The sequence below is a fragment of the Scomber japonicus genome, chromosome 8 (assembly GCF_027409825.1).
Source record: "Scomber japonicus isolate fScoJap1 chromosome 8, fScoJap1.pri, whole genome shotgun sequence".
Taxonomy (NCBI): domain Eukaryota; kingdom Metazoa; phylum Chordata; class Actinopteri; order Scombriformes; family Scombridae; genus Scomber; species Scomber japonicus.
The window spans coordinates 6,675,459-6,747,547 of NC_070585.1; positions in this window are offsets into that span (position 1 = coordinate 6,675,459).

Genomic DNA, 72,089 nt, shown 5'->3' on the forward strand with positions numbered 1-72,089 from the left:
ATGTTTCTCAGTTTTTAAAAAAAGTTTTTTTAGAAGGCTTTCAGTTTAAAAAAGGTCATCCATATTCATAACTGCAATTGTATATGTTTTTATTTTTGTTGGCAGACTAGCAGTACTTCACCATTTGATAAAAAGACTCCATAGACATGTCTTTGGAGTGCTTTCCACTAAAGAAAGTAAATAATGTAGACAGGAGACATTTTTTGAATAAGTAATTATATAACTATGTCCTTAGATATATGTCCTCACTTTGCAGCTTTTTGAATGCCTGTATGTACTATATATTTATTTACTTCAAAACAGTTTTGAAGTTTTTAAATGGAATATTTGATGAAACTAAAAATATTCTTGGCTTACAATGTCACTCAAAACCAATTGACTGTAAGCTTTCTGCATCCTTAGTGAGTTCAGCGAGTTCAGCGGGTTCAGCTTGAGGTCGGCTCAGTGGTCAATTGATGTTTTTAAAATCAAAAGGGTGATATAAATCATTCAGTATCAAATATGTTTTCATGAGCTTTCATGAGTTATTCTATCTAGTTATTCTTCCCTCTTCGTCTCTCTAGTTTGGTCTAAACAGTACAAAAGTAGTAAAACTCCCAAAAGTGTCCTCTGAGAGTGTGTCTCTGGTGGCCTAAACACCATGTTTTATGCATTAGTTAAATACAACATTTCCTGCGTGAGGTAGAGATGTGTTTATTGTGTGGCATGTGTGTGTGCACGCAAGTGTGTGCTTGTATGTTTGTACGAGCATATGCACTTGCACTTGTGCTTCCAATATGTTAATTGTCAAAACAGTTGTACCATGTAATTCCACGTGACCACCAAAGGCTCACTTCAGGTACGTAGAGGAAAATCATGTTTTAAAGATGAGCTACATCCAACTGTGTGTGTGTGCATATGCTTGTGTGTGTGTTGAAATATTAATGCACTGAAAATCACAAGGGACGTCTTTGGAAATCTCCCCCTTGTGTGTTAACATCTCCCCTAAGGGGAATAACTGTGTATGGCACCAGAGGAAGTTTGTATTTGTATGGAAACCTATAAATGTACAATATAGTGAATGTAAAAGCTGCATTCTCTCTGGAACGCTCTCTGTCATTCTTTCCCCTCTTTCCCATTTCTTTCATGGCAGCCATATTTAATTAAATAAAAGAACTGACATGCTCAGATTAATGGGAGCCAACCCCCAAAAAAATCACTAAAATAACAAATGGAGTCATCAGAACTCACAGATAAGTGTATGTCAATTCTGTAACGATGCACAGCAGCATCTACGCTGCTTCTTTAATGATGTGCTGCAGCATCATTGCTGTTGTGCATCATTAAAGAAGTGATATACGCTTATCTGTGAGTCATATTTGATTTACATGACTCTGCAATGGCAAAACAACAGTAACACATTTAGTATAGACGTACATGAATGGAAATATATAAATAAAGAAATAAATTCATGGTGTTGAGGAATGGGTGTAAAAAGCCACCAGGGCGTAACAGTGTATTCATTTTTGATTTATTGTTTTATACACAAACACTCACACACATGCAATTGTCAGTCAGGAGGTAAAGTGGGTTGTCCTCTAATCAGAAGATCTGTGGTTTGACCCTCGATTCCTCCAGACCACTTGTCAAAGTGTACTTGGGCATGACTAAACCCCCAAAATGATCCCAATGGTTGTGCCTGCAACTTGCACGGTAGCTCGCTGGCATTTTGTGTGAATGTGAATATAAATGGGTGACTGAGCAGCAAAAATACTGGATAAAAGTGCTTTATAAATGCAGCCATTTTGCCATTTGTCCCCACATGTAACTGTGTTAACAGATTTATGTCCCCAAAACATCAGGAATACCCAGTACACACATGCACATATTTGTACATGGTATAAATATATTGTATCCTTGTATGGGTCAACATACCTTGATTCTGATTCTGATGAAAGAGGTGTGGACACAGGTCATGTGATCTGGACTGGAAGTAAGACACAAGCCATAAATGTGATGACTTCAGAGAAAAAATCCCCAAAAGATCATCAACTAATCTTCGAGAACACCAGTGACTCGACTTTTTGTAAACAGCGTCCAGGGAATTCAAAGTATACTTGGGACCCATCTCAGGGCCTTATAGCCATGACTCAAGACTTGCTTCTATACCTCATAGTACTTAATTCAGGAATGGAATGTATGTAGGGCTTATGAACTGTCAGCCTCATCAAGGATTAACTAAGCATAATCTATACAAACATTTTAATGCTCATACAATGTGCATACAACATTACTGAGCTCTCTGCTACTCCCACCATCTCTCCAACATGGTCGTGTATTAGCCTGTAACTGTATATGGAACCTATAGACTAGATTGCTGTGAACGTTAGTGCACTCATTTGTGGTCACAAGAGGATGAACTGCAATAACTTATATATATGATATCAATCTGTCCAGTCTGTACCCTGCCTCCAGTCCCTCAGAGACCCTGCAAAATATATAGAAAAGTGATGCATGGATGGATGGAGTATGAGGACGCCTCCTAATGCAGGATACATAGCAACATTGCAAATAATGTTTCTCATTTCATATCATCTCATATATGATATATGGTAGATCTCCCAAACCCCAACAGAGACATATCAGGCCACTACTTATGCCTTTTATGATGAACCGTGCTTGGTGAAGTAAATTCTACTACATGTCCTTTCGGTGCCTTTTCCTCATTTGCAACAGCAACACAGCCAGGGTAAGAATTTTATTGTCTCTAGAGAATCAGTACAAACCCCCTCAAGTGTTCATGAACATTCCCTACAAAAGCAGAATACTTTCATGTATCCTGGATTACTGAAGTGGGTGAGAGCTCTCCTTTACTCACCACTTGACACATCACACCATATTATTTGACTTATTTGTTCAACTTAGCTATAATTTACCATTTCCATTGTAACACTATAACACTTACTATCCCTGGTTTGTTTGTGTTAGCATTATGTTACAGTTTACATCAAAGCATATGGGTGGGGTTCAGTTATCTGTATTATGTTGCAGGTTTGAATATTGTGCAGTTGTTTGTTCCTTTGTTTGAACCCACCATTCAGGTCTATTTTTTGGGAGAGGCCATCCCAGTATTTCCAGACCTTTATGGTATTGGTGAAGTCATGCTGACATCATTGGGCCAAACCAAGTGGCAGGGGTAACCATTTTGTTAAATTGTTTTTTTGGTTTATCGATGCATTTTGGAATAATGTATTAAGGACAACCTTTTATGAGCCTTGAGTCATGTGAATGAGTTTGTAAATGAAATTTGATTGCCTTGTGTTAAAGTTACCTTATTTGCTATGGTGCTGGTTGGAGCATTCAAGGTGTGAATTGAACACCCTTTTTAGTCAGTTGGGGTTTGGGGGCATATGTGCCTTTGTTTGATTTATGAGGAATTAAGTTTAGTTAGGTTTTATGTGTTTTTTGGGGTGTTTTTTGTATTTTGTCCAAAGTACACGTGTGATTGAGAGCACTGCAATAAATCTTCACCTTTGAGAACTCTGCTAAGTCTGCCTACCTACCACCTTCCTGGAAATCCGAGCTAGACTACTCTACTGAGCCATTGATGGTTTCAGAAATTACTGGCTGTCTCAGAGCACATCTTTAGATCTGAGATGGATAACATGATTTAAATTAGGTCTGGTCATGCCATGCACCTCTCTGACTCTTTCTACAGCAGCAACAAAGTGGGTAGTGTTTACATCAAAAGGCGTAATGCCTGAGGGATCATTGTGAATCAGTGGAGCATAGCTGCATTTATCATTTACTTATGTAAAACAGCAAGCATATTGCAAGCTTAGAAAACCCCAAGTCAGCAATATGTCAGTATCATCATACATATGTCAGTGTGCGCGGGGGCACTGAATGTTGAAGCTAAGTGAACCACGCACGATGCATGATGTATATGCAATAACTATGAATTATCAAGCTGGCCTGACGTAAGAGCAAATACATCAGTGCAAATATTAAACCTGGGCGAAGTGAAGCAGTAGAGAAGATGTTGGCAAATAGCGGCCTGTGGGCCAGATTCGGCCCTCCAATCAAAATATACTTTGCTTCGTTCTGAGCTAGCCTGATAAGGTCGTACTGCAAATAGACAGTGCAAGGTGCTGAAATTTCATCAGTCTAATAAAGATGTGAATTGTACAGATGAATAATTGAATCAGCTTCATTTACATAAAACAATTAGGCTACCCTTTATTTTAAACACAGCTTTAAATGACTAGACAAAAACACATCTGTGTCTCATGAACAGAAATAGATGAGAGTCGGAAAGAAGGGCAACTGTTTCATTTAAAAGACCTACTGGTTTGGTGTTGGCAAATGAAAGTAACACAAATACCTAACTTTCTGTCCATTCATCTTGTTTCATTCACATTGTTTGAGCAACCAGTTTGCCAGAGGCCAGTTTCCAGGGGATATTTATTACTTATTATTAGATATGTATGCAAATATGACCGTTTCTTTGCTACAGTTAGTTTAAGTGTGAATGGTTCAGGACACTTGAAGCGGATTAAGTTTGGTTGATATTTTGTCTTACCGTGTCTAAAGGCGGAGGAGTATCTAAATGTGAACACTTCTTTAGGTCTGCTCAAGAACTCTTGTCTTTTGCTAAACTTTGTTGTCGTGTAAATGGGGATGAGGCTACGCAGTCTCTCAAAGACATAAATAAAAAGGTGACTAAATTTGTTGAGCTAAGAAATAAGACAGAAAGCTCTAACCTTGCTTTCATGTACATCTTTGCACTGTCAGTTGCTGCCTGGAAACCATTTAGACTGACCAATGGACTGCAACTAATGATTATTTTTAGTGATGTATATACCTATTATGTTATTGATTCATAGATTAAACCTTTTTGTCTTTAAATTTTCAGATAATATTAAAAAACGTTCTTTATACACTCATCTGCCACTTCATTAGGTACACATGTGCAATCTAATGTAATCCAATTCAACAGCTTTGCCATAAATTCTACCTTAAAGAAGCTTATACATGTTCAGTTTTTGTGGACATTATCAGAAAGGTGATAATTCAACTCAGTGTTTATTATTGAGGTTGTAGAGGGTGCTGCTGGTGTACTGGAGTGCATTATATTGAATGGTGTTTCTATTTTTTTGTCCACTCCATTAACTTGAATACGGGGGGCAAAATATCAGGAACACTTTTCAATATAATACACTCTGGTTCAGCACCAGCATCCTCTCATGACCTTAATAGTAAACATTAAATAGAATTATGACCTTTCGAACTATGTCAACAACAGCTGAAAGTGTATGAGTTTCTTTAAAGTAGGATTTATAGCAGAGGTGTTGTATTGGATTGAATTAGATTGTACAGGTGTACCTTATGAAGTGGCTGGTGAATGTAATGTCAAATGGCCTGATGTATCATTCAAATTGCTAGTTTTACTCAACCAACAGTCTAAAATCCAATCTGATAACTGCTATTGGTCATATTTCAAAACTACTATACTCAATAGTCACAAATGGAACAGCACTACACAAATAATACTGTATTCTTCATTGTTGTCCAAAGTATGGTGAAATAAACCTTCTCTACCTTCCTCTCATTTTTCTCAAGTCTCTTTTGCTGTCCCTTTCTATTTTTGTCATTCTTCTTTCTCTATCTTCTAACAACTCTAACTCATTGCTGTTATTATCTCACACTCTCACTTTTCTTTTGCCGGACTTCCCTCTTTTTTTCCCCCTTCCACTCTGTCACTTTTTATCTCTATCTCTGCTGCGCTCTGTCTTCCATTTCCTTGTCCGTCTACATCACACTATCTCTCTCTTGGCCTTTCTGCCGCTATCACTTTCGCACAGTGAGGAAACAACAAAATCAATCTTAAGGTCTCTCCCTGTCTCTGTTGTTGCCATTCTCTTCAGTGTTAGTGAGACAGGTTTGTAGAAATGATAGGCATTCCACAAAAAAATTACATTTTTAAAACCCAACAAAAGAGTCTGTTTTCATGCCATCTTGGGCACTTGGAATACAAAGTGTGAGCGTGTGTTTACATTGTACATTGTCCCTTTGGGCTGTGGCATTTAACAGCATATTGGCCAGTCAGATATGTTATTTGCTTCAGTGACATATTCATAGTTTATAGTCACCATCCTGCTTTGTGTTTTGTCTGTCCGCTCAGGCTGAAATAATTAAGTTCAGCTCAGTTCAGTTGGTGCATTATTGTTATTATGACACAACAGTGCCATGTACTGCCATAGCAGAGGGTGACAGAAAGGATAACACTCACTACAGAACAATGGCAATCCGTTATATATAGATTATCTACATACACTGTCATTCTTTTTGTATTGTTCCCCCCTTTTTCAATCTATTTGCACCAGTAATTAAATTTCCCTGCAAGAGTTAGATTCAGAGTTGGTGTTTGGTAGGTAAGTTATGATGTGAAAATATAACTATAGGGATTTTAAATTGTCTTTTTTTAAAAAAACAAAACAATTTAGAGTAGTTGCTTAGCACCTATTCCCACCATAATGTAAGTAAGCAAGAATTCAGCAGGACATTTTAATTTAATCTAAAGAATAAGAATATCTAAATTGATAAAAATATTGGGTTAAAAAAGGTTTTTTTTCACTCTACGTAGGGAACATTTTTAGGTATGCTGCTGAAGCCTGAAAATGTAATTTAATCATGAAGTGGTTGAATGGACTGTACTTATATAGCACCTTTCTAGTCTTTACGACCACTCAAAGCGCTTTACATTATGTCATTCACCCATTCACACACATTCATACAGTCATACACTGATGGCAGGGGCTACCACGCAGGGTGCCAACCTGCTCATCAGGGGGAATTTAACCATTCATTCTCATTCATACACCATTGGCGCAGCAATTTGGGGAACACATTGACATGTGGACTGGAGGAGCCGGGAATCGAACCACAGATCTTCAACTGGAGGACGACCGCTCTACCTCCTGAGCCACAGCTGCCCCGTTGAAGACAGGTGGAGCAATAAAAATACTCAAAAACAACCCAAAAAATAAATTCGGTATAGATAACTATGTTTCCCAGGTGATTATTCTCGTACTCAGTGAAAAGATTTTACAACTGGAAAGTTTGCAGCAACTATTTAATCTTTCAATCGCAAGATAGAAATACCACGTTCACATTACAAATCATTACACCAAAAATATGTGCTTGCATGTATATTATTGGTTAATGCAATGCCAAATGACGTCAACTTGTGTAACAACTCTACAGGTGCGTTCCTTTTGTTCTGCCATCTGGCCAAAATGTCAACTTAACAAGTGTTTTTTCTCTAGGCCTAGTGCTCACCTCAAGTCAAACTGTCAACTGTAATAGCAATATATCAGACACTAGTGGACACTCATGGTCCCCAAAAGACACATTGTATAGAGACCATTGGGAAAAACTCACCCCGTGTCAAGACTTTCATTATTTAATCATTATTTGTAGCTCTGAGTAATTTATGTGAGTTATATGAGTTATTCACATATATATATATACATATATATATATATATATATATGTGTGTGTGTGTGTGTGTGTGTTATATGAGTTTTGTACCTCTGCATTTTATTTTGAAAAGTACGCATGGCAGTTGTGTCCGGGTCTTGGCAGAAGCACAGTCCTGGAATAGTGATATGAGAATGTTGAGAATGAAAGTGTTATTTAGCACACGCGGTTGGCGTTCGATTAGCGCCGCTAGCTCGCGTTAGCATTTTCGCTAGCTCCCGATTAGAATGCTAGGTTAACTCCATTAGCATTCTAACCTAGCGCTTAGCTGGCTGTTGTTAGCATTTAGCTTGTAATGTTAGCTGCTAATGTTAGTACTGTGACACTGTTTAATCATTTGGGTCTGTGTTTATTGCAATTCATTACTTTAATTCAGAAGACATTATGAATTGATATCAATCAAAGACATTTGATTGATATATTAAAAAGTCTATGGTTTGTTTAAAGTAAAAGGTATTGTAAAAAGCAAAAATAGCTATTTAAAAGTTATAATTTCATGAATATTATCATGTGTAATCTGTTATATTTGGTTAATCATTTCAGGTTTATGACCTGTGGCACCTGTGGTCATTTTGTAATAAAAATAAAAGAAGACCAAGCTCCAGTGTGCTTCCTGTCAAGCCTTTTCGGAAGGCTACGAATTTAAAAATCCTAACACCCCAGTATCCCTTTGAATTAAGTCAATAGCAGAACAATCTGTAACACAGGAGTGAGTAAGTGATCCCTTTATGAAGCAAAGCAGAAGCTTGTAACAAATCTAATTTGCATGCAGGAGACTGGAGTTTCCACACCTGCAATTACTGTTTTGTTTTTATGGTTTTTAACCCATTTGTTTCCTGAGCTAGAGTGGCAGTAGCAAATCTTGTAGCAAGAAACTAAAATTGACCTGGACTGAACTTCACAGTTTTCCAGAAACATCCAATATTAATGTTCTTTTCTTGTGATAGGGTTTTCAGATCTTTACCTGCATAGTTGTAGGGCTTAATATCTAACCAGCACATTCTCACTAGAGTTTCTGAGAAAATACATGCTACCAACTTCATAAATCCTTTTAATTTTAATGATCTCATGGTGTGTCCTGTAGGGGCACTGTCTGATTAAACTTTACAGTTAATAAAGATAGGGCTTAGTCATGTTTCTATGAAATTGATTTGTATAATAATGGGGTGGGATGGCCACTACCTCTAGGTATGAATAGCAAGGCTTTGGCTTCTCAATATTATATTCTTTTGTTTGAGGTAGGTTTAATATTCAGTCACTGAAGGCTGTATGTTATTTGACAGAGATGGTTTGTCTTACTGGTGGTCTCTTTTGAGGCCTATTTCTGTCTCCACACATTTCAACATATGGTGATCCTGCATGAATACAGTATGTTGTAGTTGACTTTGCTTACTTGTGTATGGTCAAGGCAAAAAAAAGAAAAAAAAGTGGCTCATTAATGACCTAAAAATATGTGATGCAGATAGGAATTTGTGAACCGCAGATAAAAGTTGTACCCTGCAGGCATGTTTTCCCCCACTTAGTCCTATCTGTGCATGTTTATCTGTGGTGGTACATAGCTCCAGAAATGGCAAAAGGCAGTGAAAAAGCATTTCTTACGAATGCAGTTAATGGGGGAAAAAACAGAGACAGAACAGAAATAAAACGTTAATGGTTTAAAAGACAGACAGAACGCAAATGTGAGTAATGTGTGTGTGCGAGGGAGTGGAGTGGGTACACAAAACACAGTGAGCCAAGCAACACATGTCTATATCAGCTATTATATACATATGTGAGTCTGAGCGAGATGGACAGATTCCTCACCATACAGAAACGTGCACAAAGCATCCAAGACAAGACATTCATCTATCTGTCCCTCTAGCTGAGTGAGATATCGGCATCTCTCCATTTAGCTTCAGCCACGGTTGAGACTAAGATAGAATCTGCCCTTTCTAGAGGCCGGCACAAATCCATAGAGCACTGTGACAATTATCGACAATCAATGTCTATTTACCTGCCATTCACACTGACTGAATACTGCTGTGTGAATGAAGCCAATGTCTATCTCAGTATTTTGAATAAAAGGGCACAAGTGTGTGGGAGTTTCTTTCTCCTTCCATCAAAACAAGGGTATATGTGAAATATAATGAAATCATTGCATTGATTTCCCAAGGTTTGAATGGATGACACTTGTGAAAAGAGGTCATTCGGTCATTGCGATCACCATTCACATTTCACATTTATATACTAAAAAGCTCAGTATTCTTAATGTTTCATACACTAATGTTGCAATTCAATAGATTCTTTGACTGATATTTCCACTTGTCTCTGGTCAAAATATTTTCATGCTGTCAATATTTCAGGGAATCCTATTCAATCTTTTCTCTAACATGACTCACTTTTAAAACCTTCATTGTTTAGTCTGGTTGAGTCAGACTCTGCTTTGTAATCCTCCTAGGTGCAAATTGGTTGTTGCATCTGGGGTGAAGATGGAAAAAAAACTTCTCCAAGAACCTTTGAGGAAGTGGTCTTGGCCTGGACCAAACAAATTCTCTTACAGTGGGAACATGATCCAATCTAAATACACCCCAATTTTTAGGTGTAAACAGGTCTTGTAGCCAGATGTGCTTTGCGTACTAGGAGGAGGATGACATTAACAGTTTCTAGCAGCTAGCTGGAGAGTCAATCGATTTGACGTAGGCTACATGGTCAGAGTACTTTCTCAAATCACGAAACAGAATGCAAGAAAACGCAACATGTTTCCAACTCATAAGGTGACTTGGACCAGAGAAAGCAAACTATAGGCTTTAAAAAATCCCAAGAAACTGGTGTAACATCACCTAAGGCTCCAACCAAAGTGCCTGTCGGGTAGTGGAAAAGGGTCTGAGCCCTCTACACCTTTTCAACTTCCAACAATTAGTAAGCAGGGCTCAACCTTACATAACTGTCAGTGTTCATATACAACCGAGTGCAATACTATGAATGCCTTCTAGAAAAGATTGTAAGTGTGGACCATCATTCCCAATTGTACAGTAGTTATACAAGCTAATTTGGATTCATTGAAAGGAAAGAGCCTTTTGATGGTAGGAATTTTCTTTGAGTGTCATCCAGTTTAACCTTGTTCATTGTGCAGAGCTGATGGAGGCACTTGTTGGTCTATTCTTTTAGGTATCCCAGATCAATAAGCTGAATAGTCCAGTTTCAAAGCTAACTTGATTTTCTTTCCGTCCATTTAAAAAAAATGTATACACCATGTAAGCACAGTATTGAAATACATTTTATTAAATGGGGATCATTAACAAGGCTGGGCCTCGGTATCAGGTACAAAAGCAGCTGCTGTAAGGCCCTTACCATTTCAGTTAATATTCTACTTAAATGGCACATATTCAAATTCATTTTAATCAGATGAGTAAATCAAATGAAATAAAAGGCAAATGGACTGCATTGATACAGTGCCTTTGTAGTTTTCCAACCACTCAATGTGCTTTACACTACATGGCACATTCACCAATTCTCACACACTAGTGGCAGAGGCTATAATGCAAAGTGCCAATCTACTCACCAAGAGCAGTTCTAATTATTCATACACTCACACACTGATAGCACAGTCTTTGGGAGCAATTTGGGATTCAGTGTCTTTTCCAAGGACACTTCAACATGCACACTGGAGTAGCCAGAGATCGAACAGGCAATCTTCCGATTAGTGGACCTGCTTTCCCTCTTGAGCCACAGCTGCCTATATACAGTGAACATGTAGCCTGAAGGTCTGTGGTCTCTGGACATTTACACACTGGTCCTTAAACTACAGAAATAAGTGGTCCCAAGCCTTAGGGTTGGAACATCAGTCCAGAGAGTCACAGGTTCAATACAACAGTTGGAAAAAAATTCTGCACAAAAGTATAATATATATTGTATATTTTTGTCAACATGTGGCCCCCGAAAAGCTTTATCTATTAAAATAATTTAAAAAGCACTGGTTTGCATCATCATATAATATACGGAACCTTATGATGGGCCACAAGAATATATTACTTAATTTTTGAGGAGTTACAAACCAAAACAGTTGAGAACCTTTGCTTTACATACACAAAAACAAAAAACCTATTCACATACAAAAACCAAGAGACACATGAATACGTAAAGAAGCAAGAGCACAAACACACACACTCATAGACCTACTCTTCAATGAAAAGTGCTGCTGGCATAAACAAAACCAGCACACAAAGTACAGGGAGGAGTAATGCACAGGCATGAAAACAGGACACTGACTATGTTTGACAGAGCAGAGAAGATGTGTGTGTGTGTGTGTGTGTGTTTGTGTGCATGTGAACCTGCTGTGAGAGCAATTGAGATTCTAAGGTCATGAGTCTTGTAGGAATATTTCACTTCAAACTAAAGACACCCTGCTGAGAACACACACGCACACACATGAAATTACAGATTCCTCACAAGTAGTTTAAGTCAGTAGACCTCCACAAATAGGACACAGAAGAGATGAGGAGAGGAAGATGAATTGAGAGGAAACGTTAGCATAGAGGCAGAAAAGTGGTGTGGGATGGAGAGGAGAGAAATGGAAATGAGTGAGAAGAGTGGGAAGTGGTGGAAAGAGTGGTGAAAGACGAAGTGAAGAGGGTGACAGAGAGGAGAAGACAGCGGTGACTCCGTGAATTAAAGTTTAATCTAACTTGCATAAAACAGAGTAAGCATTTCACAGATGGCAATGTGTGAAAGGTGACAAACTGCAATGTCAAACAAAGTCTTACAAAATCATATCACAGCATGGTAGACTCAGAAATCAAAGGAAACAGCTTTTGGAATGGGTGAAAGTGATGTTAGAGTGACATTTAGAAAGATATTTAGTTTAATACCACAAAATGAGGCAGGTAGCAGCCATGGATCACTAAACACGTCTCCACTTTGATTTTGGCTTTGTATCATTAATTATTCCACAGAAAAATGTTTGCTCGGAAAAAGGTCTTCTACTCAACGCACAGATATTAAGATCCTTAAAGTTAAATATATATAATATATATTTACAGTACATGGGTAAATTATGTTTTTTTTGTGTGTGTGTCCATGTGGTTTAGTCAAATTTAAAGGGGTTACAATGTCCCAGCATAAAATGTCTGCTTTTAATCCATTTTGAGAGAATATATTAGAAGATTATGGCAAAAATATCTAAGTGGTGTAAGCATATAAACGTTTAAATAAAGGTAATGGAATATAATTGTTCTAAATATTACATTTGATCTGGGGAATCATGGAGATCAGGAAACATTTTTATAAGTCCACTTAAATACACTGTAGGTGTATAAAATATTTAGTATTTATCATTCTTTTGTGGTTACACCATTTGACATTTTCAGGAGCTTTCAGTCTTACTTTTGGTTAAAAATGTGCAAATGTCATTTCAAAAGACCAACAAAATGTACATTTTAACAAACCTGATGCTGCTTTAAAGACAATTTTTAAAGATATTTTTGAATTGTTCATTTTGCCAACCCTTATTTGTCACCGTATACAGTACTAGTCAAATGTTTAGGGTACACTTTCCCATTAGAGTAAAGGTTATTAAGTGAACCTTGAATTTATCATTTTTTACTTACATCGATGTATTCCTGAGGATGAATCTCCATGCTGAAGTTGAAAACACTGTGATTCCCATTGGAGGTTTGAACCATTGCAATAGCTAATAGTAATAAGTTCCAGAACATATCATCATAGTGGTGATGTTAGGACCATTGTCCAGCGTTCTGATTGTGGATCTATGCTTAGTATTGGAACTGATGGCTGAAACCTTGCATTGACCAACCAGTCTCATTACTTGTGCTACCTCTGCAGGTCCCTGTTTCTACCATCTTGCTCCAGATCTTGGTTGCTGAGTCTTGGCTACAGTCACTTCGGTCTCCTTTTAGGAGTTATTTTGTTTAGTAAGACTGTCTGAGTCAAGTTTAGATAGTGCTTTTGTTTTTTTCTTTTGGTCTTGATGAGGGAAAGCTGTTCAATCGTCTGAAAAGCACCTCTAATGAAGCATACTGGCAGTTTCAGCATGCCAAGTTGAGCATTTTAGCAATATTTGTTAAGTAGCACTAAACAGAATGTCTTGCTGTGGCTGATTGGGATATTTCAATTTGTCCTTTGGGGAGTATGAATGTCAACTAAATATCATTCCAATGCATCCAATTCCAAAATATATCAACTTTTCATAGTACCACTAAAGAAAAAAGTCAAACGATGATTTATAATACAAACCACAAATATTTGTACCAGATTTCATGGCAATCTAATTGGTATTGAGATATTTCAGCCTGGAGCAAAGTGGAGCAACCAGCAACATTGTCATTCCTTACACTGTAGCGTGGTTAAACTGTCAAGAATATAAATCCATGATAGGATGTGCAAATCCATTAAGTGGAAAGAAGGAGGCAAAACACATGATGAAGGGGTAAGAAGGTAAAAGGTAAAAATGGACAGATGAGAGTCATGGAAGAAACAAACCCTTTCGTAAGCTATCCTGCCAGGACAACAACCAGTTCCCAAAGACCTGTCTCCTTTTCTTAATTTAAAACTCCCTGTCATGACTAAAAAGGAATTAAATCAAGGAGATTGCAGCATTTACCTCAATTTACCCACTTACTGTTTTTTTATGAGATGAGTGGGTGTGACTGTGATAGATTAGAGCATTGGAAGCTTTTAGTAGCACTGCAGTCTCAATGGATTAGCAAACAAAATTTAAGTTAATTTTCTTCTTTCCACCACCATGGGGTAGATTGGAGAAGACAGCAGCAGGTTGCAGAACTGATTAGGCAGACTTCTCTGTTCTTTCTTGAGGCTGATTGACACATTATTCTTCAAAACATGCAAATTGGAAGGCTGTACCTCAGAATCTTGTGATTTGTTTGCACTTGAACTAAAAAGGTAGCGCGCAAGAGCTCAAGAAGCCGCGGGCACAGGAAAACCTTTCAAAACTCTTGATAAGCATTTACAAGCAATCAGAATAGAGAGCTGAAATTCTGAAATTGGACTCTTTTGAAGGTTTTTATACTGAGATATTATCGTACAACCATTTTTGTTTGATTTGGGACAATATGGGAGGCGGGTAAGGGTTTGTCCATCTTTGAAGTGTCATTTACAGCATAATCTCAGTGGCTGTATATGGCTGGTAAATGACACTTCAAAAGACAAAATGGGAGAGAAAATAAATTCTGCTATTGAAAATGGCTCACAGGGGTTTGTAGGATGTAACATCACACATCATTTTAGCATTGTATTTGACGTTGATACAGTTATTGCAATCCCTACACGTGGCTTGGGACCTAAATGAGTCACTCACAGGCTTGCACATAAGTGATGGGTCCTCACATGACAGCATTCCTGCATTTTCTGTATGTCCCAGGATAAGAAAAGACCTTAGATCAGTGCCCTATTCACCTTGAAGATCAAAATGTAATATGTTCCCCTCACACGCACTCACTGGCTCATCTACTCAAATGATGTATAGGTCCAAGCACACGATCATACACGTTCAGACAGTCACCATGGCCCATTGACCTTGCCTCAAAGCCAGCAATATCAGCATCCAAAGCCAGTATACACACAGACATCTACATGCATGCCATACACACTGGCACATGCCTCATGTCACTAGCATTTTATCAAGTTTGAATCCAGTATTAACTCTATTTTTTCAATTCCAAATGTCTTTTAAAGTCTGTGTAAAGTAAGAATAAATATGTGTTCTGAGTTTGACATACCACAGAAAAGTGTTTTGTTAACCACCCTGCCAAATTAGAATGATTAAAAAAAAATGCCAAATATATGAAATTAGGCTTCAAAGTTGTGTACAACTTTTTTTTTGTAAGAGCCTTTTTCTCTGCTACCAAACACTGTGGGAGTGCCCGCCAAGTCCGCTGAAACCCCGCCCCCTACGTGTCACCTGTCAATCAAAGTCACCACCTCTACCAGAAACATGGACACTATGTTTGAGAACTTTCTGCTGCGAACTCAGCTGCTAGCTTGGTGGCTAACTCGGCAGCTAGCTCGGCGGCTAACTCAGCTAACTGGCTAACTGTAGACTGTAGTAGTAGTAGTGTGTGCTGAATGTATTTATACCTCGACAGCAGCAGGGGCGGGTTTATGCTAATCACTAAATCCTGAACACAGAAATCTTGAAACACAGTTTGTGAAGCCTAGCTCCACAATTCAAATCTAAATGGTTGAAATATTTTTACACCTTTTTTAGAAATACATTTATGACCTATTTAATGTGTTTAGAAGACAATGTCTACATTCAATTTACACAGTCTTTAAATAACTAAAACCCATATCCAATTGGAGCTTTCTTGGAAATATTCCAGTGTTACTCACCAAAACACACTGTGTGTATCCTTGAGGCCTACCAGACATGTTAACTGCTAAGAGCCCATTTAAAACTGTAAATGCTGCATTATGTGCATGTTTACTGTCCATCTGTCCTCTTTTTCACAGCCTTTACTACATTTCTTTGCTCATTACTGCTGTCACCTGTTGATTAGCGGAATAGAGTGAAACCACATTGCTTGGACACAATACACTCAAAAACAGGGATGCACTGCAAAACTATTGGTCCGTAGCACTGTGAGTGGTTAAAACTTAAGTTTATTCACAAGTACAACCTTAAAATTATATTAACAGCAATTAGATATTAAATGTTTAATATAAAATGTAAATTTATGTGAGGCAAAATGAAGCAAAGATTGTAACATAGGCTATATGGTTTTTTGAAACATTTTACTCCTCCAAATGTTTGTTATTTTAACCAGTGACAATTAAATAGATAAAGTCAAAGATACGTGATTAGAAAAAAGGAATATTATAAATACAATTATAAAAAGTGGGCCTGAGCTTCTATTATTTTGTTACACACACTGATTCCAAAAAATGACATCCCATGTTTAATTTAAGAGCTTAATTAGCACATCCAGGTACCAACCTGGAACTAAATCCAAAATGGAATCCAACCCTGAAAAATACCTTCAGTGTTTAGCCACTCTCCATTTTAGTTTCTTTTCCTGCCAGTCTTGAAAACTGTAAGCATACTGACCTTATCATTGTACAAGACAAGTCACACACTGATAACCAGGTCATGGTCACACATGATTCTGGTCAACTACACCTACTGCATGAATTCCTCCTCGGCTCTCCTCTCTTTCTTTCTATTTCTCACTCTGCCTCCAGCTACTGGATTTTTCTCCCATCATGCGATCATCTCTTCTTTTATTCTAGCTTTCACCCTCCCTCTCTCTCTCTGACTCGTGCTCTCTCTCCACAGTGATGGGTAATTAAAGTAGCTAGGGCCATTCCATTACCCAGGGGGTGGGAGACTTATTCAAAGGCAGCCGAGATCAAAATGAAAACCAATTAGCACTGGGGTTCTGTCCTTTTATAATGTAGGGAGAGCCAGCCAGCTTATTGGTTGGCCTCTGTCTTTCTCTCAATGCAGAGAGCACTGGCTTGCAGGCTTGGGCTGGATTGGGGTTAAAGTACAAAAGATAGAAATGCATGTGCAAATTGAGGAACAGTCTGTATCAGGTGTCATAAAGAAGGTGCCATATGCCTACAGTAAGGACACACACGTGCAAAGCCACAATCAAATCTGTAAAGGAGGAGAAGAATGTAGAATAATATGTCAGGGAGGTGGAGTTTGTTTTTTTGTTATTAATTTAAATATAGAAATGTGTCTTTATTCTGGTTAATTAACCTCTTGGACAGAGGATCTTTCAGGAGAAACAGCATGTCAACAGTAAATGCCAGATATAAGTGGTATCATCTGAAAGCTGGGAACCTGAAGATTAATTTGAGAAAGAAGCTCAGCATTGTGTGTCAAGGTTTTCTGGTAATAAATCTTTAATAAACATTATGTCTTTGTTAGGTGCGTATTCAAATTGTCAAACTTTAGTGTATAAAGGCTTCAACCATTGTGTTAGAAGTGTATGAGGGCCATTCATTCCCATGCTCAATTATAATGGTGAAAAATTCCCTTCAAAATACCACATTAGGTAACCAAGACCTTGGGGAACACCAAAGAAAAATGTATTATGTGATTTGGTATCTAAAACGTTTGACATTTAGAGATTTCCATAAGAATTGCATTTTTCGGCGATTGGATGGCGAGCACTTCTGTTATTGAAATTGCTGACAGTTGAGATGGTCTTAGACTACTGGAAAGCCTCTCTCCCACTCTCACCCCTACTGATCAATAACATGGCTGTTAAGGAGGTGGAGTCATCACCATCGCCAATGAACTAAAAATGGGAGACAAACACTTCCTCCATCTCCATCCATTCTTAGATGGATACATTCTGTCCAAGTTTTATAGAGCCACAACAGAAAGTATTGTCCTTTCGTCCATCACTGTGTGGTTTGGCTCAGTCTCTATCCAAGTAAAGGAGTGACTGACATGACAGAATCACCTGTCAATCCAAGAGTTGTTTGAAGCCAGGGTCAGGAAGCGAGCAGTGAAGACAGCCGCTAACCCTTTTCACCCAATAAATCACCGGTTCAAAAACGGCCCTCAGGATGGGGGTTCTTTCTCCTCAATAAGCCCCATAACATCAGTGGATCTAACCCCCTCATTCCCAACCCTACCCCACTTGGCACTTAAAGTATTGCTGATTTGTCAAGCCAAATTCCTGTAACTATTATGATACACCCAGCTTAAAGAGGACAATCTAAAAGTAGGTGTACAGGTGTGTGAGTAGATGTCACTGAGAGAACAAATCAAAGACCTTCTTCAAAAAATGTATATCCTTCATGAATAATAAATATTAAACAACATCTAGTGCTGTAATATCACATTATTTTCCTTTAGATTCCTACATTTGTTGGTCTTTCACCAAGCAAATACTTTAAGATTGTCTGTCTGGAGAAACATCAGGTAATGAAGAGGATAGAAGAAACATGCCAACAGATAAGCTCATTAGTGTTAGCACTAGCTTGGTTACTCCCATTGGTCCTTGACCCTTACTTTGCAGGCCATAGCAGTCCCTCAAGAGTCTCCCTGATTAATTCTTAAGATATATATTTTTCTCTTACTCTTTTTTGCATTTAAACACCATGCTTACATACATATTGTGTATGGAGTTAACTGGTTAACACATTGGGAAAGATAAAGGCATAATTTCAAACAGGCCTCTTCCTGTTCATGTGACCAAAAGTTTTAGATACTTCTTGGTCTCAGTTTTAGGAATGTACCACTGTTTAAATCTAAAGATGCAACAGTAGCCTTTGTCAATAGCAGCCGTAGGTGCGAACCATTGGTTTACATGGTTGATATCAACACATCTTCTTAACAAAATTTGACTTTTACATTGACAAACACTTCACAACTGCTCTATTCTATGCCTTTGTCTGAATAAGAATTAACTCAGCAGTCACAGATCGCTGAAACTGAGCCAACTGCCTGTCCATTAGAGACCTTGGATATGAGCCATGATGCTTAATGTCCACTTGATTAAAGGATTACCCTGACTTTTTGGCAAACAAGCTCTTTTATCAAATTGTTATTGTGTGATGATTGGTAACAGTTTTACCTTTTTGTGTCATTAGTATTAAGTACTGTTGTACTCTGAAATTATGCAAATCTGCAGGCATACTTTAACTCAAAAATCCTCGTCAGCATTGAAAACATAAAATTTACGGCACCACGCGATTCTGTGTAAAATGAAGTACTGCTCCGACAGTACTTCATTTCTAGCTGGCTTGTAGATGTCCATTAAAATCATGTAGGAGGACACTTCAGACAAAGATCTGGTCAACCACCCTTCTAAATCATTGAACTACAATAATATTCTGGCTGATGCTGAATTACCATTTACGTGCGTCAGGTACAAGAGAGCCAACCATGAATTAAATTGACTAGAAAATCTGAAATATTGATTGGTATTTGGTAAGCAGCTATTGCATTACATTCTGAGCTTTAATAGATTTGTCAGAGAAAAGCTTTGCTTCAAGTCATGGCCTTCTTGGATTTTGGTGAGTGACTACAAGTATGGAAGTCTATCTTTGAATCTTAGGACACTTCACCATACATTGTTATTTACATGTCCTTTGCCCCTTTAACTCAATTTTGTGTCTCCGCCATGCATTGGAGAGTGGATGCACACCAACTTTGGCAGTCTCACTTGGAAAATTTAAAAATGTTTTCCTTTTGTAGTATTTTGTATTGTTTGGATGAGTGTTTCGGGAGATTTCTTGTATTTTCTCTTATCAAGACAATAGAAATTTGACGAACAGCCAAATGCATATGTGTAATGTGTATTTATGAGACATTCAAACATAAAACTAAACTGTCACCACAGTTTAAATGAAAAGGTAATAACTCCCACATCAATACCCAATTTCCCCTGGGAGATCAATAAAGTATTTCTGAATCTGGTTCGGATCAGAATACAAGGACAATTTGATAGCTGCAATAAAAATATAATTGGAGATTTCATTATAAATTATTATTATGTGACCCTATTCCATAAATTATAGCAAATATTGTGATCACAGGACAGAAAAGGTTGATTAAAGGACATAACTGTTATAGTGTTCCACTCTCTTACACTGACACAACATTGATATTGGTAGCAAGTCATTAATATAACATCAATTGCTTTTCTACAGCTTCTCAGCTATAGAACATTTATGTAGAAGTAGAAGAGTAGAATTTACTGAATATTAATCTATTTTCTTACATCACAATTTGTGGAACTATAAGGGTATATGTCACTTGCTTACTATGTGACTCTCTTTTCCGTCACAATATAAGGATGAAACTGTGAGATTCTTACTCCCTGTCAATCCTGTAGCCAATCTCAGCAGATATAGACACTGCTGTCAGCAGATAGATGATTTATCCTGTCATCCATTTATGAAAGAGATTTTCATGGTCATTTTGTTCTTGAGTGGTTATGAAGGCATATGTGTCTATGGCAAGCATGAACCTTTTTTCAACTGTGCACCTGGCATTCCTTTAGAGAAAGATTGCAAAAATGTGTCTGGGTACATTTAAGATAATGTATGGTTATATATGATAATGGAAATGTCAGTTGCAATGCGTTGCTTCTGTAGCTCTTTGGTTTCATCCAACAGTTACAGTTGATAGAAATAAACCCTTTGTCCCACAAGTCTTCAATTACTGTCTGCTCTGTCCTCCAGGCTTCATACAAATCAATAGTTTGGAGGTTTGAAGGCCAGGGTAGTGATCAGCCAGTCTGCTCTACCCCACTTAACTTCTGTATTATGCCTTGAAGCCCAAAGCCAAGACAGATTCTGGCAAAATCTATCCAAATGAGCAATGGGATTGTGTGTTCTTCTCTATGGAGGTCAGTGATTTGACCCTTCAGGTCATTGTGATAGAGATGGGAAATTTGTCTCGTGTCTGTTTTCATTTGTGATCTGTTCTGTCCTTCAGGGATTGTACAAATCCATCTAGTGAATGGCAGGAGAAGGGCACACAGTAGGAGTAAAAATAATATTTAAAATTAACACATTTGTCATAGTTTTGTCCAAGTCTGGCTCTATGTCCCTCCCTTAAGACTGGACGGAAGGATAGATTAGATTAGAAGAAGAATACATACGAGTGGCTGCAGTATATATTTAAGAACCACTTGAGATACTGTTGCTTTCTACATTGACTCTTGTTGGAACTAAGTGCTAGTCATGTTCCTTGCTGTTTCATTAGTTCAGTTTGTATTCAAGCCCTAGTTTTCACTTTAGTTTTGTTGGATCCTTTGTTCAGTTTTGCTTTGACCTGCCAGCTTTGTTTTCGCTTGTATGAGCCTTAAATAAAGAATTTATTCTTCAGTCATGCTCAGCCTGCAGTCTTCCGCAGGCTGAAAGATTTTTTTGGCACTTTTATTCATGTTGCTCTACCACAACACAGTTTTTTTGTTGTTGTTTTTTTAAAGGGATAGTTCGACATTGTGGGAAACAATTGTGGTTGTGTTTCTTGGTTGTGCTTGGCACAACCCACCTACTACACAGTTTGTGTGTTTTTTTGCACGGATCAATCAAATAAGATAACATGTTAATTGGTGAGCTTTAGAGGTGCTGCAAGACAGATTTTGTTACCTTCTGACAGAGCCAGGGAGGCTGTTTCCCCTAGCTCCCTGTCTTCATGGAAAGCTAAGCTAACTGGCTGCTGGCTCTAGTTTGTTATATTATTCATTTGTGTTATCATCAGGTCAGAATCGTAACCTCAGCAATACTTTGGTTTATGATGAAACACCTGAAAATTAAATTAAACTCTCACATTGTGTTTAGCATTTATTAGCAAATATTAGCATGATAGCATTACCATTTGGACATAATGATTACATTTACTGCTGTGCTGAATCAGCCACATAGATCCACTAGCATGGCTGTTGACTGGTTTCACAGTCTCTTATTTTAAATTTAACTGTTTAAATTCCTCTCTCAACTATATGGCAAAATGCCACTCACAACATAATAAAATCCAGTATTTACACAAAGTTTGTCAAATCAAGTCATTTGTACTTGGACTACATGAATAAAAATCTCTATTTTGCCTCTAGGCAATTTACAACACACCACCACCAAGTCTCCATCTAATCCTTAATTAAGAATACAGAATACAGTTTAACGAAACTGGATCCACTACAAAGTCAAACAGCAAGAACATCTAATCTGGGCTGCTGGTGCTGGTGTTACTACAAGGCTAACAATAGTGCTGCTAACCATTTTGGAATAATGTGTGAACTTTCCCAAGGCAGAACAATTGTAGGTTTTTTACATTGTCTGCCTATACTTCCTATGAGTACAGCATAATAAGAATTAATGAGAAATTCTGTATTCACCTAATCATATGAGTGCTTAGAATCATTAACCTCTAAAGAGGTAGAAGGTTACAGTTTTAGGCAGGTACTTGTCAGCCTGAAATTTATTAGGTTTTGGAAGTATATTGAGAAAATCCTTTAAGCTGTCATGAAGGAAAAGGCCCATGCACAAGGTCCGTGGTGAATTACTGCCCTTTTTGTCCCTCAGGCATCCCACAAATAAGCTATTTGGAGGCTGAGCTGATGATAGACAAGTCCTCTCAACCCCAATCAGCTTCACCAAAATGACCTACAAAACAAAGCCAAACTATACTGACAAGATTTCTGTCAAATGGACAGCGTAAATGCCCACTCTATTCATTCTAATTATTTGGTTTGACCCTATAATTCATTTGCTTTTGACACAGCATTCATTCACAGTTACCTCTAAATTGGTTTAGATGTGACAACCTGCTCAAGCATAAAGGTGTTTTGAATTTTTAAAGAAAACCGATCGACTTGGAAGTGAAGAAGCTGATTGAATTGAAAGCAAATTAAACCAGGCCTCAGTTATTATGGAGATTGAGTAATCCGTCTTCTGGTGTCTTTTCTGTCCCCCAGGCGTCCTGCAAATCAATCTACAGCTCAAGTGGTCAGTGGTCAGTATTGCTTTCAGTGGGAATAGGAATTGGTAAATGGGACCGAACATAATCTGTAATGGATTGAATCTGAAAACAAACTAGAGGTCATGATGAGGATGATGGGGTATTCATTCATTCAGTGGCTGTACTCCGAATTACTGTCCCTGCGTCCCATCAGGCCTCTGGCTGACTGACACACTGAAGGTAAAAAAGCTGATGATCCATCTGCCTGTGCATTGGTTTCATAAACTTGCAGATTACAGTGGCTAAAGAGGTTCAATCTGCTGCCACTTTGCCCTCTTTGCTTAAAGTGCCCTTCTGAACCAAAATGAGACAGCTATTACCTATTAATTATTGTCAAGCTGCCAATCAGTGAGCATGATGTTAGAGACTGCATTGTGGAGGGAATTATTTTCCTAGTACAGTTTTTTTCTTTTTTTTAATGTCCTGTACTCATTACGACCAAGCAGACGATTTAATCAGCAACTCTGGATTGGTTTGCATGTTCTTAACTGTGATTACAATGACCACTGTACGGTCTAATTGATTCTCTATAGTCAGTTCATTGGGGCTCACACATGGGGGCTGTATTTGATTACAAAATAAAACAGGAAATAACCAAGAATGCACAAATTTAGGAACTAGATGTTACAAATGTGACAAAGCATTTTGTCCTTGCCAAAACGATAAAATCTCAAAAATAGTATAAAATTGTGTTCTGTGGGCTTGAAAGGTGTCTAAAAGACCGTAATTTGTACAATTACGGGTGACTCAACTAGGACTAGTTTGTACAACCTTTTCTCTGGAGATCAGAAAGGGTGTATGTATTTGTTCTGTTGTCAGTCTCACTTGAAAGCGGAAAGGCCGATCATGGCTTGAAGTAGGTACAATTGATGGTTTCCAAAGCTATTAGACCATCCAACAAGCAGTTCTGGTGGAGTTTACCATCCACTAAACCTCTGTGGTCAGCATGGATTGACACTGGTTCAATGGAGTCTTTTTATGGCAGGAAAAAACATCTGGAACATCCATAAACGGTTCACAAATACCAATCCAGCATATTCCACATTCCAGTGTCTTTCTGTATGTATTCCATTGTATTCCAGTCATTAATGAAATATAACACAAGTTTTTTCATCCTATTACAATTAAGTAGTATAAGAAATTGTAATGGGGTCAGAAGTTCCATCATAACTAAGCCACTGCCTTCAAAATGTTGTGTATTGAACATTATATTACATTGAGCAGGCTGATATCGACCTTTTTAATGTTCAATCTATGTTTCTCACCATAATAGAGGTGAGGATGACATTTTCTTTAATAGCTTCAGTCTGAAATGATGTTGCCCCCACTCTGCAGACCATGGTCTATAGAAATAATATAGAGTTATTGTGAATGGCATCCCGTGGTTTGTGTTGGCTCACTTATGTAGATGATGTAATATTTGCCTGAAACTGAGGTAACACCGTATGACTACTTAGCTTTTAATTGACTCTCATTTATCAGTTAATTAGAGCTCACAGAGGGGGGTTGCATTGTTAGTGTTGTAACTGTTAGACATACATTCTAGCTCCACACTCTTCTGTATGTATCTGTGCACAATATTTTTCGGGATGGAGGCACTTGCACAAAAGAACAAAATACAAGCGAAAGACAAAAATGTTGTTTTTATAAAGTGTGTAGTTAAATAATCTTATTTTGTGTCATAAGGCAGCCTTATATGGATCTCCAAAACTCTGAGGCTCTTTTTAGAAATGGGGGAGGCATGCTTTCTTTTCACTAAGCTGCTATCCTTCAAAGTGTCTGGGCACACCACTGATTAGTTTAGCATATCAGGCTGAAATTGACCTTTTATTGGTTAGAGTCGCCCACCTCAAAGGAAGGGATGACATTTTACTCTGAAGCTTCAGTCTGCACAGCATGCAGTGATGCTGTCCTCACTCCGCTGACTACATACTGTAGAATATCCTGATGTAGCTTGCATGACATCATCCACAACACAGTGGTTTGTGTAGAAAAATTTGAGGTTTAGGGCTTTTTTCCATTTCCAGGCAGGTAGTGCTGCCAAAGAATAAACATGTATCTAAAGTGGATGGAGGCTAGATAGAGCTGGAAAAGGACAACTACAACAGCTGATACAAATAGATTGAGACCTCTGTCACTAAAATTGTCACCATTTTTTAAAAGAAGTGAATGGAGTGAATTGAGAGCCAATTGACTAAGGAAATATTAACTTTGGGTATTAAGTAGGGGTTATACATGTATGAAGAGAGACTTTGTCTAAGAGGTGTTAAATGTGCTCAACCTTATCATACTTCTATACTGGTTTCAGAATGTAGCGATGGCGGTAGCTATTTTCTGCTAACCATGACTGATTAAATTACTATAATTTGTTTCAATGAGTTGTCACATTAGGGTTAAGTGTCTGCTTTGAAGGGTTTCCATCCTGTTTTAGACTTTTGAGCTGGAACTCAAATAGCCGTTACCTCCTTCATGACATACTTTTAGTTAAATTAAAAGTGTATTTACATAAATCAAAGAAAATCTAATAAAGCAACATGTTACAAATACAAGAAATAAAAGCTTTTCACAGGTTTTAGATAAAGGGGATTCTAATCATGTGTGGCTGCTACTGTACACATGCACAGGTTAAATGGCAAAGTCAGGTCTGAGCCCTTCACAAATCAAACATGCTACTGGAGTAGTGTTCTGTACATGCAGAAAAATGTGCTAGTCCAGGCACAAAAAGAAAAGAAAAAACCTCACACATGCAGTATAAAAATCAGTGATACACTCATATTTTCTTACACACAGTCTGATGCAGGCAGGGAGAGCAGTAAAATGTGCGTTGCTCAGCGGATGCTGCTGCCATCGGCCTGCAGACATGGAGAAGGTTTGAAATTCAATCAGTCACACTCTGGCAGGAACCTCAAGTGTGTGTGTGTGTGTGTGTGTGTCTGTGTGTGTGTGTGCGTGCGTGTAGGCATGTGTGTGTGTGTAATAGGTAATAAGGCTCTTTTAAGTCATTTTAAGATGCATATTAACATTATATTGTTATTATTAACACTTATAGTCTTATTAATACATAATTAATGTTTTTAATCACTTATAAGAAACTTGTGAATTTATTGACCGCTAAAGGACAGACTTTCTTATAATTAAAAGTATGACAAACAACATTTTTTTACCTATTATGCCAACCTTTACTTAGCTTTATTTCTTGCCCTATTAATTGCTCTATTAGGTTAAAAAACGCTATTATTAGTTAATTATCAGTTAAGTATGCCCTTGTTAACAGTTAAAGCTTTCTTCAGCAACTGGATCAAAAGCGATAACAGCGATTTAATCCTTACCTTAAATCACCCTTTGTCCTTTTTTTCCCTTCATCTTTTTATTTGACTTCTTACTCCTCTTCTTCCTCCCATCATCTGAGGGTGAGGAGTCAGTAGAGTAACTTGGCTCAAGGGAGCAAAGAAAGACAAATCAGGCGCTGACTCAACAGAGATCATCAGAGTAGTTATTGATAGTAGATATGATAGTAAATACAGTACTAATGACATGACTAAACAACATACGTGCTCTTACATTAAACTCTATGACCTGACACATGTACACCATTAATATCAAGTATATACCATCCATCTCCACACTTTTCTGAGCTTTTTAGCATCTTTTAACTCCTTGTTTTGGTTTTTACTGCCCGCATCTTTACTGTCTTGGTTGACTCTCATGGCTCTCACCATTGTTGTTTCCAATGTTGAGGTCAGCAGCTAGATTGTGAACATATTTAAAGTTTTAGCAACTAGACGCTCACATCTCGAACAAAAAACTTTAAATCAGCTGATGGACCAGCTGATGTTAACAGATGTTGCAATGTTGCTCCATATCTGCTGGAGTCTTGAGGTTGCCACGCAACCAGCTGGGACTCCAGGAAGTTAATGCAACCATGAAATAACCCTGTGCATCACCTCAGAGGTATCTATCTTCTCATTTAAATCTTGGCAAGAAAACACATTTAGACCAATTACCCAAAAATGCCAAATTATTACTTTAGCCTTAACTGTAAGGTTGTTATTTTGTAAAAGACAACTAATATTTGCAACATTAGGAATGGACTTTCATGCCAAATTGGATATTTAAAACAAACCTGTTGTCATATTCCTCATGTGTGTAAGTGTATGTTTATAGTGAGAGATTAACAGTCTAAAGTGAAGTTCCAACTGTCTGCAAGTTAATTGTCAGCAGTTCTTGCATAAACTGAAATGTCTGGCAGTTAAGTGAAATATGATTGTTAGTCAACAGACTAAATCCTTATAAATAGAATAAATCAAGTGCCTGTGACACAACATTTCGACACAAGATGTGTGTGTGTGTGTGTGTGTGTGTGTGTGTGTGTGTGTGTGTGTGTGTGTGTGTGTGTGTGTGTGTGTGTGTGTGTGTGTGTCAGTGCCAAGCTGCTGTTTTTTGTCTGTCTGAGTGGTCAAACAGCTTTTTTTTTCATATGCGGCTCAAGTGAAGTCTGTGAAATGCATGTGTGTAACCGCATGGGCCTTTCTTTGTATACAGTGTGAGCTTCCATATGTGTGTTTGTGCGTTTGTGTGTGTGTGTGTGTGTTTCCCGGGAGTTCTTCCTCAGGCTGTCGGAGTGAGTTTCTGTCTTCTATACAAGCAAAGGTTACCTCTCCCAGGCACAGCCCACTGCCAAACTGGCCTTTATACAGAGAGAAAGTGTGTGTGTGTGTGGTGTACACACACAGCTACACACCGATCCACCTATTCACTCAAATACACATACACAGGTGTATCCATGCAGTTTTTGTTTGACAGATTAAAGTTAGGAAAAGACTGTGCCTGACATTTGAAAATGGGAGATAGACATGTAAAATAACTATCACTCTAAATCTGTTTTTGTTTTGCTTTTTAATTTCTCAATCTGTTTTTTATTCTTTCTCATTGTGCCCCTCCCCCCTCTCTTGGTGTTCTGAGGTTTTGCCTAGTCCACTTCTTTTTACATTTTTTTTATCTTACTCAGGTTGCACCCAAGCAGTGTTTTTTTCCTCATCACCATCACCATGACAACTAAATTAGGAAGAGAGGTACATATTATCATGTTTTCCTGGTATTAATATGTTTATCAGGAACATTGTCCTGCTCTTGTGCTCTCTCTCCCTTTGTGTGTGTGTGTGTGTGTGTGTGTGTGTGTGTGTGTGTGTCTAGATTACACACTTTTTCTTTACATAGCCAGCTTGGCCTTGGACAAATGGCTCCCTATGCATTTTGCTTCAATGCTCAGTGCTCTTCGGGGCACGTTAGCTAATAGGCTAACGTCATTAATGCTGCTAATTACCATTAGCCTTTTCAGGTATACCTACAGGCACACGCACCCACACACACACATACACGTCAGTATATGGACATGTCTACATGCCAACCTGCACACAATTTGAATTTTGCATATGTATACAACCCACACACACACACACACACACACACACTTACAACTCACACTCACATAATGTACAATGCCTACCTGCCAATAATAAGCCAGAGGATAATTGCTGGAAACAAGTCAACCATGTCACCTCTGTTATTACGCCTTGGTCATCAATACAGACTGAGGCAAAGGACAGAGCGTGCATGTGTGTGTGTGTTTGAGTATGTGTGTGTGTGTGTGTGTGTGTGTGTGTGTGTGTGTATGTGTGAGTGACACAGAGGAGGAGAGAGAGGCACAGAGGACGGGAAAGAGAGTGGTGATGCAATTGATTGGCAACATGATTGAATGGCTCTTGTAAGTGTAACAGTGAGACTGAAAGTCCCAAAGCTCTGCTAGCGGTCCTCACAGGCTGCAATGTTCAGTGCATTACACAGAACAAAAGTGTTGGATAGAACAAGCAATATACAATGTATCTTTATTTTCAAAATGGGATTACAAATTATACTTGGGTTAAGTCCTTGTCGTTAAGAACATTTATGTGTTTTTTGGTGTGGTTGAGGATGAATTTTATTTTGAAATTAATTGTCTTTTGTACACGGACTTGAAAAGTCATTTAATAAATAATGATTTATTTTGGTTGTCCAACGTTGGTATGTTGAATTGACTCTTTAAGATAGAGATTTTTGGTGTAGCAATATAAAAAACAGCAAAATAAACAAATCCTAAAATAACTGCATTATAAAAGAAAACAAATTAAAACAATTTGATAAGTAAAAACCATTTCAATGCAGAAAAAGCATTCTCAGACCATATTTAAAGGAGATAGAAGCAATTGAAAGAAAATTAAAACTCAAATAAAGCTTTCTGATAAATGTATGTTTGAAGAAAGGACTCAAAAGACATTACTGATTCAGTTAAATGTTTTGCTCTGTTTTCCTTGTGAATTGAACTTGGGCAACTTTATATTATGATTTTTCATGTAGCCATCCTGGTTGTTATTGGTTAATATCTTGTAAGCCCATATTTCAATCAATCAAAAAATATAATTTAGGTATTAGTCTATTGGAAAGGTCATGGGGGTTATCAACTTCTGAGCATGAATATTATGAGATATCTCACAAATGTAGAGGGTTCATCCTCTGGAGAGAACACAGTCAGCCTGCTCATTTTGATTGAGATAATTATTTTCAAATGTATTTTTCAAGGTGTAATTCTGACATCGGAAATGTCACCGAGATGACACACTGGTATCATTTGCAATCCTCGACTGGAGACCATGAATATACAGTGTGTACCTATGTGTACCTAAAACACACACAAGGCCTTGTGTGTGTTTTATTGTGTTAAAAGTATGTTACACCATTTCTAAAGCTTCTTTACATGAAAAGTAGAGAGGAAAACAACTTGTGCTTTTGAGCTTTCATGTAGGGCATTTCAGTCACACTCAAAATTATTTTTTCTTTCTTTTCTTTTTCTATGTCTGCTTTACGTGAACGTATTTTTGTCCATTTTAATAATAAAAAAAACTTCAAGGATAAATGGTTAGTTTGGAAAATGTACATCTCACCACCCGTAGTCACCAGCCTTGGTAGGTGTTTTTTCCCTTCCGGCCTCAAGTTACATTAAGAAACCAGCATACCACAATGAAGCAAAGAAGACATCAACTTCATCAGAAGTATTTTGTCACAGTATTTTTTGGGTATTAGAAGAGAACAGACTTCAAAGATGAGGACTAAAGTGCTGAACACAATGGCTTCATGAAGCTTTTCAATATGAGGCATCTGGTTCCAAAATGAGACTACTCCAGTCTTTGTCTTATTGTCTTTGTAGTTTTGACGTGATGAATCATCTATTCATTGCGCTACACTTGGTTGTACACACAAAAAGTGGCAGAAGTAGTTTGATAACTTTATTAATCTGCTGAATGGGAACTCGTTTGGTCAGCCATACACTGTTATGAGTAGCAAAAATGGGTACATAGTGAGAAAAGGACCTTTCTTACTTCGGCAAATCTGGTCAATCAATGTAAAAGTAGAATTGACTGTTGGATACAGTTACAGTTAAGATATTCAAGGAAGCAGGACCAAGAAAAACTCAAGGATTCTTGTGTTATTGAATCATATTGCCTTATTTTCCATCACGTCCTACTCCAGTCATCAACACAGTATAAGATTGGTTTTAACAAGCTGTATTGTTATCTGTATTGTTTGCACTGAATGTGCATTGGCAAATAACCGTCTTTCTTTTTTAATTTGGAGGGGGAAAAAGTGATTTGAATTGAATTAAATTGGTGTAAAAAGAAGGGCCAACACAAAAGATAGTATCAGTGTGAGGAAAGGAACAAAAGGAGATAAGAAATTAAAAAGATTTCCTCAAGGGTTGTGATCCAATTTGAGACTAGGAAGGGTTTTCCTCATCTCTCTTAACAATGCCCTTCTCTCAGTCCTGCAGTCCAATCCTTTTACACTTACCGATTAGACTGTGGTGTCCATCAATACACAGAAAAGAGAGAGAACGAAAGACTGTGCCTCCACTGTTTCTCAATGATACTCTTTCTTTGTTCAACTCGGGAACCATCGGGGGGGATGAGATGAATCTGGTTTTTCCAGCGTCTGATCAATACAAACTTGTTTGACTCAAAATGTCTCCCACTATTTTCTGGCTGTGTCGAGAAAATGATGAGAGAACTACTGTTGAGAAGCTTTCTCAGGTTTGATTACCTCGTGAATTTCTATCCTGCAGAAGTGCTCAGTTAAGCGAGACAGTAGCCGTGTGGCACGGAAGACATTAAAATGCAAATTTAGCATGTAAACAACATAAATGTACCTGTTCATTGTGGAGGGCAGTGTATCTGAATAATTTTCACTTTGTTGCTGCCACAGAAACAAGCAAATCAGGAGAAAGTGTCAGCACAAGTCAACTAAGTCAATTTCCAAGATTGAAATAGGTTTGAAGCAAAGAAAATGTATGTTACAAACTGAATCTGTAATGGTCAGCGTATGAAGAAATGGGAATCCCCTACCAGCCTACTGTACCTGCAGGTGGTAGTGAATGTGGTCAGTTGGTCATTTATCAACATTTTCTGTTTCAATTTCACTGTTTTTATCTAGCTGAAGCATTGTGTTTGTGCAAGCTGTACAAGCTCCAGCCTGGCGGAAAAAACAATGGCCTTGTGGGGTCAGGAGATGAGATTTTTTTGTTGGGTTTGCACATCAACAGTTTGATCCACAGCACTTACTAAAGGCAGGTCATTACTGGGGATGTCTTGGAGCTTAAGATGAGATGAAGAAGCAAACCAGGACTGTGTAAGAATGAAAGTTTGTTCAGTTACCCCCCAGCAGGAATATCACCACCACAGAGTTTTGTGAACTAGAAAGCGGACAGTTCTCAAGTCATTTTCACACCTGTAGTTCATTCACTTTTTTTTGTAGTTCAAGGTAACAAAGTCATAATAGTGACAAAGAAGTTCTAGTCTGGTTTATGTTTAGTAACTTTTTAGAAATGATCCAAGAGCAGGAAACATGAAGTCGCATGGACTGACAAGTTACTCTTTGATTGGACAGTTTTAGTGATGTCATCCTGCCACATCAGTGCTACATGGACCTACAGTATGTGGGACAGTGAAATTTACAAAAAAATAAAATGTCTTTTTTCTTTTTTAATGAGAGCATTCACAAGCTTATGTAGGTTTTCCATCTCATCAGCATAAGCTCTGTCAATTATGTATTAATATCTTGGTGTTTTCTGCCTGTCTAAATAAACGAGAAATAAATAAACTAAACACAGTTTCTCTGGTGTCACAGAGAGTTCACATTAGATAATTATGATTATGAGTGTTACTGAAGACAGAGAGCGATGACAGTAGAAAAGGTAAAACAGGGTGACAAAAAGGAGTCTTGCACCTGAATAATAGAGGAGGATAGTCACTGTGTGGTCACTTAGTTTTTAATGAGAAACTGCTAAAAGACACTGTAGTCTACAAGAGCAACATGTCTCTGGTTTATCAGTTCTTCATTTTATGTACTGAGGACAACACACATATAACTTTGTATTAAATACGCTGTTTAATACAGATTGTTTCCTTGACACCTCACAATCTTCAGATGGATTTAGTAGTTCAGTTCAGAATTCATGCTAAAATCATACACTATCATAAAAGTCTCTGTTTGGTTTGCTTTCATACCGTGAGTCCAGTTGACAGAGGTGCTCTTTTCAGGTGGTTTTGGTCAGATTGTTACATTCATAGTGCTGTTTGACTGTTAGCTTTCAAACCAGCATAAATAAAGCACTGTTTACCAAAAATTACCTTAACACCATGCACAAGGGAACAAATAAACAAACAATACATGATATAGATGCTAATTCATAAGCACTGATTATCCCTGTCAGCTCTTATGAAGACCATTCTGAAGGTGTAAACATCAATTGAGTTGTTTTTGTGACTAAACCAGACCAGGTGTTTTGTACCTCACAGCTGCATATTTTTGAAACTGCACCTGCTTTGCTTGATACTAACAATAACTACATCATGACTACCCATATTTTTTGCTGCTGTGTAATAAGCACCAATACCCTGTGGAACAAAACTCAGCTCAGTTTCTTTGTGAGCCAGGTTGTTTCTCCTTGGCCTCGACTGTATCTGTTCTCTTGGCATTTGGCTCTGTCTTTATTATTGTTGTACATGACCTCACCTGGTTCTCTCCCTTCTGTGACATAATGCAAGATTTCCATTTTTGAAGTGGGTGGCAAAAACTGCTTTAATATATATATATAGTAAGAATTGAGGTGAAAGAGTTTTATTCCAAACAAGAAAAAAGTGAAACTAAAACTACTTTTAAAAGAAAAGTTTTATTTAAACATGTATATTACTTCTGGTGATTATAAATGTTGTATTACAATCTCAAGCTCTACATCGTGTTAACATTTTAGGTCCTACCTTTTCATGGCTTTAACATCAGAGTAGTATATGCATAAAGCTTTGAGAAGTCATGCACCGGCATTTCTGACTTTAAAATCCTCTCTCCTATTCCTTAGCCTTTCTTTGCATTCCATAATGCAAGCAGAGTACTGACTCCATCACATTATTCATGAGCCTTGTAGCAAGGCATATAAAAAACCTAGACAGAAAGCCTGTACAGTATGCAGAAATGTCTTCTTATTCCCCCTTTCTCTTTCTCTCATTACCCCCATGCCTCCCATCTGCATGAGAATTGCACATCAGTAGCTCACAGGGGCAGCGTAGTAGCTTCCTATGAGACCCACAGCAAACTCCCATAGCCCGCAGAAAGTCGTTAATGTGAGACGTCATATATTTACAGGAAGATGAAGAGACGGAGTACAGAGAGGGTGACAAGAGGAGAGCGGGATTCATATATACAGATAAAATAGAACAAAGACTAAATTTGTGCAAAGAAGAAAACAAAAGATACCTCGACCCCCACCTTCTTTACCCTGACAGAAATCTTTGAGAGGTTCAAGAAATATGTATTATGGTGTTACTATGGTAACTGTTGTGTTATGGTGTTACTATGGTTCTTTTTTTCTCCTTTTCTAAAATTATGCTCAAGGCCTAAGACTGAAACACAGACACAAAGTGTACAAACACAACATAGAGCTCATACATAGCCTACAACAGAACATGCTACATGTACAATGTTAAGTATTTTTATGATGTTAATTTAGAGGCAAAAAGACCATTCAATAGATATAAAATGGGACTGTTAAAAGACTGAATACAAGCACAAAATCAAGAATGACACTATCACCAGTTTAAGCTAGGTTAGCTTTCAAAACCTAGCTTAAACCAGCTGGTAGTTTAGCTGGTGTGAGCTAGGGTTTTGACATCTACCAGTTACCAGCTCTGAGTTGCTAACTGTTTACCAGCTGTGAAAAACCAAGTTCAAACCAGCTTAAACCAGATACACAAAACTGGTCAACCAACTGATCAACAGTTAAACCAGCAAGACCATCTAATGACCAGCTAAGGTTGAAGCTAGTTCTCGCTGGATTTTACAGCAGCAATGGTTGCCTTGTTGTAACAATTTCTGATGACACACATTGAAATACAACTATCACATTTATGTATCCCTTTTTGCTGTCAAATAATGTCAATGTGAGTGTTTCTTTAATGTATTATTTTTTTTGTATTTTGATATTAAAAGGACAACGTGTTTTAACACAAACTGGAACTTCACATGTTTATTTGGCACACTATGGTAACCACTTTCAAATTCAATAATCAATTAATTAATTCATTTTCTATACTGCTTATCCTCTAAAGGATTGCAGGGGGTGTGGAGCCAATCTCTAACAGTATAGTAAGACAACCATTCCCATCTAAGGTTAATTAAAGTCACCAGTTAGCCCAAGCTGCATGTTTTTCGGTCTGTTGGAGGAAGTACCCATGGGGAGGACTTGCAAACTCCACACAGGAGGGCCCCACCTGGACTGGTGGGACAAACCCAGAACCCTCTTGCTGTGAGGCGACAGTGCTAACTCATCAATCAATTAAAAATAACCAAATTCCAAAAAGAAGGATAAATCCTTCCGTACAGTTACAATGATACCAGCTGCAATAAAAACTGAACAAACACACAGAATAAAATGCTGTCTTTTTATTGCACAATGATAATTTGATTACTGAGTATATTAAAAACAAGTAAAGCCTTTAACCACAGCACAGTGTGATACTGTTTGCCGCCTTTTCATCTTTTAGAGGAAGACTGATTGGGAGAAAATGGGATGAAATAGAATAAAATCAGTGAAAGAGTAATGCTCATCTGTAACAAAGAGAAAACAATGAGGATTGCTATAGTCTGTTTAAAGACAAGCTCTCTTTCTTTTTGTACTGCTTGATTTAAACTAGATCCACAGGGAAAGAGTGAAAAAGAGGGGAGGTATAGATGGAGAAAGAAGAAGGACTTGAAGAAAAGTAAAAAGAGAGAAAAGGTGAGAAATTGAGGAGACTGGTGAATGTCAGGGAAATAATGAAGAAAGGGGAATTACAGAATGAAGATACAAAGTGTGGAGGACTGAATGATGAAGGGAGAAGAGAAAGAGACAGAGAATGGAGGTAAGTAAATCCACTTCATCTCGGATCTGGTGATGCTTTTTACACTCCAATACTATTTTGAGGTAATCACAGGGGAAGAGGAGGTGATGGATGGAAGCAGAAGCAGAGATGAGAGCGGGAGAGACAGAGTTTGCAGGTCTTTCTTTTTTATGTGTGCACATAAGCGAAACAGCGAGTCAAGTCAAGACAATTTGATATGTTCAGACACAACAACAAAACAAAAAAGAGAGAGAGCGAGAGAGAGAGGGATTGAGAGAGGCGGATCAAGAGAGAACAAAGGTTTACAGAAAAGATGTTACATAGAGACGGGTGGTTTAAGAAATGTAGACAGCAAGATCCTGAGGTTTGCCATGAAAAAAGAATGCTTCAGAATGTCTTCAGGCTTCAAAACATATTAAAATCTAGCATTTTGTTAAAAGGAATAGGATAGTGAGGCTGTTGCAGTTATCTGAGGGTTAGTGAAAACACTCCACATGATTTTTTAGTTACACCTACCCTGCTTTCGCTTTCTCCTCTTGATTTGATTCCCTCAATCTGATATTAAAGAATCAAAATTTCTTGTAGCATAATAACAGCCTGGATCTTTATTTCACAGCACAAGGAATCATATGGTAAGAATTCAAAAATAGTCATGAAACACAACAGGTTTGGACTTTACATTGAGGTCCCAGTATTTACACAAGCCGATATTTGCTCATTGCAGATATGTTGGCATTGGAATTTATGTTTGCTGATCAATGATATGAAACTGAAGTACAGAAATTCCAAAGACATGTTTTGGATCAGTGAACCCTTCTATAATTTGTCCACCAAAGAGAAGAGATAGTCTTTTTTTGTTGTATGCACTACCAGTCAAATATTTGGACATACCTTGGAAGACATGTTTGTCACCATTGTGTACCATGAAACACTACAGCTGTTCAAAGGCCTTTGTTTTAATTGATTTCAAATGTTTTTAACTTCAATCTTATCTGTTTACTTCTATTATATTAACATTTTTATTTTATTTTATTTACCTGCCTAATATCGTTGTGCATTATTGCTTCTTGAGAACATTTAAATGAGGATTCCTCAGACCACTGGGTCTTTGGAGGTAAAATAACAGTTAATTAATGTAACCTGAAATTTGTCTGTGACATGAAGTAATTAAGTATATTTCCAAATGTGAAATGGTGGTAGTCAGTCCGATTTCTCAATTATTTATAGTTCATATTTGTTTATGTGCTTTAACTGTAATGAGGTGAACATTTATTCATTTTAAAATGCATTGCATGAATTTATAACTTCCTTCTAAATTCGGTCCCCCTAAAGTAGAAGTAAACATCAAAACTTAACTTTTAATTGCTTTCCACTGAGGATTTGTGAATGAGCCAGTTTTAGACTGTATGCAATTTTATCTGCTTTGTGAAGCGCAGAGCTTGGACTTTGCATCACATTTATATAGTCTGACATATACTTTCCATCTCTAAAACTCCTCCCAGCATTTGAATGGGTGCCTGCATCTATTCTCTGTGGTTAAAACTGTTAGTAAGTATGAGTTAAACTTTCTTTGGCTACATTTAACCACTTAGAACAATGTGTCATGTAAGTAAGTGGAATTATGCATTGACTCCTGGACTTATGAATGTGTTTGTGTCTGTTGTTTGGACATTGAACAGCCCTTCTGTTCATTTTCTGGCAGACCTCTACAATGTAATATGCACCACTGTTTGAACATCTTCACACGCCTAGAGAGATCAATGCTGTATGTCCTGGTGGGAGACAGACAGCGTATGGGTTTTGGATGTCTGCATGTCTGAGTCTGAACTTTTACCCAAGTTGGACAGAAAATCCAACTTCTGTCTGTGCATTCGCTATTTTAACCAACTAAGATCTGAACGCAGACCACAAGATGTGCAATCACAGATGGCAGAGAAGTTTGAAGCGATGAAATTGACGACCAGCAACAAGCCAAAGCCATTCCCCCCTGTCAAATCGGACATGATTTGATTTCATGCTTCCCACAGAAAGAAAGAACTCAAAAGGTCAACCATGTTCTCAACCAAGAAAAGGCATTTCCATCTAGATTCTGACACATTTTGTGAAACCCTTTCCACTTCATACTTTAAACAGAAAATACAAGGTATTTTCTCCCCCGGCGGCTAAGAATAATAAGAAACTCTCTCATTGTGCAAAGTAATCATTTTTTTCAGAGCAGCGAGTCTGCCACACTGTCTCGTTATACATGCGCCATATTGTGTAGAAATAACCTGTTTCTCATTAGCATGCTGGGAAATGCCACAGTTGGGCTTTGCAGATCCATTTGCTTTCTGTTTAGTTGAAAAGCCTCGGGCGGCACAAGACTCCCCAGCTAAATCTAACAAAAAATATGTTGTGGATGAAACAACATTGATGAACAATATGAAGATGATTCTTTTAAGCGACCCTCTGTGCTTTAAAAGAAGCAACAGTCTTTTTGGAGGCACTTACAATTGCTTTGTCTTGATATGACTCAATTTTAAGTTTATTGCAGAGGCTAATCAACAAATAGAGCCATTTGTTTTCTAAGATTCTGCCTTCCGAAGCTTCATGAAACCATCTCCTTGATGCGATTAGCTCAGTTTTCATCACCCAGCTGTTGCCGACGTTCCCCAGATAATCCAGAGGAGTGTTAACCGGCCCTCTGCAGAACATCAGATCTACCCAACGCCGCTTCATTTGTTTTCCATTATGGCGACATTTCTCTGCTTATTAACCCTAACACAGTATGATAGTATTGAAGCCTTACATGGTTGAAGTCACACTGCGAGTCTCCAATGATGGGATTAGCCCAGTTTTCATTATTGTGGATTTCATTTCGTCTTTCCTTTTTTTTTCTTTTTTCATTAAAGTAAATGCATTATTTAAAACTTCATTTGATTCAGGGAAGATCTGCTGAGCATGCATGGTTCTTCCCAGCAGCTCCTCCATACATTCATACAGTGATAAACAGTCCCCTGTGGGAGCTGCAGAGTAAAACCGCCTGTCTTCTGCTAGTGGTTGCTGAGGTGCAACACAAGGTAACTGCAGCACTAAGATGCCCTGAAATGTGTTAAATAATTATTACTATCATGATTATACTACATTGTGCCGTTAATTGATCCTCACCACCCATGCTGTGAAAAACTGATGACTATTTCCAGAACTTGTCTCTTTAGACCTATTTGATTGGACTTGTTACATTGGTCTTGTTATATCTAAATTTGACTCCCTTTGACTTTCTTCTCTTTCCGTCTTCTCTTTCTTAAGTTTTTACTCCTTTTCTTGTAGAGCTCTGGCTGAGCTGTCATGCTTTATTCAAAAGCTTTCTCACTTTAATCAGGGTGGTGTCTATGGCTTCTTCCATTTCCCTTATTTAACCAATTCATTGTGTGAGTAATAAATTACTATGAATACCATATCTATAAAACATCATAATCAATCTTATCTTCAAGATTGCCATTTACAAAATTGATACCACAATTAAAAAAGAAAGGTTAATGACCATACATCCAGAAAATAACATCTTTTCCTATATTCAATATTCTTCAGAAAGTGTACCCTTTCATCTCAAGCCATCAATCAGTTAAAAAGATTGTATTCTTTCAGCCTCGTCATTCAGGCTAGCCTTTCAACATTGTATTTGAATTAATTCCATTATTCGATGACTGATCTTGTAAAAGTAAAGAGGGTTAGGTTTAAGGTTAATAAAGAGGCAACAATGGTTTATCATTTTAATATATGATGTAGAGCCACTGATTTCACCCTGTAATTGGGTGTCCTGAGGAAATGCTATCATTGTTTACATTAAAGGGACCGGTGGTCACCATGTTCCTGGGTTATGTCTAAATAAGGCAAAAACTTGCGGTTTGGGAATGGGTGCAAGCACATCATTTATGGCTTATGGCCCCAATTACCTGTGTCCTGGGGGTACATGACTTTTAGTTAATACATTTGTGTATGTTAATGGATGTGATGTGGCAGTTTACCATTGGGTAAAACCATATAGAATGATATGTTTGACCAATCACTGATGTTTCTTTGTCTTCAAACACTATAAAAGAGGTTGGTTTGGCTTTGTATACTAAAACACATTATGGGATGATTTTCTTTATGTAAGCTCTTTCTTCTTATTGATCAATAATAATTTCATTTAACCTTCAGATCAAGCAGTGTCTGTGCTTTTATATTTTTTACCTGTTTTCAGACAATTTTGACAACAGGCTCAACCAATTTCATCTTCATCTGTTCTTTTAATTTAATACACAGAAAAAAAGAGACATTTTTCAATAGCTCCCGAAACCTTTTTCTTTTCTTTTTGTATTTGAGAGCCAATCTGACCCAGTAAACTCTACAAGAATGGCTTCCATTCTAATACCTCAAAAAATGTGCAACTATTAGAGTACCAGCTGAAAACAGTTTGCATTACAAAACATAGGGTTAAGCTGTTAGGGTCCTAGTGTGGTGTTTCCTATTGCCCCCTTCCCTCTGATGGATGTGTGAGTTGTTTGTGTCTCTCCCTGCACTATTCACCTGCATACCTGTTGTTCCTCATCAATGCACCTGAACTTCATCATCTCATCAAGCCATCTACTCAACTCTCTATGTTAAAAGCCAGGCCTTTCTTGGCAGAGTTCGCCAGATCGTCCACTCACCATTGCTGTGTCATGCCTTGGCTCTTAGCTTAGAATCTCCATTGAGTTTGCTTGTTACTAATCTTGTGCTTCTTGCTGGTTGATGTAACATCATTGATCTGCGAACTCCACCCTGCCCAGCCAGCCCAGTTCCTGCCTACCTTTGTTCTGTACTGCCACAGATCCCCCACACCCCAGACCCTGGAACTCCACTCAGTTAAACTCTCTCTTGGACTACTTCTTTTCACCTGTACTCACTTGTAAAATTAAACCACTTCATACTCTCTCTTGGATTGACTGCTGAGTTTTTTTGTGTCTGCATTGTGGGGTTCGAGTATTTTACATCCAATGTGACATAAGCACTGTCCTGAACTGTATTAAAGATATGCATTTAGAACAAGATAAACACTGAAAACCAACATTTAACAATAACTGACACATGCTTTCAAAAAGGCCTCCTATGTGATCATGCCCTCTGGCTATAGCTGCCCCTTTTGACATTTCACATGACCTTTTGAATGAGTGTCACTTGGAGAACATTGCCTGTGGTGATTTATACTATTGAATTGTATGACCCTCTATGATTACCAATCTCTTTTCTTTTGCATCATGCATCCTGGCCTGCACTCTGGGAGAAAAAGAACTTGCTAAAAGTGTCAACATCAATAGGGATAAAGTCGACATTGTGGTTCTGTCCCACAGCGCTGACAGATACATTTATGTTTTACCACTCCAAAACCACATTGTCAGTAAGAGTTTCTACTCTTATGGAATTAGCCCTCATGTCATAGCGTAGTAATATGCTCAGTGGAACTCGACAGAATGCCCCACAGACTCCCTCCAATGGAGTGTGAACAGTTTTACATTAATGCCAGTGTGTTTTGACATTTCCAGAGGCTCTGTGAAAGGGTGTAACTGCTTCTTGAGACAGGATACTACCTTTTTTTAGACACTGAGAAAATTGACATCAGGTACAAGTGATACCGCCACTTCATACAAGCCTGCTTCTTAAGTCAAAGTGCTACTTGAAACTCTTGGCACACACCCATGTTAACATAAGTAATATTTGCTAGACATTTGAGTAAAACAGCCTGCTATAGAAACCGGACAACCATGTGGCTCCAAAAATCCAAAATCCAAAGATGAAATTTTCACATCTTGCAAAACTAGAGTCAAAGTGCCATTTGACTTTTCACAGTTTTGGGATTAACCCACTTTCCATCATGCAGTGAAGTCACAGAGATTTGACAGTTATACCCGCCAGACTATCTACTGGAGTGTGAACTGGAGTGACCTCTTTGCTTTAAAATGCCTGCTTTTTAGGATCTTAAGGGAAACTGACATTAAATGTGTGCTCTCTGAATAAATATGAGACCGCTTGGTTTCCAAATCTGCTCCTTTTGTACGACATTCTGACAATTTGAACATTTACAAAAGCTGAGCAATTTTCTTGTTGTAGATTTATTTGGGAAGGGTTATATTACAAATTCTTAGTGCCTTAACAACAAAATAAGTTGTCAGTGCTTTCCGAAATTACCCATATGATTTCCAAAATGCATCTCCTGGCACACAAACTATGGTCTCTTTTGCTTGAATTGAAAACTGAGCACAACCAATCCTCCACCACAACCTGAACTACATACAGACATTTGCAGCCAAAGCACACTATTAGTCTAGTCCAAGCATCAATTCCCATTACTACAATTTAAAATAAATAAGACTAAATAGATTGGTAATTGTTGACAGTCCTCTTCATTGTCTCTATGTTTCCCGCACTATTAGAGTTGTGGTCACTGAATGGCAAACAGCTCCCTTGAGCCTGGACTCTCCAGCAGCTGTAGCCTGAACTCAAATGGCCCACAGTTAAGCAAACTGTCATCTAGAGACATCTTCATTGATGAGAGGATGCTGATATGTGGTGTAATGGGCTTCACAAATGGTTGCATGGATCTAGTGTTGATTATGTGGATTGAAATCCACCAGCCCCAAAAAATGTCTGAAGGGAATGCTGCAACAATTTTAATATAATTGAAATATAATTATTAATCTGCCAAAGCTTGAATGTGTGTTGATATTTAACTGTTTAGACTTATTCTGACCTTACAACATCCACATTAGACAGCCAGCCATCACTCCTAACTTCCTTTTGGAAGACTTCCTTTTGCAACAGCAGGCCTCACAGCAGCTACGAATATTATCTAACATCATGTAGAGTGAGTGGAACCCTCCCACAGGCAGAAGAATTGTTAACACACTGCTTTGTTTTTAATAATTACAGATTTTCATCTTTTTTGTTTTTCCTTTTTAAATCAAAGGGTGTTATGTAAAATTCCCACTGTAACATACTGGGTGCTACATCACCTTCAAAGCCATTGTTTTACTGCATATGGTTTTCATTTGACATAATCATTCGACCAATCAACTGTCTGAAGACTGAGATCAGTTGATTCAATGAGTCAAGCCTGGTTTGCTCCTGGTTGGTTGGAATGATAACTTGCAGCCACATGAACCCTTTATGGAATAGTTTGGACATGTCTGATCTAGTGGATGTTGAAATGCTTAGTTTAAGTGAACATTTTGATGTATTTGTCGTACTAAAGTCAAAAGTCACAAAATCACTGTCCTCTGGTGACCTTGAAAGAGATATTTCAGTTGTGACCAAAGTGGTGGACTGGGTGACTGACCAACATTGCCACCCTAAGCTGCTAGCATGACTAAAGTTATGCTTACTCTGCAGCTTTGCCTTGTGAAGCTCAGCCACTTTAATTTGCATTGCTGTTTGCTTCTTGATTGTGTTGCAGTGAAGCAGCTAATCAATCATAGTCCACCATATAACAAAACAGGGTCTTGTTCGTGGAATTCAAGTGAAAATTGGTGATGGTTGAATGCCTTGTGCAGTTGGAACATTACAGTTGTGATGACTACTGGCAGCTGGTTAGGAAGTTTTGTGATGGTATAACAATATCACTGTCTTATGCATCCTTTGCTAACAACCTCAAGTGGTCCAGCATTACTATAGGCCATTCTAAGCATTGGAAGAAATAACTAATACTGTCATTTTCTAAGATCTGATCATTCTTGTTAAATGTGTTCTAACCAGTGTAACTGTGACCTTTTCTCCATGACTAAGACGAGACAGTGATGAGATGGCATAGACATCATTAAACATTTACTGTGAGTATATACTGTAGACAAAAGACTAAAATATAGTTTAAAACATAAAAATCTCTCTTTGGTCCTGTTGACAAAAAAGAGGAGACAACATCTTATGGACTATTTTTTTCCAAATATCCTCCTCATTGGACAGCATGTGCAGCAGTTCCATGCCTTAATGAGCACAATGAGTACAGTGAGGAGTACATCATTTAACAGAAAGCAACTTAATATTAATAATTACCACTGTAGAGCTTGGGATAAAGAAATTAGGTGATATTTGGTGCCATTTTCGAAAAGAAAGAACACTACAAACCATATGATCACATTAAGGCTCACCATAAAGAAACTGAGCCATGTTAATGTTTTGTCAGTAACTAAAATGACAAAGAAATGTTGATTTTCACTAGACTAGATTGATAAAGATGTTCAATATAATCTGATAGATCAAAAAAGACTAAAATGTCAACAGTTCTCATTCACTAAAACTATTAAATACATTTTATCTTAGATTAAGACAACACTACAATGCCCAGACAGGGCAGGGTTGATTTAAATATGATAAAAACTAACAAGGACGTTTGACACAGGACAAAGACTCAGCCTGAATAAGAAATAGCTGACAAAATGAACACTAGTTCTAACCATACGACACTGCCAACAGTCACTGTCGTATTAAAAATAAATGAGTGACTTTAACAAGAGTGTGATCTGGCATTGACTGTATGAGTGAGTGTCACAGATTCTCCTCGGCTTCATGTAATTTGCATTAACCAACCACATCGGCACAGCTTTCTTTAAAACTGACAAGATATGCATTTTTGTTACTTGACCAGTGACTGTATTTCTGTGTTTTACATGAGTTATAACACCTTTTGATCCTCTACATTGGATTGGATTGCAAACAGTACAGGTGTTATACCTACAAAGAACCTTTCAGCTGTGATCATGAGCAAGAAAATAACTCCAACAAACTACTGCAGAGTATTTAAGTTTAAAAATGTCCAACATCACAAAGCCGTGCCTGATTTGTACCACTTGACACCTCTGATGGCGTTGGGATTAGCCCACTTTTCTTCACTATGCAGTCAGGACCACAGGGAAGTGACATGAGCAATATTCCCTTGTCGTTATCTACTTGGGCACACAAAATTGAGCGAGAATTCCCCCCGAAGACGCCTCCACCTCCTCTTCCTCCTCCATCCCTCCCTCCACACACCCTGGCATACCAGAACTGATACTTCTCTGGTTAATTTACTCCTGGGCCTTCTTTGCAATAAGGTCTTTTTATGAGTGAAAAACACCTTTTGTGAAAGGAAGAGATCCGAGATACAAAACGCTTCATTTTTCTTCTTGTCTATCTGTCGCCCTCCTTTTTTTTTGCCTCACAAGCTTCTCTAATCACTCTTCGCCACTCTCTACTTTCCTCCTTCTTTTTCTTTCAGAGGCTTCGGCGAGAGCGGTAGAGAAGCGCTGCTCAGCTTGTGCAGGTTTTTCAGATTTTTTCCAGGAGTCCCTTTGATATGGAAATTAAACGACTCCACTCAATGTCAGAATAGCTGAGGCACAATCCCACTGTTACTGGTTCTGGTATTTTCTGCCTTTAAAAAAAAAAGAAAGAAAAGAAACAGCTCCTTCGCTTTGGCAAAACATAGTCGGGAGAGAGAGGAAGAAAAGAAGACACAATCCCAGTCAGATGATTACAGCGAGGTGTTTTGCTGAGCATTATTGAATTTGATATGTCCACCCGCACAAAGGGAACTTTTTCAAAGACGCCTAGGGGAATGTATTTCGATAAACGCTGCTTGTGCCTCTAAGTTGCTTTGCTATGGTTTCCCCTAGAGTCAATCCAGCTCACACACCTGAAAAAACTGACGCTAAAAAATAAAACCGAAACGCTGCAGTCCTAATGAGTGCATCAGAACACGAGTGTTTGAAATCTGACAGAAGGAACATCGAAACCTTACGTGTTTGTTACCATTTCAGACCTAAACCCTTCGTCAATGACAGTGACAGCAGATAAAAGCAAAGCAAGATGCGGGTTAAACCTTTTTCCCCACCTAGACACAAAGACACCTTTGGCTCCAAACAAAGGTGTGATGTAACATATTGCAGTACGTTGAGAGGATCACGGTTGTATACGGCTTATAATCATCGCCAACCATTGTGGCAAATTTCAGCTGATGAAACGTATTTGACCTCTGGGCGTGCCTTGTTGAGGTAATGAAATTCTGAAATAAAGCCAGGCCATCGGGGAACCGCCTTAATTTCCCTGTTCAGTTTAAGGTCTTAACTGTAACCTTCCCTGCTGTTCTATTTTATTACTGAACACATTATAACTCTGGGATATGATGACACAGATCAGTGGAGTCCTAAAACTACTTGAGAGTCAAAGCGGGGGGAAAGGAGCGTTTGACGCAATGTGATATTTTAGTACAGCATGAGAATATATGAGCAAAGCCAGATCCTGAACTAGGCAAAGTGAGCCCCAGGCCATCCAGGGACCCCAAAAGTTCCAGGCCTAAAGTTTGTCAACTGGTTTTGTGCTAATTCCATTGGAATTTTTTGGGGGGAATACGTACCAAATGGCTACATCAAAGATAAAGGCCTTTAAGGTGAGTCCTGTTTTATTGTCAAAATCTAGACCTTTTATTATTTTGATGTTGCATTGGTCAGTGACAAATAAGGGTTGGCAAGATGAGCAATTCAAAAATATCTTTAAAAATTGTCTTAAAAGCAGCATCAGGTTTGTTAAAATGTACATTTAGTATTTTTGTTGGTTTTATATCATTTGAAATGACATTTAGACCATTTTTCACCAACAGTAAGACTGAAAGCTCCTGAAAATGTCAAATGGTGTAACCACAAAAGAATGATAAATATTAAAGATTTTATCCACCTACAGTGTATTGAGGTGTATTAATACAAATAATTGCTTCATTTTTTTAATGGTTCCTAATTGACATGATTCTCCAGATTAAATGTAATATTTAGAACAATTGTATTCCATTACCTTTATTTAATATAAAGTTATAATGTAAGATCATGCCAAACTAGTTGATATGGTGTTTATTGACAATTTAGTGTTGAATTATTTGGTACAAAATTTATATGGTTACACCACTTAGACATTTTTGCCATGATCGTAATATATATTCTATCAAAATAGATTAAAAGCAGAAATCTTATGCTGGGTCCACAAAGAAACAATGTGTGCAAGTTCATACGTTTACATTCAATTTTAACTCCCATTGTACATTGACCCATGTACAGTATTCAAGAACAGAAACAACTGTACACATGCTTTCCAAAGTAAATGAGCATGGTGGCTACATGGAGAAGTCCCCTTGTATCATGAGGTAAATGAAAGACTATAAACACAGCTCCTGCAGGGAGTATAATTAAAGCATGATACAGCCTGATCACGCACAATACACCCTGAACTATAAATTGAAAGCTACCGCTGTCTTGTTAACCCCCTGCTTTGACATTGCATATGTAAATCAGGCTTTAATTGGAGGCCCAGCAGCTCGGTTCAGTTCAGATCTCGGTTCAGAATTTTGAATACCTTTAAATCAAATCAAGCAAGTGAAGAAATGATGGCTTTAATTGGTTGGTATTGCAGACTGTGTGAAGCTCGAGACGTGAAGTCAAGTGGGAGAGAAAAGAAAATCACTGAAATAGCTGATGATTGCTTTTGAGCACATGGTAGTAACTGAAGGCGAGCCTATCTGGATGAGCCTATCAAAAAATGTGATCAAGTCAGTGCTTCTCACATCTGGATCAGAAACATCAGGATAGTAATAGAAGACTGGTAGATTGGCAAGAAAATCAAGCTGAAATGATAAAGCAGAGCATTTCAACTTCAACTTTATTTTTATAGTAAGTAAAATGTATTCATATAGCACTTTTCACTGCCATAACTCACATCATTAAAATGTGAAAATAAACATATGAATAACTTGCACGCTTTTTTTGTGGACCCAGCATAACATTTCTGCTTTTAATCCATTTTGAGAGAATATATTAGATGATTATGGCAAAAAGGGTTAGGGTTATATAACTTTTTATATTAAATAATGGAATATAATGGAATACAATTGTAAAATATTTAGTATTTATCATTCTTTTGTGGTTACACCATTTGACATGTCATTTCAAATGACATAAAACCAACACAAATACAAAATGTACATTTTAACAAACCTGATGCTGCTTTTAGGACATTTTTTAAAGATATTATTGAATTGCTCATCTTGGCAACCCTTATTTGTCACTGACCCATATACACACATTCATATAGATAAAAATACATATACATCCACACATACACCTACACACATGTACACATGTATAAATAGAATATAAAGCACCTTAAACACAACACAGTTGATCAAAAGTGCTTTACACAGGAAAAAAACACAATAAAGAGAGAAAACAGAGTGATGATAAAAATAACTACAACAATATTTATAATAAAAGTACTAATAGAAAAGCACATGGTGACAATAGCACAAACCTATGGAGACTGAGCTGCTGTTAGAATAAAAGTATGTTTTTAGATGATTTTGAGTCTACATAGTCGGGGGGGGGGGGGGGGGGGGGGGGGGGGGGGGGGGGGGGGGAGTAAGGGAATTCCACAGTTTTAGGGGCATTTAATGCTGTTTCTACAAACTTGTATTTCATCTAAATACTGGTTTTTGTGACTAGAACATAGCAGTGTGTATAGATTATGATTGTTTAAGCTATTCTCTGGAGATGTAAAATCTTATTTGTGCATTATGATGAAAATAAAAACCAAGAGAGAAAATATGTTTCCTTAAGAGTGTGTTTTTTAGCCAGCGTGTGCATGTTAAGGTGGATGTGGGTGTTTGTTGAGGTGGAGGGTGTTTGTGTGGGCGCTAAAGCTGCTCCGCACTTGTAAACTGGGCAGGCAGATTTTTACATAAACAAAAAAAGGATTTTTTTTATTTATTTTTTTGGTTTTTATGGAGCAAAAGCACGGCTCCATGTCGGCTCCAGCCTCCGCAGTAACTAACGCGCAGGCTGCCGGATGAACTCGTCAAAGTCTTCACGGCAGTAAGAAAATTGGTGTGAAATATCACACGATGGACCGTGCAGCCTAATGAAAGAGAGATTATTTCTATTTTTTGGGTTAATTACTGATGGACGCGTTTACGCTGTGACATCTTCATTTTGACATAATTGTCAGATTTTGTGGTGGCATGGTTTGTGTGGGTCATAACAGGATTTTCCTTTTTAACTGTCAGTGTGTGTCTTGCATGTGTGTGTGGGTGTGGGTTGATTAGTTTGGGCTGGCCATTTATTATATCCTGCTGTTTTTCATTTATTTGACTCGAAATTAAAAGCAATTTCTTTTTAGGAATGTCACAAAAATGTAAGGAAAATTGCTCTGCAGGTGTTAGGCAGCTGTACATTTCATAGAAATACAACTGTGATAATGTTATAGTTCAACAAATACATGTCACTGTCAAATCTAATTCAAATTGCACGCAGAGTTAATGAAGCTGGTAAAAAAAAAGTCGATAATTGGGTTTGTAATTCATTACTGGCGTATGGGAGGAAAAAAATCACACTTCTGCCGCTCAGGCTAGATTAAAAACACTGATCAACACATGCAATATTAAAATCACCAACACCCCCTTAGAGGATGAATATGCAGACTGAAAAAAAACAGGCTGTATAAATATTAACACTATAAATGAGCATGGATCTGATATTTCCTGTCACGCACAAACGCATCCGATAGAATCTCGGCGACTGTCTGGTGTCATTGTTTTCGTTATGGCTCTCATTTAAGAGTGTCATTTGAAATGTGTTGATTATTTATACACAGCATTAATAAGCAGTGTGATATGTCCAGATGTTGGTCACCCTACTCAGGCAAAAGAGTTAAAAAAAAATCTGACGCACATGGACGACACACTTGGAAATCATGTTGGAAATGAATCTTTAATGACATGTTTGTGTGTGTTATACATCCTTAAATATATGTGTGTTTCCTCCTCTGGGTTTCCTTCTTTGTGTGCATTCTGTATTATGTATTATCTGGTTTTAAGATTTATGATAAATTAAAATAAAATATTAAAGATGAACATTTAAGAGTCGGAGACTGACACTGTCAAAAAAAACCCCCAAACAATTGCATGGTTAAAAGGTGGAAGAACTTGAGGTGCAATTGTGTGTGTGTGTGTGTGTGTGTGTGTGTGTGTGTTTCACTGCTGAGGTGACAGAATGGGGGCAGATGGCAGACTGTTGGGGTGTTTTTTTGATGGCACACACAAACACACACACAAACACACACACACACACACACAGACAAACACAGAGAAGCTGTACACACAGAGCCACTCTTAACACAGACCAATACTTTTAACTTCTACTTCTTCCTCAAACATACAGTGTATAGACATAAAGATGTGCACAGTTACTTTTGGATTAAACACATTTAATAAAGACAGAACAGAGAATGAGGAGAAGTGAGGAGATGTGTCCAGTCCATGAAACAAGAACAAACCTTTCTGAGGGGTACTCCAAGAAATCTGACCTATTTTTTAGGACTATTTATTCACATTTTAAGTTGACTTATTGCTGCTTGGCATGTCCTCTGTCCCTGTCCTCAGTGTCCCTTGATGACAGAGTGAGTGAGTGACCTGAGGCAGTGTCTGGGCTGGGGGGAAAAACAACCTTAAATGTAGGTTATGTATGACTCAAATGAGTCTTTATAATCACACAGTTTACTGACAGCCCGAACAGAAATGCATGTTAGAAAAATGCTTTCTCCTAACTTCACTATACGAGTCATATTTATTAATGTGGTGTAATGTGTGAGTACGGTGAATGCTCGTTATTAATTGATGCAATTATTTAAACTATATTAATGAGCAGCCATTCTAATAACTGTAACTGTGACTCCTAATCATGTGAAATGACCAAACTCCATTAAAAACCTGACACATTCTGACCTGAGACAGTATAAAATGTGTGATATATTGTGTTCAAGTGTATTCTTAATGGCTGATGTCTTCTGATAAAGATGCTTCTTGATGGTTTTTGATGCACCAAACAACTGTTGTCTCTAAGGCTTAGTCAACACTAAGCTGTCTGACTTTCCAAGTACTGTTTTAGTGTGAAAAAATGCAGGATCAGCATTTTCAGGTCAGTTTTTTGTAAAGATCATGTCATGAAACACCTAGAGACAAAGAAAATGGGTAAATCTACTGTATCTGTATCGCTGTATTTTAATGAAGCCAAACGCATGATAGATGTTCTCATTTTCTGTGTCTGTTGTCATTTTTTGAACTTACAAAATCACAACAGCATCTGGCTTTAAAGCATCTGAAGTGACACTTTACTGTCACACAGTCCCCTTCAACTGTGACCGGACAGTCTTACAGTATGTCATTGTTTTACAAAAGCTTAGTTTTCCTCATACACACTAAAACATCAACTTTTAATAAATATATTTATTTAATTTTAATTTATTGCATCTAAAAGAAAAAAAAAATAATTCAAGAAGTATACATAATAATTGCAGAACATGGAGATTAGTAAGAGAACAATAAAAGCCATAAGAGCCTTCCTACTGTGAGACATAGTCTACAACATAAAAACTTAAGAGTAAAGAAATACAGACAAATACATACAAAGGTTAAATAAAACATAAAAACTAAGATGTTGCAAGTGTACATGGAATATGATAGTGAGAAAAGTTACAATGTTGAATTACTTAACTGGTCCAGAAAAAAGAGTATGGTTCATTTCTTAAATGATTCTAGACTGGTGGAATTTCTAATGTGATATGATAAACGGTTCCAACAGAGAGGACTCTGAAGATTTATCAACTCTGTGGACCGTTTTGGAAAAGTCATATTAGGACGAGAACAACCCGGCTGATTGAGGATAGACGAATGAAATGTAGAAAACATTCCTACTGTGGACATACTCTTATATTTGACATGCAAATGACCTGAAAAACCTCTACTCTACATTATTATACACTCAACAGCCAAAGAGCCAATTGAAACCATGATCAACCATGAATGTCTTTTTCAGCTGCTTGTTTCCCCCACCAATTCACATTCTTTTCCTTTAACTATCTTCCTCTTTTATCTCATGTACCTCCCTGCCCTCCTCCACCACTTACCTTCATTCCTCTCCCCTTTATCTACCGTCTGCGTACCCCCTCCTCTCTCGTTCCTTTCTGTCTCCTGACTTTCATTTTTTCCGCTGCACTACCATCACTGTTATTCTCTGCTCATGTCTCTCTTCAACATGCAATCAGTCTCATTCACGTTATCATTGCCCTCCTTATCTGCTGCGCTGACATTACCGTCCGTCAAGTCAAACGGGAGCCATGCTAATAATAAATGCTGTTTAATGATTCAAAAATAATGTGCTCGCCCTCCTCGTTCCTCTGCTCTCTCATACAGATCTAAGCCATTGTTGTAGCCCTCTGTCTACCTCTATACATTCTATCCCGCCATTACTTCCATTCACTTTCTCCTATGTGAACATGTACTGTTGTAATTGCTATTACACATTTCAATGCTCTAAATGTCATTTGACATGTTTCCCGGTTGTATACTGTGATGTATTTTCAGCATTTTCTTTTTATACACCTTTTTTTGTCATTTAATTTTGAGCCCCTTTCTTGATGCAATGTTTGCTTATTTGTATGAATGGATAGGTGTAGATTCCAGCAACTTTTCAGGTGTTCAGTTGTGTCTTTTTGGAAGGATTTAAGTCCACACATAAACTGAACAATGGAAACTTTTGGTCCGCAAAGACAAAACTCTGCTCTGCTGAGCTGTCTCCAGCTCTCTGTAATCACTTATACTTTTTCTTTTTTTATGCCAAACTTACAGTTTTGTTTTTCTCATTTACATTTCTGCTTCTTCAGCAACTTTGATTGCAAGTTTAAAAAGTTACCTGTTAGTGGGAAGCCATTCCTGGACTGCTGAGCTGAGACACTGTAATTATTTTACAAGTGCATTGTCACCAAAAATACAGTTTAATGGCGACTTTTGTGTTGTGTGATCATCTATGTTTACATCGGTATAACCCTCCTGTTGTCCTCAGGTCTATTTTACCCGAGAAGACAACAGACGTCAACTCAAACATTAAGTATAATTTTATTTAAATGAGACCTAAATATGTATGTAAAACCTGTGGTGATAAGTTGAAATGGAGTTGGCTAAAAAGGTCTAAAACAGAATAGGGTGATTATTTATACATGACCAGATTTCGTCACTTTTGACCCAGAAGAACAAAAGTTGCGGGGTCCATGAGAAGACAACAGGAGGGCTAAAGGTACATCCTAAGATGCTCTGGGACTGGGATACATCATCAGTGATGTTCCTGAGACAATCGGGTATTTTGGGTCTCGCAACATCAGAGACACTCAATCAGGTGACCCAGCAGATTATCCCAGCAGAATTGTCCCACTGTTCAAACCTAATGATCTAAAACCACCTAGAGGCGGCCTTCTTCTTCCACTTGATGGCTCTTCTTTTACTAGCTCCTGTGATGCCAAGAGCCATGAGCTTGCACAGTGAGCGACTGGTAAAGCCTCTATATCCTACCTTAATGGGCTCACAGCGACCTTTCCAGCCACGACTCCTGTACTACTCCACCAGTTTTGATACTTGGACTGCTTCCTTTTGTTTGCCTCTTCAATATGTTCCTCCCAGGGGACAGTCAGCTCTACCAGGAGCACCTGTTTAGAGGAGGTAGTATAAAAGGTAATAGTGGATAGATAAGAGTTGACAAAAGGACAATCTTCTTCTTACTCACTGTCACATAGTGCCAACCATGACTTTGCAAACTAACATTACATCATTATTTCCAAGAGCTCAGTTTTCTTTGTCCAACACATCGTTTTTCTTCATTTTCTGATTATGGAGACCCTTTTTGAGAGCATATCATTGTCTATTACTGGGTCAGCTCCTGTAATAGACGATAATATGTCATTTGCAAGTGGCTAAAATGCCAAGCAGAACAACAGCCTTTGTTATGCGGGATGAGAGGATTTTTCCCTCTCTAATATTAATCTTGTCTGAATGTGGTTTCAGAAGGTCTCGCCTTTATTGCGGATGTGCTCTTAGGATCAAAGAGGAAGGGCTTTTTGTACTGATGTGAAACCTTCGTTCAAAGAGAAATCTAGCATCTGTAGAGGAGGCAGACATACTAATATACCAAAGAAACAGTAGATTCATTGGTTTAAAAAAACACAAGAGGCTATTCTTTTGTTTCTGTTGTCATTGGGCAGCATCATTGGGAATGTAGTCATCCACCAAGTGGACGTACAATGTAGTTTGGAATAGAGGATACAACAAAAAAGTAAGTTATAACATGTCATAAAATACACAACAAATACACATTTTTTTGACAGGTCTGGGTGGTTTCTGAGGCATTATTTGAACACTGTTAAGTCACCATTAAAATAAATAATAGGGAAACAATAATTCAGGGTCAAGGCGTTCGAGTATTGATGAATTTTAGAGGGGGGAAATACAATCCATTAATCGCTATCATATCCATCACGTCAAAGGTGGATGACACTGACTGGAGCAGATCCGATTTTTAATTAAAGACTTCTATCTGCCTCATACATCAGTCAACTCTAACACCTGCCTGCTATTCTATCATACACCTCTTTCTCTTTTCCCTTTTTTCCCCCTAATCTCTCCTTCAATAGTCAGAGCCTCGCGTTCCTCTTATTTTATCTCTCATTTCCTCTTCATCATTTCCCATCTCTTCTTCTCTTATCATAGCATCCTTACTTTGTCCCCTTCCTCTCATCCATCTCTTTTCCCTCTGTCAGTCTCTCTCATCACACCCTCCACGTCTTTGAGCCACTTACCAGTCCTCTTGTACTGTCAAGCCTTTGAAATATAGATCAGGCTTCATTAACTACCTGCCTCTCTCTCTCTCAATTACCACTTAAAAAAATAAATAAAACACCCATTCCCCTACCTTTCTTGCTCCTTGCACACTTGTTCGCTCTCTCATTCTCCCTTCAGCACTACCTTTCATCCATCTCTTGCTCTTTACCTGCCTATCAATCTGCCGACCTTGTTTGTCTCTGTAATTTCTTCACATTGTTGTCCTACTGAGCCAAAGAAGGCCACATGAAGCTGGAGAATACCCCCCCCCCCCCCCCCAACACACACATATACACACACACACACACACACACACACACACACACACACACCCGCCACCACTCCATCCGTCTGTCTCTCTATCGCTCTTATTATCTCCTCGGTAACAGTCCCCATGGTAATAGTGTTGCTGTGAATCCAGGACAGAGGAGGTGATACCTTTCAGAAGAGAAGAGAGGGAGCCCGAGATAGAAAGGAGCGAGGAAATGGGATGAGAGAGGCGAAGGAATCTGAGAAGACTTTTCAGAGCAGGTGTGAGAGAGAGAAACAGAAAGAAAAAGGGTCAGAGGGACACAAGATGGTATGAGAAGAAGGAGGGAAGGGCAAGGAAGTTGATATAAGAGATACAGAATGATTAGATAGCAGTTATAGTTAGTTAAGGAGCAGTTATTGATAATGTAATAACTAATATTATGTCTTTAAATAAAACATTGGATACTGTGAAACTCATATAGTCATTTTAAAAAACGGATCAATTATTCATCCAGTAGAAAGTTAAAAGAAAAAACCCAAGGCTAATTTATATCTTAGCTAGCAAGGTCACCAACACCAGTACTGTGAAAACAAAGAGCCAACCAGGAAACTCTTAAGTAAACTGCTTCACCAGGAGGTTTCTATGATGTTTTAGTCTACTCAAAGCTAGCAGCAATAGCATGTATTTGTTTTATGTGTCTTTTCAGCAGACCTATGCTGTGTACTGACATTATTTTGAGTGAGAGTCAAAAAGTTGAGTGTGGAACTGTGAACATTTCTTACCCTCAACAGTCGCTATCTTGGCTTTATAGCGTAAGAGGAGGAACCACTTTTCACAAAGCACCATACTGTTGTCACATATAAGCCATCAGTAGATTTATTGGGTTAATTTAGTAGTCTGTAATGATTCTGTACCGCAAACAATAACTAGCTTGCTAACACTTGCTTGCTTGCTAACTACCTGATCGTGAGTGCTCAACTGCTGTGCTGTGATTTGAAACACTAACACTTAACTACACAAGTAAGTACAGAGTTTACACGGTGTACTGCACAGAAGTGTACTAACAGAAGTATGTGATTTTAGACATAGCAATACTGTATACCTTAGCTCTGCATGTTGGTCTCAACAACAAATGTTTCTTTAGCTTGTACCCAACTGTGCTAACTGCTATTAGCTAATTATGTTTTCTTGGTCAACAGACAGCATACAGTTTATAATTTTTCCTGGAAACAGCAAAAAATATGAAAATCTCTCTTGCAGAAGTTGATTAGAGCCTCTCATGGCTAGAACATGGAGAAAGGTGCACATATATGACTTTGAGACACTGGTGTGCATTTTTTTGAAAAGTTGTAATGACATATATGTATTGACTATGACATAAATGTATCCAGTACAGCTATGTTGTGTGTTTGGTTAAATGCAAATAGACCTATGTTTAGCTGAAATATCTTTCTATGTAGGCTATGCATGGATAAAAATGTACATTCATTATCATTATGTGTAATTCCTGCATCAGATTTAGTCTACAACCGAAACAATAAGGTAAAAGAGGCTAAGATAATCATTCAGTGCAATACAGTCCAAACTTGATGAAAGAGCTTTCCGCTCACTTAGACCTACTTTTGAGCTTTCGGTCTATCAGGCCTTCATCATTCAACTGAGAGAGCTATGTAATATTCATTTTATTTTTGAACTTTCGGTCTAAGTGTGTTGAAATCTCTTTCATCAAGTTTGGACTCATTGAAGTTTCCAGTACCTTACACAGACTTAGCCGTGTGGAACGGTGGTCATCCTGAATTATTCAGTGCAACACCAAAATTTTGATTATTGCAGGTTTGACTACAGCTGAAAACACTTATAAAGAAGGAAGATATGTGTCTGATAAAACATTACATAATATTTCAACCCAGATAAAATGTAACATTTATTACTCTGGCAGTGATAACAGTTATTACTGCAGCATTTATTACTTTTTGGTTTGTTACTTCTAGATGAAACACTTCTGTGGGCAGAGTGAGAGCAAAAGGAGGTGAGGAAAAGTGTCGGGCTAAGAAAGTAAAGAACGGATATAAAGGGACGAAGAGAGACAACGATGGATAAGGAGAAGAGACAAGTAGAGGAAGGAGCAGGAAAAAAGAAAAGACAGCTATTCAAGACATGAGGTGGTGGGAGGACACACACACACGCAAACGCACACACCATCTGAGCCCTCCTGTACTAAGCTCCTGTTCTCCCAAGAGTTAGAGAGACAGAGGGTGTGTGAGTGTGTGTGTGCATGCGTGTGTGTGTGTGTTGGCCCAAATCCCAGGTATAGTGGGCGGGATTTGTGTATTTCTCTTCCTCTTAATGTCGAAATGCCACCTCTCTTTTTGTTTGGAAGCATGATCTGTGTGTGTGTGTGTGTGTGTGTGTGTGTGTGAAAGAGAGGGGAGATCTTCTGGTGTTAAAAAAAAAGAAAATATATATGTGTGGATTGGTGTGTGTGTGGACTGTGTGTGTGTGTGTGTGTGTGTGTGTATGTAAGTTTCTGATTAAGTTTATGCCAGGTTCATCCTGATACGGCTCTCTGCAGGTACAATGCTATATAGTCTTTACTATGATGCATCTATTACACTTCCTAACAACTGACATATTGATGGCACGCTATTGTTGCTATGAGTTGTCTCTTTACAATAAATAGCACAGCATTTAAATTATAGGTACAGAGGCACAGAGGTATATACTTAAGCTATATATTCAGTATCAAGATCAGGACTGAGCTTTTATATTTGCCAATATCTTATTCAGCCAAATACTGATATGACGCTTAACACTGTACTTCTCATTATGAGTTCTCTGTTGTTGTTAAGCACTGCATTGTTTATTTTTATTATTTGTGACTATATGTAATGTCTGTCAGTAAATGCAGTCTATGTGAATGTTAGTATTCAGTATTCAGTCTTCGATATTTAGAATTATTACAAACCAGTTGCTGTGGAACCAAAACACAGTTCATAAAACAGCTGGCGACCTTTAATAGTCTGCATAATTCCTGCACAACTCTAACAACCACACATTTCCAGTAGCAGAGTTGGATAAGCTGTTTTTGTTTTTTCATTTTAGGTACTCGTCAAATGATTTTGTTGTTAGGTCTACAGGATTTTTATTACCACCGAGCCTTAAGGTTGTACCAGCTTCTAACAGGCCACTACATATTGCATAATGACCAACAAACAGGCAAAGAATACTGGCCTTTTCTGAACCTCAGTGAGCTCACTCCACTTGTCCCCCCACAGCGCACACACTCCACTTGGTAGTCGAGCCAACCCGTTCCAGCCCACTTCTTTGGCTGCCAACTGTGCAGTGATTGTTGGTTTCAGTTCATTCAGGTTAACAGATAGACACAGACAGAAATCAAACCAAGATACTCCATGGATGAAGATTATCACCCATTGTTCATGACAGTTTTGAGGAAAGATTTCCTCATTATCACCTGCATGTCTACTTTTGCTTGATTTTCTCTGTCAAATAAATTACAAATGACAACTCGTGAAAGAAAATGCACTAATGCTGACATTTGGTTTGTTTTACTCAAACACACAGCATTAGGGAAACGGTTGCAGGAAAGTGACAACCACCAAAACAAAGTGGAAGATGCAGAAATCCATCTGGCAAACAACAGAAGTGGTAAAAGCAAAGTAGTTTCTTTTGACTTCTATACGTTTTGTATAACCTGGTTCCTTTGAACGCTTAATGACAAATCAGAATATTGACAGAACCTAACAGGATAAAATTTATGGGACACACAATAACAGCTAATCAAGTTAAAACGTTACTTTCTCCTCATCTCTGTGACTAAGTGTGTCCATGGGAATTTGATCTAACAAATCTGTTAACAGTCTCTCTTAGGGGGACGCAACAAATGCTTTGGCAATAATCAATATTTATCAGACACTTCCTATCTCTGTGACGTAACTGCATTAACACCTTAAGAGCATGACATGACTTAACATGAAGTGCCATCAGCTATAACTGATCTCCCTCGCTCCAGTTTTTGCTTGTAAAACCTGTTCAATTCATAACATGAATCAAGATATCATCAAAAGAGGAGATATGTGAGAAAACAGGAGGGATGACACTGACATAGTGTTAGCATCAATGATGTATAATGTTTAGCATCACCAATTTTAGCACTTTAGTGAATAGGCAAGAACATTTTGCAGTGCCACGAGGCTTGAATAGTTCACGAGTGCTAAGTGTACACATGGAGATTTGTGTATCTCATTCGTGCTCATTCCTGCTGTTGCTAAATTGGCTTGACACTATGTTGGTGTACTACATCCTGTCTTCTCCTTTCTCTCCTTAATCTTCTATTTTGGTTATACACCCTTCTTCTCTTCTCTCGCATGGACCGAGGGGAAATAGGAGAACGAATGGGAAGACAACTTAAGACAAAAAGACAGAAGATGAGACATCTGGTAAATCATTTAGCAGACAAGAACAGGTGGCTCTCTCATCCCCCCACGTCATCCATAATTTTACAGGGTAAAATATTTATTGGGCTGCCACAAAACGAGGCACTCATAATTTGGTTTCCGCGCATGGTGGCACTCAGGCTCATTACAAGTAAATATTACGCGCCATATGCTTTAATTTTTACTGACTTATGTCCTACAAACTAATGCGCCATTACCAAGGGAGGACAGGAGATGAGAGGGGAGGGTTAGCTTTGTCAGTTCAAAGACACTGAGAACAGAAGAGAAGGAGGAGGAGAAGATATTGTTGGTAACCTGTCATCTCTGCAGGTGACTGACTTTGGTGATGAATGGAAACATCACTTGTCACTAAACCAAACTATGTCTTCAAGTTTGACAGTGCATTTTTGTTCTTGCAAACAGCAGTTGACATAACAATATCTGCTCAAGGGCCACTTACTCACTTGTTTCAAGAGTTTTCAATCATATCACACAGTTTTCATGGAGATGTAGATGTTCAGACTTTCCATTACATGTAGCATGTTTAGGACTTTCTCTTCCATGTTGGCTTAAAAGTAACAACACAGCTGAGCAAATGCCATCTGCTAACAAAGGTCATGTTATATGGTCGAAATCTCCAGAGCAAGCAAGTGATCTTTGAGTGGGGGGTTAGAACACATCCATGTATTTCTGTAATGCTACCTGATTTTAAATAAGAAGTATGATAAATCACTTTGAACTGAACAAACCAGATTCAAATCAGCAGAGATTTATAGTCTTTCTTTTTTGTCTAAGACCGTATAATTATATGTGCATATCAGTTAGTACATTAGTCTGTAATCAAATCATCGTTCATAAAGCTGTGAGATTAAAGCAGTGTTTCTTACATTGAGTTCACTACAAAACTGGGCCGATACATGTACTGTTTATGTGGTTAGTAATGGTGTACATCACTGAGCTGATAGTGGGTGTTAAAGATTGATTTGTACCTAGCACCTCTTGTTCAAATGGCATAGTTCCCATGTGGCTAAACAAACAAGAGCCTGAAACAAACATTAAATATTTGAGCATGGAGGTACATTTAGATTTTTTGATGTGGCAAATTTCAACTCTAGGCTCACTCACTAGCTGTGATGGAGCTATAAACTATATTTCACATATTTTTATTAGGAAGTGGTAATGGTGACTTTGGACAGAAAAGCCAAGACCAGTCACATCATCAGCTGGCATCACATGTGAATGGCATCCTTGAGCTTTTTCCACTGGCTCCTGGTGGACGACTGTGACCCTTCCAAAGACCAATGGATCCAAGACATGGTTCAGAATCATTCCCCTTATGTTTCATGTTTTGAACTTACTTCCTGTTTTATTTTCTAACCCATGTACCTTTCTGTTGATTCCTATGTTACTTCATGTTACCTGGGTTCCCACGATTTTCCCCTCACCCCTAACTTTGTTTTTTGTTCTTAATCTCTGTATGGTACTCATGTTAAGAGTTTCACCTTATGGACGGTGTACTGAGTTTTGTTCTGCCCTCTGCATCTGGGTCCTAGCTTCGTACTAAAGTGCTAGAACAACACTGTATCGTGAGACTGATGTGTCGTACATTATCAGTCCGTATCATGGTTTAATTACACCCCCTGCAGTAACTGTATTTAGATTCTACAAGCAGCCCAGCTGACCATCTACAAATCAAGCATTCTCCACACAAGGTCTCAGCATCCACCTTATTCCTGTAGTGTAATTTGATTCTTGATGGGGCACATGTCTAATGGCATAGTCTGACATATCTTTGGTGGCTATGTACAAAGGATGCATAGCTACGACTTAACCCCTTGCAGCAGAATTATACATCCATGTGGAAAGAGTTAAAGAGAAGAAAGTGAGTGAGTAGATGACAGAGAGCCAGCATAAGCTGTGAGAAAGCAGCAGAGCAGAAATCTAATGTGTCCACTCTTTTGATTCTAAAGGGCATTTGGACTTGAGGCACTGAACTGAAGTGAATATGCGAACTAATTGACTTACTTTACATTCTAAGCAGACACTGTACATCCTAATTAATATAGTGATACTGCTCTACTGAGCCTCTTAGCCAGTGGACAATGGGCGATTAATGGCCCCTACTGTTAAGGTGCCAAAAGGAACTACTACTGTGCCTCTATGTGTAGAAATTACCTCTCTTCAGGGACATGTCATCTGGGGAAAATGGACACTCAAATTGTCACACTACCTAAATACATCTTCACAAGGCTGGATAAGCCTCAGAACAAAAGATGACAATTACATTTATTACATTTATTGAAGTTTTCACACTTACGACTGCAATTGACTTGTCTTCAAACTGTCTGCAATGGAGCAACTAGGCCAATCTAAAATACCTTTGTAAAGGCAATGTGGAAAATTATGTTTTGAGGTAAAAAGATTTCCTTAATGTCAGCTGTTTGTTCAGTCCAAATATATGAAGAAGTGATCAGTTCCATCTCAGCAGTTTGGTCACTCCATCAGCTTTATGATACCTGCTAAATCATCCTGTGAACTAGCATTGGCTGTTTTTGTGAGGATAAAACCACACAGGGAAGATGAAGATTTTGCAAAGAAGAATAGCATCATTCATCAAGCTAATGTTTTCTCACGTAAGTAGATAATTGATTGTTTAGAAGAGCACACTCTTTAAATTTACTTCAGCCTGTATAACCAAAACAGTTAACCACTCAGTATAATCAGGCGTGTTAACTAATCTCGGGAGTGGTGAGGCTCATAAATTCTTCTCAATGTGGCGGTGTCTGAATTTTGTGCATGGATTTAAAGTAATACACATTTTCAGCAGGTAATGGATAACAACCATGTAAGGCCACAGTGAGGTTACGTCGAATTTAGTAAAGTAATTCATCTGATCACCACTGTTAATGGTGTTTTGGACAGTACTGGACAACTTTCAAGTATTCCCATTACCTAATGTAGCTTGTAGCTTAATAGCAAAGCCAGTTTTGCATAAATCTCTCATATTTCAGATTTGGCCCCATTTTTTGCAAGCAGCAAAGCAAATTGTGAAAGCCTATAAGTGAAGCTAATCATTTTTGCACAAAAGGGTTTTGATTGATACAAGGTGCTTTGATATTGGCTAGCGCTAGTGAATTACAAGCAGAAAATGAATAAACTCATAGCCTACAGAGGGGTTTTCAGTAAAGGATAGCTTATTAACATCTTTAACTGAAGAAGAACATTCTGGCTTTAAAAAAGTCTTGCCTGTAAAACTAAAAGTAATAAAGAAATAAGCTTGGAAATATCTGGCAGAGTAAAACAAGCACACTATATTGCTAAAGTGGGAGGAAAACACAGGTGCCAGAAGGATTTTCTTCATTATAAATCCTTTCTCTTCATCAGCTTTTGTAGATATAATTTAAAGGACAGATTCACATGTTTTCAATTTCACCTACAATCAGATGCCCAAATGAACATTGAAATAGTTGTTTTATTGCTGTAATCATTCCTCTTGTTCATACTGAGCATTAGAATATCCCTTCATAATGCACTTACAATATAAGTGATGGAGGACAAAACCCACAGTCCCCCTTCTATGTAAAAAATGTATTTAAAAGTTGATCTGAACTTATATGAAGCCTCAATTGTCACATTGTCACAAATCAAGTAGATATCTTTTTAGTCCCTCTTTATGTTACTATACTTGCACCACAGCTCAACTGGGAGACACTGTCTCTAAATATGGGCACCTGACTGTTGTGTTAAGACACAATGTGAACCTATACATTACCTGAATAACCTGAAAAGTTTAATTCCCAATCAAACCTTCAAGTACACCAACTACCAATACATCAAAAAACCTGTTTTACTCTCCTGGAACCCTGAAGACACAAATTACATTGTTTAAAGTGACTGGATTTGTTGTACCATGCGAGTTTGATGGATTTTGACATTTTGAATGTGCCTGATATGAAAACATGCACTTTAATCCCACTCATCTAATAATAAAGTCTGATCAAAATAAATAACAGACAGCTGATTGACTACTCTTAATATTACAATGAGGTCCTGCTATCAGATGTGCCAAAATGCTGTTTAGAGGCTAGATTAAAATAACAGTTTGACATTTTGGGGATATTCTTGTATGTTTTCTTGCTGAGAGTTGACTAAGAATAGTACTCAAGGTGAAAGTATATGTATATGTATATGTATATGTATATGTATATGTATATGTATATGTATATGTATATGTATAGTATATTTTAGTTCTGTGTGGTTTAGATTCTCAATTTCCAAATACTGTATGTCAAAGCATATTGTGGTTCAGGGCACTATATCAATAATAGTATTTGCTAGCACCCAAATTACTACACCACACACCACATTAAAGCTAAATGTATTTTTTCCCCTAGTAGCATTATTGGGATGGCTTATCTGTGCAAAAATCCACTGATTTGCATCATATTAATTGTCAGTTTCCTCACAACTGTACGACATTACAGGGATGAATTGAAAAGAGAATTCTATATTTTCAGCTGGATCGTCATCAGTGGAAGACATCAATAAGTCATCCCTCATTGGCCTAAGAATCTCATCTGACTCACAGCTACATATTAATTATGTTAATATGTGTGTGTATGGAATATTTATTTCTGGGAGAGATATGCCAAGGCTTTGTGATCTAAAGGAGCAAAACCCACCTTATAGCAGCACAAACACGCCTTTTTCTCTGATCTTCCTCAATCAATATTCATGAACACAGGCTTTAGCCAAAGCTAGAAAATCCAAAGAAACAAGTGTTTTACTCTCTAGGATAAGATGAAGAGATGTCATTTCACTACATTATGGTCATGCTCTGCCATTAAAGAAAGAAAAAAAGGGAGTTAAATTATGTTCCATCTGGCTCCTCTACAGTGGAAGACATTATATTCCACTTCATCCATTTAGAGTTTCTCGCTGAGTCATCCTCTGAATGCCACTTGGTGAATCTGTGTTACGTAGGAGGTATGAAGTGATCAATGGCTGAAAATAATGGATTTTGTATTTACTAGTAGGAGGGCAAACAAGTAACAGAAGATTGTTTAAAGGCTGCAGTGAAGATGACATTCAGAGTAACTGTGTATGAAAAACAGATTTTCTCTTTTATTTATTTTGGAAGTGGGAATTCTTGTCAGATGAAGTCTTCCTCTCACACTCTCTAGAGTCCATTAAGAGATGTTACCTGCATTTCTAATTAGTTTTCTCTTCTGACATTAAACATTATTAAAGAGGCACTCTGACTTTACATGTTAAGATCAGTGTATGTGTCACAAGGAGTACTACTATGTCAGGTCTTGGCAAATAACACTGATGATGTAATCTGTTACCTCAGCTTCAATTATTAACAGAAAGGTTGCATTATTTATGATGTGTGTAGTTTGAAAGAAATTGGAGAATAGGGTTAAATAAAATACACTGACTTGCATTATGGGAAATGTAGGATTCAGTATGATCACACTAGATACTAAAAGCCAGGATATCTTGGCCTCTGCTGCTGGTTTTTATGTCCTCACTTGCAAGTCCATACATTTTATGGAGGTGCAATATTAAATAGCTTGATACCCAGTGTTACCCCAACCAGCACAGATGTCCATGTGTGGAGCAAGGGTCTGTTTCTTGCAGTGGGAGAATCTGTAGTCAAGATGCAGTGCAACAGCTGTTTTGAGGGTTTACCACATGTGATATAAAGTACAGATGTCCAATTAAATGGTAACACCAAACATGTTTGTAACAGACCTAGGAATTAGGGACTTTGGCAACAGAGCAGATTCTTGACCCATTTAGTATTTCCATCCTCAATTAATGTACATTTCAAGTTTTGCATGAAAAAGCAGCAAGAAAGCAAAAATCGTTTTTACACCTGGCTAAATATAAAAAGTTGGTGACAAAGTGCCATGAAAACAGACTTAGTTAAGAAGTCATGACATATGAAGCATGTGACTGAAGCGCACAGTAAAGGTAGAGTCAGTCATTCTGGAGAAAGACTGTTGATATTTGAACTAAACAGCCAAACAAATATACCCCTCCCTTCATGCTCCTTCAACAGCTCTGTTACCAAAATTCATGGACTTGTATTGCCAAGGCAACGACTAAAAGAGAAATATGGTAGAATCCAGAGTGATACATACACACATACATAACCCATCCACACTCTCCACCTTGCTGTGGTTTCCCAGTTCAGCATCTCTGTCCACAGAAGCAGCCATCTGTCAGCTGCAGCTCCTGAAGAGCTGAGAGGAAAGCGACCTGTCCTGTTTAATAAGAAATATTATGTGAATTGACAACAGCCTGTTCGTCTCCAGTTTGCCAGCCCTCCTCCACCATTCATCGGGTGCTGGAGATGGGAGACTGAGCTGCTCTGGAGTCTAATTTATAACCACTGCGTATGCACAAAATAGGGCCTAAAGATGCGTACACCACCTCCCACGCAGAAGACAAGAAATTGGCGACACAGATGATGAGGTGGTGAATTGAAACCAGATTGTTTAATGACACCTCTCACACAGCTTAATTTCACTTAATATCAACGTTCATAAACATTCAAACCAGCAGCATTGCTTGCATTTGTAGTAACCAATAACTATTCCATAGGCACCTTTCAATTTGATAAGATATAAGCTAACTCAAATCTTAAATCAAAGTCTGCTCAATATTTCGTCAGTGCTATCTCAGCATCACATTCCCAAACCCTGGAGTGCAGAGGAGAAGCGTGTTCTGTGCGGTAATTAAATGATGAAATTATTATCATCAGCTGTGGAAATCCAAGATTACATTAAATAACACTAAATAATTGTAAAACAGAGCGTAAATAGTATTTAATAGTATTTCCTGTGCATATGTCAAGTGTGGTTTCAATCATTGCAGTGAACACAACTGTGCTGTCACTGGACTCATTGCGATGGTTGCCACACACACACTCATCACTCAACTCATCCGGCACATCTTCACCACCAACGCTCATATATGGATTGTATAAATTAGCAAAGTTTGGAAATAAAACTGGTGACAGCTCTTGTTACACTCCATATACTCATTATCAGCCTTAAAGCAGACCAAGTTCACTATAAGAAAAACAACATAAATTATTTTCACTTGTCAATCTTCCATCCATAAAGACTGGTGGATACCAATGATTGACACCATCATTTTGCCAATGTGGTAAGCAATCAGTCTGATTGCTCTAGACATGTAAATACCGCTGTGACTCTTGTGCGTAATACCACATGATGGATGGACTGGCGCTCCTAGAAGACTATACAAATGGAGGGATTAGGAGGGAATGAGTGTTCAGGGACCATGAAGATTTCCTGGCCTATGGTGATGACTGGCTAATAAGCCGATTTAGATTCCCTAGAGCCGTGCTCTTGGAACTATCTGCTGAATTGGTTCCAGTAAGACAGACCAATCCGACAGAACTGCGTCATCTTGGTACATATACAGGTATTAATCACTTTGGGATTTCTGGCAATCAGTTGTTACCAACAGGAATTAGCTGACAGGTCTGTGTTTGTTAACAGTTACGCAACATGTTAACCTTTCTGCCCACAGACCCTTTTGGGGAATAATATAATTCTGTTAAATTCTATCCTTAGGTTTGGGATATTGCAACTGCCTCTAGGTTCACTATTGCCAGCCGACTCATTATTACAATGAGCAGTAGATGAGCAGGTTTCCTTACACTGTGGGAGAACAGGCCAACATTAATGGGCAACATTGTATGGTTTCCCAAATGTAATTGACACAACTGACTGCACTCATATTGCTATAAGGGCGCCATATGAAAATGAATTTGCCTACATTAAGTGGAAACATGCATTCAATTAATATCCAAGTCATATATGAGTCCACCATGGTCCTGGCGAATATGGTGGCTCAAAATCTAAATCTTTTATTCTGAGGCATAGCAGTGTAGGGAAGAGGCTTCTTGGTAAGTTCATAAACAACTTGTGATGTATAAAGGGAAAGAATGGACAGATAGTGGACTGTGAGGAAATAATATTTTAATTTGACAAAAAGTGTATTGGATTAGAATTTCAGACTCTACCTTTATTAAGGATTGTGTTTTCTGCTACATTAGAATAGAAACGTATTTATTGTATATCACCTCACTAAGGTAACATATAACAGCAGGAGATTGACATGACATTAGGAGAGTTCAGGCTTACAGACTTCACCTGCAAAACCCACATGACATACTCTTCTCACTTGAACATAAAGTACATCCAAATATCCTTTTGATTATGGTAGACTAGTCAACCTGTCAGTGCTCTGTTCTGATTTTTACAGCTGTGCCTGCTGCCACAATACTCATCTGAAAGCTATACTGTCACTCCCTTCTACTGCAGCCGCCATTTCTATTTCCCCCCCTGAGACAGGGAGTCATTACCATCACTCCCTGCTGTGTTGAGCTTAGTGGGGAGTGACAAGGTCAGACCCTAGATGCCAAATATCAATGCTGAACACATTCTACTTTTGCCATTTCAGAAGAGTTGGCTGGCTGAGATACTGTTGCCACATGGTATTTGAGTGATTAAAATGGTTTTTAGTATTAAAGGGGAAACTAAGCTATAAATAATAAAATAATAACTAACTAACTAACTAACTAACAGCAAATTATATGTGCTAATATGTCATAAATTACATGCGTCGAATTGGCATGATGAGTCACAGAAACAGCACTGATAGCGCCAATGACTTTAATGAAACTTTGTCAGTCTTTGTCAAGCAAACAATGAACAAAGTCACAAGGAACAAACAATATACACATACACAGTACTCAAGTGAGTGAGATCTGCATAATTAAAACCAGAACAGCGCTGCACCACCCTGTCAAGAGACCCATTAGTCTTTCACAACAGGAACTCTGAGCAATTCCTAAAGTTGGCTGTGCATCAACAAACCTCTACCACACACCTTTCACTTGAAAGGAGGGAATTTAACAGCAGTGAGATCAAACTGCAAATGTTCACATGTCCAGTCAACTGAGTTCATCCTGGGGTTATACACTTTGCCAGGGGCCAATCTTCCCCAAATATAATGTTTTTTGGTGGGTGGTTTGATTTAGTTTGAAGAGTGTTTGACTTATCTCGCTTGGCTCTTTGAAAAAAATGATTCCAAGGTGCAAACAGCAACTTCAAAGATAAGGAACATAAGGTAAGGCATAGGTCAAACTGCCCTAACTGTCATTCTTAAACGTTTTGTATTGAGGTTAAGGTGACCAACATGGTGACATGGTAAAAAAAAAAAAAAAAAAACTGCACTCACTCTGTTTTAGTTACACAAGAACACTGCCAATTCCTACCCATCCATAGCTGGTCACCATTATTGAGCTGCTGCCCTTAATCAGACAAGGGTTAAGTGCTGGAGCAGGAGAAATATAGTTCAGCACTGTACTCTATTTGATTTAGTGGAGGTGCAGTTGATTTATGGTGCCAGAAACTCAGACATTTCCCTCAAGTGGGAATAGTACTCGCAAGAAAAGATAAATCAGATTTTTAACAGATCACAGTAGGTTGCAAGGAATCCCAGAAGCATGTACAAAGCATCTTTAAAAAGTCCTGTAAACATTTTGAGAGAAGTGAAAACAGTCTTTAAGTTGACATCGTTTGACGTATTGCGATGCAGTCCACGTCGTTTGAAGAGTTTTTTAATGTGACAATATTCTTGTTCCGTGTCACGTTCAGAAAACTCCTGAGAGTCTATTAGAACTGAAAAATTACATTTTTCAACACTGGGTTAAGCATCTCTCCCTCTGTACTGACTGCTGTTTGATGACTGCCGTTTGATTTTTTTTCGGGAGCTGCAGTCTACATTTATCATGTCCAACCTTTGAAACGTTTCCCAAAAGTAGAAGCAGTGTTTGAAAGATAAAAGAAAAAATGCCCTGGGACAGGTCAGGAAGTCCCGCTGGCAGGAAAGTGATCCCCACACAGGCCAAATGCTGCAGTGCAAATGGCTGCTTGGTGAGATGACACTTTTTTTTGATTGTGTCAGATTTACTAGGGCTGCACTCTGTCAAGACACTTGAATATCCATTGAGAGCAGTCACTGCTTCCACTGAAGTAATGTGAAAATTGGTAGAAATACTAGAAGATGTGCTTCATTGCGATTCGAGTGAACCCAGCTGAAAATAGGAGATTCGTGTTGTGTCGTTGAAATAGTCATTTTTACTCTCAGTATGAGTCATTCGACAAAAGCTTGGTTAGTGTGAATCCAATCCACTGTTATATGGTAAAAAGAATTCAAGGGCAGGGATGGTTTAGAGGGATTGTACAAAATATCCAAAGTACAAGTGAAAGATGACATCACAAGAGTTACAAAGGATGTCAGATTGGGTAAGAGTAAATAAAAGTAAGAGTCAAAAAAGATAGAATCACTAAAACTCAGTGTGCGTTGCCCGGGGAAGGATGTGCTCCAATGTCTGCATGTAAAAAGAGTCAGTGAAACATATCCAAAGATGACTGATTGATGATTTCTATGCTTCACCCAATTTACCATTCAAACCATTTAATCCAACAGAGACCCGGAGGATTACTGCTACAAGACTGTGATATCTCACACACACACTGCTAATTTGTCATGACAACCTCATCTTCTATGAAATATGTTTAGATATGTTAATTTGCTTTTATTAATATGTTTTGGGGGACACGCTGGCTGGAGATTTTTATTCCAATCAAGGAAGATTGATATTTTTATATCAAGCAGCAGTTGTAGGAAGGTGGTTGGGATGGATGGTTGGTTCAACATTTACAATGAACCTTTTGCAGATGTGTTAAGTATGATTAATATTATTATATTATCTCACAAAATACATGTGCCAGTTCAAATTAGTTGTAAATTTATGTGTACTCAGATAGTCTAACATTACATTTCACAGACTGTAGCTTGAATTGATTGTTATTTACTTGTATATGGATTATAATTCAACCAGAGATCTACCTTCAGGCTCAGTGGCTATAGAGCTTCTGCTATTATGAAAAATGTAATGAAAATCAATGAAATAATTCTAGAAATTATATAAAACTAAACATTATTAAGTAATTTCTTGCAAGAAAAAATAATACATAGAGACAACTAAACTGCCCAAGTCTATCAAATTAACCAACAAACACTGGTTTCTGGTTTGAAAATGAAAAAAATCTGACCTCTGTAGTCCACTCATCTCTGCTTGAGGCAAGCGGTTCAAGGCTACATCCACCACTGTAAGCATAACACGCCTGAATCTCAGACTGAACTGTCTGCAGCAGTTGCATAATGTATGAGGCTGGTTTCGATAAGGAAGAAGAATGTGTGGAATAAAAAAAGACAATATCTCTGGTTCTGCTGCATTGATTTTGATACTTCTTTTTTTTTTTGACTGTCCATTGTGTGTTGCAGGAGTGCAAGGCAAAACCGGTTGGAGTATTAATTTAAATGTAACCATGATCTTTCCTTCAAGGGTAACTTAACACTCCCTGAAAGTCTTTTCTTGTTGTTGCTCCAGTGGCTTAACTTCAAATTCACTTGCTGCAGTGATATATTGGGGTACTCCAGGACACTGTGACATCACTGTAGGTTTTGGTTACAGGTGAAACCAACCGAACTACATCCCTTAGTGATCTTGGGTGTGCTATCAGATGCAAAAGGGTTTTTAAACTTTAAACCAGAGAGAGCAGTGAAACATTCCTTTTCAGTCCGGTATTGAGTAACATTTTAACCTTTATCAAGTATCATGATACTTTAACTTCAACCATGCTTTAACCAGAGTTTATGTTATTTAACCCTTAGATGCATAAGTGGGTCAAAAATGACCCAGTGAGGTTGTTTTCTTGCAATATCTTTGGAATGAAAAGTTATCATTTCATACTCCAGCTATTCCTCAAACATTACATTTTTAACTTACCTTTTACACATTTTTACGAAACCCTAGTTTTTGTATTACTACCCCAAGCTTCCATAAGTGGGTCAAAAATGACCGTAAATGTGCATTAATTTCCTATGGAATTTCATGGGAACCTTTGGTTCTTATCAACTGTAACTGTCAGGAATATATATTTTGTGGACTACACAGATTATATATACATGTTCAAAAAGTGAAAAATAAACATATTTCAAACATGAACTTATTCTTGTGTGGACCAAAATATAATAGAAATGATTATTCTTAGCCAAAATGGCAAAAGTGTCATGAAACACATTGATTCTAACACGGGTCATTTTTGCCCGACTTAAGGAAGAGTTTAGGGTCCAGTCACTTGTGCATCTAAGGAATAACCACAATCAAAACAAATTCTAATATTATTCTATATATATATATTCTATTTTGAAATTGCTCATCACCAACATACTATCAGGTGATAAGGTTGTAATTAGGGCTGACAAATACGATACCAATACCAATCCAAGTACCCTTAAAATGATACTGATTCCAACTGAGTACTTAGTAACTGATACCCATTCCATATATTGTGTTCTTGCTTTTAACCAGTGGAACAGGTGTGTAGTGTAGACACACTTTAGAGCGTTTAGGTGGCATCTTGGCTGCTGAACTGCTAAGTGCACACCAATTCACCCTGACTTCACGACCACAGACGGCCTGTAGCTGCTGTGGCAGTGGGCCAATCACATGTTGCATTAAATTGAAGAACGTTGCGTTGATTGGCTGTGAGTAAGTCCATACAAATAGTCATATTTTCTAGATTTGGTTGCAAAAAGGGTTGATTGCAGGTATCATTTGATGGGAGATGTTTCAATACTACTTGGTATCGATTTATTACGGTCGATACCTCAAAGGTTTTGAGTACCGATACCCAGCCTTAACTGTAATGTGCTATATAAACCTTTCTTTGCAGGACCACGACAAGTCAACCATGTCCTGTATTCACTAGAACAACTCTATGATGGGATTTTAATCCTCTGACTGCACCACCTTCAGGTTTCGACTCTTTCCGGTGCCAGGGCCCCGGGCTAACCTGCTCACAGATAATGGAGTGAGCAGTCTGTTCCTCATGTGCTGGACTGAGTTGTTGGTGATTCAGGGGTCATTATGGGGAAGTGAGAGCTTGACATTTACACAGACCAGAAGCTTCTCTGCCTCTCCACCCCACAAAAAACACTGCAGTTGGAACTTAACCCTGCCTTGTCTGTCTGTGCCTTTCTATCTCTGTTTCTTTACAGCCCTTGACAAACTCAATTTTTTACATCTTTCATTTCAAATGCAAATACAAATTCTATGTGTATA